At 46.4% G+C, this 72,089-nt stretch overlaps 1 protein-coding gene, 1 long non-coding RNA gene and 2 pseudogenes across 6 annotated transcripts; 2 read left to right on the top strand and 2 right to left on the bottom strand.

The window, feature by feature from the left end:
* Nucleotides 1–24,245: 24,245 nt before the first annotated feature.
* Nucleotides 24,246–37,039, bottom strand: LOC147057643 (uncharacterized). 5 transcript variants are annotated; one of them, XR_015065961.1, is made up of 6 exons: nucleotides 35,242–35,817; nucleotides 31,297–31,338; nucleotides 31,149–31,213; nucleotides 30,778–31,076; nucleotides 30,542–30,654; nucleotides 24,246–24,648 (listed from the first exon to the last, which is right to left on the bottom strand). It is a non-coding gene; the product is annotated as an uncharacterized LOC147057643 (long non-coding RNA). The 5 variants fall into 5 exon arrangements; XR_015065960.1 differs by lacking the exon at nucleotides 35,242–35,817 and adding an exon at nucleotides 35,892–37,039 and having other exon boundaries at nucleotides 30,778–31,213; XR_015065959.1 differs by having other exon boundaries at nucleotides 30,778–31,213.
* LOC147057644 (protein CFDP2-like) lies at nucleotides 32,251–32,882 on the top strand (annotated as a pseudogene).
* An 8,631-nt stretch (nucleotides 37,040–45,670) lies between the features above and the next one.
* LOC147057642 (uncharacterized) lies at nucleotides 45,671–51,478 on the top strand (annotated as a pseudogene).
* An 8,373-nt stretch (nucleotides 51,479–59,851) lies between these two features.
* LOC147057641 (uncharacterized) lies at nucleotides 59,852–65,440 on the bottom strand. The gene has a single exon (XM_085910202.1). It carries the CDS (start codon nucleotides 62,991–62,993, stop codon nucleotides 60,822–60,824), a length of 2,172 nt encoding a protein of 723 aa, XP_085766328.1. The 5' UTR covers nucleotides 62,994–65,440; the 3' UTR covers nucleotides 59,852–60,821.
* Nucleotides 65,441–72,089: the final 6,649 nt, after the last annotated feature.

The raw sequence follows: 72,089 nt of genomic DNA, 5'->3' as shown, positions 1-72,089 counted from the left end.
GTCTTTGAAGTGGGGGGCAATCTTGCAAGTGAATGCCTTTTTTGCTTCCTTGATGCTCCGGGACAGTTCGGCCCTCGCTGTCCTCATGCCAGCTTCATCCCCAGCCCTGTAGGCTTTGTCTCTGGCCCTCAGCAGCCTGAGGACAGCCCCTGTCAGCCATGGCTTCCAGTTAGCCCGAGTGATGATGTATTGGGGAACCACCAACTTAGTCTGCCAATCCAGAGGCACCGTCCCCGATATTCACACAATGCTGTAGAGGCGTGTCAGCCATGACAGCCCCACAACATCCAGAACCTTTAAAAACTCTGGGCGGATCTCATCCACCCCCGGGTCCTTGCCCCCTGAGGAGTTTTTTAACTACCTCAGTGACTTTGACCCCAGAGATTGGAGAGTCCACCTCAGAGTCTCCAGGCCCTGCTTCCACAATGGAAGGTGTGTCGGCACCTGTCAGCTGCCTTCGGAGTCCCGCAGGCCAAAATGGCCCGATAGGACTCCTTCTTCAGCTTGACGGCATCCCTTAGCGCCGGTGTCCACCAGCGGGTTCGGGTATGGCCGCCACGACAGGCACCTTACGGCCACAGCTCCGGTCGGCTGCCTCAACAATGGAGGCACGGAACATGGTCCACTCGGACTCAATGTCCCCCGCCTCCTCCGGAAAGTCTGAAAAGCTCTGCCGGAGATGGGAGTTGAAGCTCTTCCTGACAGGGGATTCTGCCAGATGTTCCCAGCAGACCCTCGCAAAACGTTTGGGCCTGCCAGGTCGGATCGGCATATTCCCCCACCATCGGAGCCAACCCACCACCAGGTGGTGATCAGTTGACAGTTCTGCCCCTCTCTTCACCCAAGTGTCCAAAAATTGTGGCACCAAATCCGATGACATGACTACAAAGTCGATCATCGAACTGCGGCCTAGGGTGGCCTGATGCCAAGTGCACACATGGACACCCTTATGTTTGAACATGGTGTTCATTATTGACAATCCGTGTCAAGCACAGAAGTCCAATAATAGAACACCGCTCGGTTTCAGATCAGGAGGGGGGTGCTGTTCCTCCCAATCACGTCCTTCCAGGTATCACTGTCATTGCCCACGTGAGCATTGAAGTCACCCAGTGGAAGCCTCATGTGCCGGCCACTATTGAAATGTGTTGGTTTTATTTGCAACAAGTGGGAGTGGTGGGGGGGCGGCTCGGTGGGGCACTGGGTAGCACGTCCGCCTCACAGTTAGGTTATTCTTCGTGACCGGGGTTCGCTTTGGCCTGGGGAGTTAAGTTCAGCATTCACTTTAAAGATATCTGGCGCCATCTAGCGTTGTGAATGAATGTCTAGACCCCAAATGTAAGATGATCCCCACTTTTTCAGTCTTATTTCAATGCAAAAAACACTGTCTTATATTCGGGCCAATACGGTATGTCCCATGCTGTCTGCATATAGGTTGATATTGCAAAGGAGAATCTGTTGTCAATTGCACTGCCAGAAAAGTTTAAGATTAAAATAATAATACACTAGAGTGTGTCTTAGTGGCGCACTGGGTAGCACGTCCACCTCACAGTTACGAGGATGCGGGTTCGATTCCACCTCCGGCCCTTTCTGTGTGGAGTTTGCATGTTCTCCCTGAGCCCGCGTGGGATTTCTCCTTGCACTCCGGTTTCCTTCCACATCTCAAAAACGTGCTTGGTAGGCCAATTGAGCACTCCAAATTGCCCCTAGGTGTGAGTGCGAGTGCGGATGGTTGTTCGTCTCTGTGTGCCCTGCGATTGGCTGGCAACCAGCTCAGGGTGTGCCCCACCTGCTGCCCGATGACGGCTGGGATTGGCTCCAGCACGCCCGCGACCTCCGTGGGGACAAAGCGCTTCAGAAAATGGATGGATGGATGGATGGATGGATGGATGGATGGTGAATGAATGCAACTGTCCACTTACATCAAGGGTCTCAAACTCTATTCCTCAAGGGCTGCATTTCTGCATGTTTTACAAGTTTCCCTCTTGCAAAAAGCATAGTCTTCATCATAAAAATGAAGGGGGCGGGGGGGGGGGGGGGGGTTCACTCCTGCCATCTGCACTCATGTTGTCGACCATTTGAGTCCTGACTTTTACTTTTATAAAGAAAAATAAATTAGCATTCTCGCAATTCCCAGATGAGACAGTTAGCATTAGTGTTTGCATCAACATGTTTTTAATGGGACAAAATTTAGAAACTGCTGATAATAACCTGTTCAGGCAATCACAAATGCTTTTATGTAAATGCATTTCTGAAAACAAAGGCAACTTTGTGATGGGAGCTCAATTAAATGCATTAGTGGATCAATTAAACACTAGTCTGCCTTAATCTACAGCTTCATCTTGAGTTGCTATAGTAACTGGCTTGCAAATGCATTGAAAAATTATGGAAAAAGGAATTCAAATTACATCCCTTACAGGACACTGAAAAAATGTTCACTATGATGGTGCAAATCATAAAAACAAGAATCAAATCACAATAATTTTGATTATAAAAACAATTAATCCAATTAATATCACACAATGACCTACCACTGACACAGAAAAAATCTTCACTATGATCTTACAAATCATGAAAACAAGAATTAAATCACAATAATTTTGATGATAAAAACAATTAATAAAATCAATAGCAAACAATGATCTAACATTTATTTTCACATCCTAAATTGGCTAATATGCATCACAGTGTGATGATACTCAATTTCAACGTAATTTTATGTAACATTAGGAAATCATATAGGCAGGACCATGTCTTCGTGGCTTGCAAGTGACTATGAGTTCTGAAGTTTGGCCCTCAAATCTCAGCTCCAGTTTCCCTGTGTAGAGTTTGTTTCTCCATGCTTGCTGAGACCCGCTTTAAATTTGGTCACATTGTAAAACCATTCACGCAAGACTCAAATGTGTCCATAGGTGTTAAGATGAATATTAATGGTTGTTGTGTATATGTGTCCTGTGACTGGCTGGCCACCAACCACTCTGGGATTTATTTCACTTGTCCAAAATTCAAAGAATAATTGCACCCACAACCGTAAAGAGTATAAGCCCAATGAAAAATGGATGGATGGACAAAACAACACTAAATGTAAACTTTTGGTCATGGTATATTGTATTGGCTGAAATATAAGGTATTTTTTGCATCGAAATAAGACTGAAATAGTGGGGGTCGTCTTACATTCGGTTTCTAGACATTATACCCATTCACAACGCTAGATGGCGCGGGTATCTTTAAAGCAAATGCTGAACTTAACTCCCCAGGCCAAAGCAAAACCCCTGTCACGAAGAAGAAAAATAAAAATAGCGGTAGCATGAAGAAGAAAAATAAAAAATTGCAGTGAGAAAGAAAAGAGAAGAAAATAAGAAAAGAGATAACAGAAAATGGAAAAACCAGAAGCCATTCATTTACAAATGTGATTGCACTTTAGTTTACAAATTTTAAATGTTTAGATAATAAGATGTCCCCTCCGTGAGTCGTCACCTTATCGTGGTGGAGGGGTTTGCGTGCCCCTATGATCCTTGGAGCCATGTTGTCTGGGGCTTTATGCCCCTGGTAGGGTCACCCATGGCAAAAGGGTCCTAGGTGAGGGGCCAGACAAAGCATGGCCCATCAAAGCCCCCTTTATGCCTTATGTTGACAAAAATGGACTTAGTTTTCCCTCGGCCGGACGCGGGTTACCGGGGCCCCCCTCTGGAGCCAGGCCTGGAAGTGGGTCTCAAAGGCGAGCGAGGTGGCCGGGCCTTTGCCCATGGGGCTCGGCCGGGCATAGCCCGAAAAGGAAACGTGGGTCCCCCTTCCCATGGGCTCACCACCTGTAGGAGGGGCCAAAGGGGTCGGGTGCAAAGTGAGCTGGGCGGCGGCCAAAGGCGGGGACCTTAGCGGTCCGATCCCCGGCTGCAGAGGCCGGCTCTAGGGACATGGAATGTCACCTCTCTGGCTGGAAAGGAGCCCGAGCTGGTGTGTGAGGCAGAAAAGTTCCGACTAGACATAGTCGGACTTGCCTCCACACATAGTTTGGGCTGTGGTACAAGCCCTCTCGAGAGGGGCTGGACTTTCTTCCACTCTGGAGTTGCCCACGGTGAGACGCGTCGAGCAGGTGCGGGCATACTTATTGTGCCCCGGCTGGTCACCTGCACATTGGGGTTCACCCCGGTGAGTGAGAGGGTAGCCTCCCTCCGCTTTCGGGTGGGGGGACGGGTCCTGACTGTCGTTTGTGTCTATGCACCGAACGGCAGCTCAGAGTACCCACCCTTCTTGGAGTCCCTGGAGGAAGTGCTGGAGAGCGCTCCTTCTGGGGACTCCATCATTCTACTGGGTGACTTCAATGCTCACGTGGGCAATGACAGTGAGACCTGGAAGGGCATGATTGGGAGGAATGCCCCCCCCGATCTGAACCCGAGCGGTGTTCTATTGTTGGACGTCTGTGCTTGACACGGATTTTCTATAATGAACACCACGTTCAAACATAAAACTGTCCATGTGTGCACTTGGCACCAGGACACCCTAGGCCACAGTTCGATGATCGACTTAATAGTCGTGTCATCGGATTTGCGGCCGCATGTTTTGGACATGGGCGGAGCTGTCAACTGATCACCACCTGTTGGTGGGTTGGCTCCGATGATGGGAGAAGATGCCGGTCCGACCTGGCAGACCCAAATGCTCTGTGAGGGTCTGCTGGTAACGTCTGGCAGAATACCCTGTCAGGAAGAGCTTCAACTCCCACCTCCGGCAGGGGGAGGCGGGGGACATTCAGTCCGAGTGGCCCATGTTCCGCGCCTCCATTGTTGAGGCAGCTGACCGGAGCTGTGGCCGTAAGGTCGTTGGTGCCTGTCGTGGCGGCAATTCCCGGACCCGCTGGTGGACACCGGTGGTAAGGGATATCGTCAAGCTGAAGAAGGAGTCCTATCGGGCCGTTTTGGCCTGCGGGACTCCGGAGGCAGCTGACAGGTACCGGATGGCCAACGGCAGTTGCTGAGGCAAGAACCCGGGCGTGGGAGGAGTTTGGCGAGGCCATGGAGAATGACTTCCGGACGGCTTTGAGGAAATTGTGGTCCACCATCCGGCGTCTCAGGAGGAGGAAGCAGTGCACAGTCAACAATGTTTACAGTGGAGATGGCGTGCTGCTGACCTCGACTCGGGACGTCGTGAGTCGGTGGGGAGAATACTTCGAAGACCTCCTCAATTCCACCGACACGCCTTCCATTGTGGAAGCAGAACCTGGAGACTCTGAGGCAGACTCTCCAATCTCTGGGGTTGAAGTCACTGAGGTAGTTAAAAAACTCCTCGGTGGTAAAGGAACATAAGAGTTTGATCTTAAAGTAATTCATTAGACATCCTGTGTATGAGAGTGTGAAACTGTAAAGTGCTGAGCGTGTGACGGGGGGGAACAAAACAAGATATGTGGTGCAAGGTTGTGCAAGAATGGAATGTTCCAGAACAAACGAGATAACCCAGGAGCAGCAAGGAGGACAAGATGACCCAGGGGCAGCTGGTGGATAACAACTGGTGACCCTGTAAGGAAAACTACAACCAGAAGGAGCCAGCAAGTGATTCTGCAGGAGAAGAAAGACCAATGAGAGCAAGCTAAAGTTAACTGCAGTATACACATAGCCAATAGAATAATGCCAGAATGCCTTTGTTGCTGTGCCATTTGCATATTGTGTAGTATAACTCATGGCTGGGCAACTCGGATAGAGAGTACGTCTGCTGGTGGCAACAGAGGCGTACAGAGCTGTATTGAGAGGGACCCGAGACCCAGGTGCTTGTATTAGATCTGTGTGTTAGGAATAAATCCACTCGTGTGTGAAAATGCCGGCTTCCTGATACCTTTCTATTGCAGAACGAGCGCGCATATTGTTGGATGAGTGGCAGTTGGGTAAAGTCACAAATTGGAGTCAGATTACTAACTTGAGTTTATGTTAAATTAGAAATAAATTCCAACAATTTATGGTGACCCCGACGTGATGCAAGAGAGGTAAAAGAAGTCCGGGACTTCGATGAAAACCACAAGAGTCTGGGACTTGGGTCTGGGACCCACGTCCACACCAGGTGACGACCTGATAAAGGAGCCACACGTCCGACCGTCTTTCCTCTTGGGCCCACAGTGAAACAAGGAAAGCAGATTCCTTTTCAAATTCTGCACATTGGCAACGCTAAATTACAAGAGGAAGGAGGAGCGGAACGGCGTAAAAGTGTAATAGTGTGGACGTTAGTAGGGTATAAAATCTGGGATTTACCTACTAGAATAGTTTGGAACTATTCGTGGTTACGATACGGTTTAAAATCTGGGATTTACGTATTAGTGTGGAAGCGGTGTGAGTGTGAAAACTAAAATTGTTCTGCGTAAAAAGTGGTTGGGACACGCACTGGTGGATTTAAAGATGGCGAATAAGAGGAAGTGTGATAGTGGTCTCGGGTCCCTTCAAATTAAGGGTCCCTCTGTGGCACTTCAGACGAACGGACTGAAGTTTGGTCGGAGATTAAGGGTCATTACACTAAGCTGGAATCACAGTTAATTAGTGGAATAGAAAGTAAGAAAATTAAGAAGGAAAAAGAACGGTGTCAGAAGTTGTTTCTGAAATTAAAGAAGGATGAATTGTTTCGCGGAGAACCTGGAACATGGGACATGTCGAAGTTAGCGCGGCAGTTACAGAAAAAGGAAAGCAGAATGTTGGCAAATATTCGAGATATGGAGGAACAGAGCCAAGTCAGATGGCGAGAGCGTAATAAACTTAAGAAGGAAGTGAAGGAAGTGGAGAAAGATAGACGAGGCATTCACCAATTGGCAACTATTGCTACTGCGCTGGCAGCGATAAAAGAGGAAAAGAGTGAGGATGAAGTGAAGAAAGAGGATGAAGTGATTGAAAAGGTGGAAGAAAAGACTGAATGTTTTAGAGGCATTTATCCACAGTTGCCGAGCTCGGGACAGTATGTGTTTGAGACGCCACCGTATCCGACGGCGCCAGTGATGGCCCCCGTAGTCACTTTGGGGGGCAGAATGGTTTTAGATGTGGAAGATGACGGTTCACGGATGACGCCAGCGACCATACAGTTGATTGAACAGGCTGTGAATAATGAGAGGTGTGTGTGCGCTGAGAGGAATGAATGGAGTGAGATTGAAAGAATGTATGCAATGTGGTAGCGCAAATTGTGAGTGGCATTGACAGAAAGAAAGTGGCAAAGGGGCGTGTGAGACACCGAAAAGTCTTCGCGAAATTGGAAGCTGACAAATTGTTTCAGGGTTTTTCAACAACTTGGGACATGGAACGTCTCTCACGGCAATTGCAGCAAAAAGAGGGTCAGGTGCTGAAAAGAAAGCTCTCCTTAGAAGACGAGCAGAAAGGGGCCGGCTGGCGTGAGCGCAAGGTGCTCGAGAAGCACATTAGGGAGAGAGAGGAAGAGCGACGCTCTTTGCACAATATGGCAACAGCTGCAACAGCTTTGTTTGCCACTCAGAAGAAACTGCCCATAGAAAGTGTTGTTAATGTGAGAAAAGCAGAGGAGGCAAGGTGTGGCTGAACAAATTTTGGGCTCTGATGAGTGGGCAGACCTGCACACTTGGTGACATTCGCCAGATGTTGGCAGGAGCATGCTCCCTAGTGCAATTACAGGCGATTGAGGAAGCAGCAGGCACAGCAAGACTGGGGAGGGAGGTGCCCTTGCCACAAGTAGCAGCGCCCCTGTTTGAAAACATTAAAATGACTTTCCCACAACCCACCGATCTGGCCCCCACTATGTTTCCTTATGATGTGAAAATGTCACCTGCCCAACATTATGTAACATGTATGGAGAGTTGGATTGAAACCACAGGTCGCCATCCGACTCTCACGCACGAGGCAGAGGTGCTCTTCCGGACGGCGCTGGTGGATGGACTTCCGCCAGATGTGAAGAAGCAGCTAATGTCAGACCCTGACATTCTGGTTTGTGCCGAGGAACGATTTAAACGTCATCTTTTGCATCACTGCAGAATGTTTACTGAGTCACAAGCTAAAGTTGATAACGAGACAGACGCATTATCCAAACAGTTGTTTAAATTACAGTTGGCAAAAATGCATGGTGAAGCTAAACAGTCTAAATCACAGAAAAAGGAAATGCAAATGTCACAGGCTCCTCAGGTGGTGGGACGCGGAAGGGCCCAGTTCCGGGGCGGATACAGAGGCCGGGGAGGGAATGCACCTGCTTACCCGGGGAGGGCAACATACAAACCCCATTCGCCCAACGCATGCTTCATCTGCGGCGAAACCGATCACTGGGCAAGAGAATGCCCGCAGTATCGACCGCACGGAGCCGCCCGCCCAGCCGGAGGACCGCCACATCAACCCGAGGCGCCGATGCAACAAGCAGGAACAGCTCCGTCTGGTGGACGGCCCTGGCAACAGCCACAAGCACACGGAGGTCAGTACTATCAACATGATGATCTCTGGTGTGGACAATTTGAATAGGGATGCCCGGGGAGCCAGAGAAGCAGTGGCCCGGCGGAGCCAATGCTTCATGTGACAGTGGAGGGAAAACCTGTGCAGATGCTGGTGGACACAGGAGCAACGTATTCATCAATAAACACTGCCCTTCCTGTATCCTCACTGTCAAAGAAAACAACAACTTTAGTCGGCTTCTCGGGAAAACCACGAACTCTGCCTTTTACCAAACCACTTGAAACTGTGATCACCTGGACAGGGTGTAGACTGTGGCACAAATACATCCATTCCACAGAAACTCCGATCAATTTGATGGGGAGGACTTGTTGTCAGCCGTTGAAGCCAGAATTCTGTGTGGGCCAGAGGGAGTGATTTATTTTCCATTCATTCATTTAGTTATTCATTTAATTTTAAGTTAAAAACATAATTTTACCGTTTTAACGGCATTTACCATTTTTATTTCTTGTTTAATATCATCATTCCACCGCAGCAACACTAAGCCGCTGTTTAGCTCAGTAAGAAGACAATGGTGCTTTGAACACGAGCCACGTCCGCGAGCGAGTCCAAATTCCGCTTGGCCATAATTTTTTTATTCATAAATTTTTCATTCATTCAATTTTAACACATTTTAATAATTATTTTCATCATCATCATTAATTTACCATTTTTATTTTATTTAATCATCATTAATTTACCATTTTTATTTCATTTAATCATTATTTCGAGTCCCACAATAGTGTGAAGTGCCTTCGCCTTCACACGCAATTTCTCCAGAAATTGCCAATTCTAGTTCTCAAAGCATCCGCTAATATTGAGCTCCCAAAAGGGCAAGGAAAAACTTAAAAAAACCTTACCTGGGGAAAAATGAGAAACCTTGAGAAGGGACCACAGATGGAAGGATCTCCCTTTCAGGATTACCAGGCTGCAATGGATGCAAAGAGGGCACATAAAATACATAATATGGAAATCAAAACATGGATGTCCAGGCCAAAGCGAAGAGCTAAGTATCCATCCATCCATTTTCTGAACCGCTTAGTCCCCACGGGGGTCGCGGGCGTGCTGGAGCCTATCCCAGCCGTCATCGGGCAGTAGGCGGGGGACACCCTGAACCGGTTGCCAGCCAATCGCAGGGCATACAGAGACAAACAAGCATTTTCACTCGCACTCACACCTAGGGACAATTTGGAATGCTCAATAGGCCTACCAAGCATGTTTTTGGAATGTGGGAGGAAACCGGAGTGCCCAGAGAAAACCCACGCGGGCCCGGGGAGAACATGCAAACTCCACACAGGGAGGGCCAGAGATGGAATCGAACCTGCACCCTCCTAACTGTGAGGCGGACGTGCTACCCAGTGCTCCACCGAGCAGCCCCTTCTCACCAAGTAATAAAAATAAATTTAGCAGATTCTTAACACAAGCAAAGAAAAAAGGTGGAGAAAATAATACAGTGGAGCCTCGGTTTTCGAACACAATCCGTTCCAGAAGGCTGTTCGAGAAGTGAATCATTCGAATTCCGAAGCATGTTTTCCCAATACAAATAATGAAAAAAATAATAATCCGTTCCAAGCAAAAAAAACGTCATTTTTTTCATTTGCGCAATTTTGTCCGATCGCGCAACTGCATCGCACCGCTGAACGCATGTCGACGACCACGCAACTGCACCGCGCTGGTCGCATTATTGTGACAGAGCGGTCGCTAAAATTTCGAAAATATTTTTAAAGTCCTGATGTAATTTCCAAAATTTAAGTGAACCTCAGTGCGCAGGGAGCTAAATTATGTCCGATCGCTCAACTGCAGCGCACCACCGAACGCGCAACCGTAGCGCGCCGCCGACCGCGCTGGTCACATTATTGTGACAGAGCGGTCGCTAAAATTTAGAAAATATTTTTAAAGTCCGAATGGGCTTTCCAAAATTTAAGTGGACCTCAGTGCGCAACCGCCCGCAGCGCGCCGGTGCTCGCTGTCGCATTGCTTTAGGAGCGTCTTTGTGTTTTAGGATGGCTTTACTGCTCCCACTTGCTTCATTTGGAGGCATGATTAGAGTTGATGCAATCCTCAGAGTAGCGAGAATGTAATAACGAACGGAGTCAGCTGGTATGCGGGTCCTCTCGGCTCATCTCGCGAGGTTCAACAACCAAATTTCCTCCGACCACCGAAGCAAAAAATTCTCGAATTTTTTGGTCGAATACCGAATTGTTCGATAACCGGGACGCTCGAAAACCAAGGCTCCACTGTAAATCCAAACAGTACATTATACTGCTGATTAAGCTGCTAGATATACAGATGTTTTGCCGGTTTTATCCATGACTTCAGATTAACTATAACTGCTAAATATTGATAGTAAAAAATAAAAGGGACAGCCAAACTGCCGTGTAAAGCAGTGGTCCCCAACCACCGGTACGAATCCGTGGGTCACTTGGTACCGCGCCACCAATCCGCACAGAAAAAAAACGTGACATGTTTCCCCTGTCGAGCCCGCAAAGCTAGCAAAAATGAGTAAAAATTTATTTGGAAAAATATTTTTTAAAATGGCGATTCTCTCCCAATTACATCCGTCGGTTCAGGTCAAGACGCTCGTCTCGTGACATGTCACCTCAGTCGAGCCCACGAAGCAAGCAAAAATGAGCAAGAAACAGATGTTTGGAAAGCTTCTTCGGAAAGGGAAAAAAGCCCAATGAGGAGACGGAAGAAAAAGAGGCTACAACTCCAAAGAAAAGGAAAGATGCATTTAAAATAACATTTCTGGAGTCCTACTTAAAATATGGATTTATCGCCACAGGTGACTCTGACGCGCCAAGCCCACTCTGCATAATATGTGGCGACAGGCTAGCTAACGAGGGAATGAAGCCTTTAAAACTGCTACGGCACATGGAGATCTAGCATCCTGCATTAAAAGACAAAGCTTAACACTTCAGGTGTCATTGTTTCCAATTACGCCTAGATGGGGCTGGCTTTCTGAGAAACGAGCTCAGTGCTCCCACTAATTCAACGTAATGATGAGTTTTATTTTTATGTCGTTTGTTCTTGTTTTTATGCCAGTCGTATCATTTTAGGCCGGTCCGCAAAAATATTTCTGACACGTAATGGGTTTGGACACCACTGGATTGTAAAGCACCCATACTCTACCTTGTGCATGCTTTATGTGAGAAAACAATAGTAGGTTATAATACTGTAGATCCAAGAAAGCTTCCAGGTTACTGATGAAACTTCAAAAATATGAGCATGTAACCTCCATCTTTTATTCACTGCAATGGCTCCCTTTCCTATTGTTAGGATACGGATTTTTAGCTATTGATCTGACTCCAAAATGCGATTAACACTTAACACAAGTTTCTATGTCCCAATCCACACACTGGCGCACCTAACAATTTTGCGAGTTCGTTCTGTCAAAGAGAAGACCGGTAGATCAATCAGACCAAATTTACCAATTGTTTATTCCTAACAAAGCGCACTAATACAGGCCTGGGTCCCGGGTCCCTCACACTAAAACTCGTGCGTTTTTGTGACCACCAAAAGATGACACATTCTTCCGGGTTGCCCAGTTTTAAAGAAACACAATATGAATATTAAAGCATGCAAAATTTTGTGTGATGATTGGTCGATGGTCATCTCCTCCCCGTTGAGGTGTCATCACTGTGGTCAGGAGTTGGGGTTTTTCCTCTCGAAGCCCGACCACCTGGACGTGGTGTTGTTCTTTGTTCTCGTTCCTCACCGACCTTGAGGTGTTATCGTCCGGTACTCCCCGTCTGGGCCTGTTTTGCTACACTTCGCAGAAAACAAGTTCATGCAGTGTGCCTGCACATTCCTCACCCCCCACCAATCCACACAAGCACTCCAATACTAGATATATTGATATGATAATATGTTTCACACAACCTCAAAAAATATGTTTGCAAACCGCTGAAAGCACATTTCCCTTTACTATTCTGGATCAATTACATAATTAAATGCTACTCACCTACAAATTGACATGCACCTCCCTACAAACTCCCATTTGCGGCCTCGGTGCATCGCAGGTTTTTATTCAAACAAATATTGCGGGTACCGTAATTTTTGGACTACAAGTCGCGTTTTTTGTCATAGTTTGGGTGGGGGGCGACTTATACTCAGGAGCGACTTATATGTGATTTTTTTTCCCACAAATTTTCAAGATTCAAAAATCCGCGATGTAGTGAAACCGCGATAAATGAACCGCGATGTAGCAAGGGATCACTGTCATTTGAACTGCAAGTGACGTCACCCGTGCCGCGCGGCGGTTGTTTACATAAAGGGCAAAGGATTCGATCACGGGATGACGAAGATGACGAAGGGGCCCACGTACTACCGGCATCATTAGCGGCTTTGTTTGTGACACGGAGGACGAAGAGTTTGAAGGATTTAATGAATTGGAGTGACACAGAGGGTTTGAAAAACTATTAAAGCTTTTACGCACGCCCGGTCCTTCTCGACGGGAGCTCTCTTTCACCTCCGTGGATGGAAGTTGGGGGCCGGCGCTCGGCCGGGTGGCTGTCCGGGGACGGTGGATGGGGCTCAGACATGGCTTTTACGCACGCCCGGTCATACTCTACGGAGCATTCTTTCACCTCCGTGGATAGAAGTCAGGGGCCGGCGCTCGGCCGGGTGGCTGTCCGGGGACGGTGGATGGGGCTCGGACATGGCTTTTACGCATGCCCTGTCCTATTTTATGGAGCTCTCTTCCACCTCCGTGGCTGGAAGTTCATTAGTTGTTGGCTCGTTGAACTCTTGTTTTGTTAAATAAAGAGCCGTTTACCAAACCCACGTCTTTCCTGGTACTTTGTTAACGCTACAATATAGTTATATACTAGATCCATGCAGCGCTCGCGCGGCGTTGTCGACATAAAGGACAGGAATTTGATCGATGGATTTAATGATTTGGAATGACACAGATGGTTTGATAATATTATTGTTATATAAACCCACGTCTTTCCTGGTACTCCTGGTACTTTGTTAACACTACAATATAGTTATATACTAGATCTCTGCAGCGCACACGCGGCGTTGTTGACATAAAGAACAAGGAATTTGATCAATGGATTTAATGATTTGGAGTGACATAGATGGTTTGATAATATTGTTGTAATATGATAGTTATTTGAATTATACTTTATATATCTTTATATGGGTCTGTGGAATAATTAGAAATGTAACTTACAACGGGTCCGACGTCAGCATATGCGGCGCATACGTGGCATTGTTTACATAAAGCACGATCGATGGATTTAATGAATTGGAGTGACACAGATGGTTTGATAAATGTGTTATTTATGTAATACTTACTTAAATAACTGAATGTTACATCAGGCCCGTTCTCAGCTCCTCGCTTGTGTATATGTCACGTTAGCATACCGTATCGTTTAGCCTGTTGTTGCTGGTTCATGTCTGTTTTTGGTGTTGGATTATGACAAATAAATTTGCCCCAAAAGTGCGACTTGTACTCCAGTGCGACTTATATATGTTTTTTTTTCACTTTATTGTGCATTTTATGGCTTGTGCGACTTATACACCGGAGCAACTTATAGTCCGAAAATTGTGGTATATTTGGTGCATCGCTGCTCTTTGCAGCATCACTTAAAGCGCGGGGCTTTGTCTGCCCATATGACTTTACAGCACACTATTGGTCGGTAGAGGAGATGAGACCAATGGGAACATGGTGATCTGGATCCTTTGCGCTGATTGGCTTAGAACTTAAATAGCAGTTCTAACTAGCTTTATCTCCCGCAGTCGTTCTACGTATCCACTCTTCCACTTTGTTTGCCGGAGTAGAATCGGCAGCATCTCTGATTTGCACTTCCTTTTGTCACGAACGAGGCAGGACAACCAAATGCAACACGGTCTCACACAAAGTTTTAAAGGAGACAAGGAGGGCTGGAATAAATGACAGCAGAGCAAGACGGCGATGCAAGATGACGAGCCGGTCAGTGAGGTCGCGTCGTGCGTCATCGAAGCAGATGGGCATAGCAAGCTTTTGAAAGCTGTTCAAAAAGTGTTTAAAGATACACTTAAGTGGCAAAGCTCTCGATTTACCAGTCGATCTACGCTTCTACCCTCACCTGTGGTCACGAGCTATGGGTCGTGATCGAAAGAATAAAATCCAGGATGCAAGCGGCCGAAATGAGTTTCCTCCGCAGGGTGTCCGGGCTCTCCCTTAGTGATAGGGTGAGAAGCTCGGTCATCCAGGAGAGACTCTGAGTAGAGCCGCTGCTCCTCCACGTTGAGAGGAGCCAGATGAGGTGGCTCGGGCATCTCATCAGGATGCCTCCTGGACGCTTCCCTGAGGAGGTGTTCTGGGCATGTCCCACCAGTAGGAGACCCCGAGGACGACCCAGGACGCGCTGGAGAGACTATGTCTCTCGGCTGGCCTGGGAACGCCTTGGGATCCCCCGGGATGAGCAGGATGAAGTGGCTGGGGAGAGGGAAGTCTGGGAGTCCCTCCTAAAGCTGCTGGCCCCGCGACCCGACCCCGGATAAACAGAGGAAGATGGATGGATGGATGGATGGATGGATAAAGTGTTTAAAAGTACAATAAAGTGTTTAACAAAAAAATTCTAAAAGTCTTGGGCGGATGCCCTCGCACTGGGCAGTGGGGGCGCATCAGCCAGCCAGCACGGCAACAAAAGAGCGGAGCCGCGACACGTTTACATTTTGAAACGTTTAAAAAGGGTTTAAAAATACAATAAAGTGTTGTTTAATAAAATTATAATAGTCTTGTTCTGATGCCCTCGCGCTGGTCCGTGGTGACGCGTCAACCTATCAGCACAGCAAGAGCAGAGCTGAGCTATGACATGTTTACACTCTAAAATGTTTAAAAAGTGTTCAACAATACAATAAAGTGTTTAAAAATAAAATTCTAGCAGTCTTGTGCTGTTGCCCTCGCGCTGGGCCTTGGGGGCACATCAGCCGGCCAGCACGGCAAGAACAGAGCGGAGCCGTGACACGTTACTCTTTAAAATGTTTAAATGTTTAAAAATACAAGAAAGTGTTTAAAAGTTAAATTATAATAGTCTTGTTCGCCCCTTGCGTTGGGCTACGGGGGGCGCGTCAGGTTGTCGGCACGTTTACACTTTAAATTGTTTAAAAAAGTGTTTAAGATACAATAAAGTATTTAAAAGTACAATAAAGTTTTTAAAAATAAAATCATAAATTTATGGGTTGGGGTGCCCAAATTTATGCACCTGCCTATTTTTGTTTAGGTAATGATTGCACACTTTCTGTAAATCAAATAAACTTCATTTATCTTCTCAAATATCACTTTTTCTGTCTGCTATATGATATATTTAACTGAAATTGTTGATCCGAACAACCAATGATTTATAAAGGAAAATCTTGAAAAAAATCAGGGGTACCCAATTTTTTGCATACGACTGTGATATATAATGATTAATATGATTAATAGTGGTTAGAATTCCTTACCTTTATTCCTGTGGTTGATGATAACACATGTGAGAGGGAGAGATGAGGCAAAAGTCCAAAATGGCGTATACCATGCTCGTGGGTAACGCGTCTTCCTTAGTCCGTAGCCTCTCTCGCAGTGAATTCCACCGCCACATACACCAACTAGTTCCCGCGAGCGTTACAAATCTTACGACACCTTTAAGACGATTACGTAACAACGTAAGTCGAGGCTGTCCTAAACCGTTTATCAAGTTTCCCTGTACATGCACGTCATGGCGCGTGGTCAGTTTGCCACACTTTGAGCACGGAAAAACTCTGGAAAATATGGTTAAAGAGCAATTGTTAAATGTGTTTTGTAGCAGCCAGTTTATGTGTCATAATAATACAATTCCAATGTGCCAGAATTCCAACCACTCCCCTGGTGGCCCGTGTTGCGAGAGCCCCTCAAAGCACTAGTGATAATTAATTTTATTAAGTTTTGCAAACGTAAAATGTGATTTCAGTTTTCAAGTTTAATTATCAGAATCATCTTAATCGGTCAAATCTGTAAAACACACAAGGAAGGTTGTCTCCTGTCGTTTGTTACACTAGTATCAGCGTAACAAGCAATTGCGACAAACATGATAAATACCTATAGACAGTCTTTACATAATGTGATGTACTATTTGAGCCCCAGTACTACCAATAACAGCTGTGGAAACAATCAATGCAGAGTCATCAAGCACAGATAAAGATAAAGACTACTAGTGCGTTAATTACAATATGAAGATAGCTGTGCAGATGATGCAGATAATTGTTAGACCATTTCAGTGGTCTAACAATTATCTGCACTTTAAATTTTAAAGTGTCCACCACAGTAACACAGTAATTGTGATTTGGTTATTTATGTTAACAAAATGTTTATGATTCCAATGACATTAACAAACAAGAGATACTTTTGTTTATTATCTTCTCTTTCCTCAACATTTCTTGACAGATTCAAAGCATTCCAACGAAATATTTCACATTTTACAGTCCAACAATCCAGAGCATTTAGATTCAGCATTAGTACGTTTCAACAGAAATTGCATTTAACATTTCTTTAAAATAAAAAAAGGTAGATGTCTCTTGTCGATTTAGTAAAATAGAAGATTTAAAATACCGGTTCAGGGTGTCCCGCGTCTACTGCCCGATGACGGCTAGGATAGGCTTCAGCACGCCCGCGACCCCTGTGGGGACAAAGCGGTTCAGAAAATGGATGGATGATGATTTAAAATAATAAAATTGTCTTGATTCAAAAAATTTTAGCAGGACTTGAGCAATGAAATACATTGTTTGATATTATTCAGAACTCCACATTTTGTATGGTGACAGGCTGGAACAGAGCATTGCCAGGGACTCTGTAGTTGTGTGCAGACACTGCTCGCCACTGGCGGAGTTTGTGATCATTAAGTGCCGTCCTTTCTACCTGCCAAGGGAATTTACCGCGATTTTGCTTGTCGCAGTCTATATCCCGCCTTCCAACGTTGGGAGTGACAGGTTCACGGCCCTTAGTGAACTGTACCAGGCTGTCAGTGATCAGCACCACCAGACTCACCAACAGCTTCATACTCCAAGCTGTCAGGATCCTGAATTCCCTCCCCCCTCCACCCTCGGCTGCATAACATCCTGTTCTTTTGCGCTATAGTCTGGCTGTCTGCTGTATGCACGCTTGCCCCATTTTGCTGCTCTTAGTTGTCTATTTATTTATTTATTGTTTATTTATTTGGGTTATTTGCTTATCACTTATTCATTGCTCTTGTCTATTCGTTTTTACTCTTTGTGCTGTTTGCTTGTATGTGTTGTGTACTGTGTCTAGTCACCGTGGGACGGTGGGAAACGTAGTTTCGATCTCTTTGTGTGTCTTAACGTGAAGAAATTGTCAATAAAGCAGACTTTGACTTTTTATTTGGTTTGCTTATCCAAAATGTGCCAAAGGGCACAAGTATTGCTCATTGTTGTGATAGGTTTACAGTAATTTTGTCACTGAGGATGAGATGATTTTCTCAAACACCACACCCTCCAGATAATTCTATGACGAGAGTGTTTCACCTCAGCTGAAGGATAAGAGGTCTTGCTGCAATGATCCACCTTTGGAGATCCAGGCCCTCCAAATTCATCCTCCCCTTTAGCCACTCCCCACTATTACTATAACAAATAATTTTCCACTGCAAAGAGTGCTGTGTGTGCTAAGTTTTTTTTTTTGTTTGCTATTCATCAACAAGAGTCATAAACAGTCCCTATCGATGTGACAACAACTTTTCCACCAACTTGGCGAAATACTGTTCCACTAAAAGGCCCTTACAACAAAGAAATAACAGCAAATACAGTTGGGTGCCATGAGAGCGATCAATTTATAAAGAGAATCTTTTTTTTCATAAGGTGGGGACTATTTAATGCTTGCCTCAAGCCTGAGGAGTGGATTTCTGAGCACAATATTAGAGGCCCAAATGGATTTTCAACTACAACCCTAAAACCTTTTAAACCTCTGTTCTGCTGAATAGCAGTTAGAGGTTGCCATGCCAACTCCATCTATAGGGACATTTCAGCTACATCAGAGAAAAAGCTTGTACAGATGTCTTCAATGATTTGTCTAAAAAGATTCTCCAACAGCCTAGCTTGTTAGATAGCTGTAATCAGAGTAGGGAGATATCCTCCCAGAGTCTTTATGGTACATCTCTTTCCTGTTCCTCTCAATCTTCAGAAAAAAGAAAGAAAGCTGTAATCAGAGTATGGAGATATACTCCCATAGTCTTTGTGGTACATCTCTTTCCTGTTCCTCTCACGCTTCAGAAAAAAAAGAGACATTTGTTCTTCTGCCATCTCAAGAGAAACATAAAGACCACAAATGTCTCCATTAGCATCTTTGCTAACAACAGAAGCAAACAATATGCTAGAAAAAACATGATTAAAAAGAATTTATTCAATCTCTCCCCCTCCCTTCTCTCAGTAATCCCTAGTTTCTCACGGATGATGGAGTCAGAGACCAACCGCAATATGTGAAAATCCGTGAAGTAGTGTCACCCTCTCATTTTTAACATACCGTAATTTTCAGACTATAAGTCGCGTTTTTTGTCATAGTTTGGGTGGGGGGCGACTTATACTCAGGAGCGACTTATATGTGTTTTTTTTTCACAAATTTTCAAAATTTAAAAATCCGCGATGTAGTGAAACCGCGATAAACGAACCGCGATGTAGCAAGGGATGACTGTAATTTGAACTGCAAGTGACGTCACCCGTGCCGCGCGGCGGTTGTTTACATAAAGGGCAAAGGATTCGATCACGGGATGACGAAGATGACGAAGGGCCCCACGTACTACCGGCATCATTAGCGGCTTTGTTTGTGACACGGAGGACGAAGAGTTTGAAGGATTTAATGATTTGGAGTGACACAGAAGGTTTGAAAAACTATTATGGCTTTTACGCACGCCCGGTCCTTCTCGACGGGAGCTCTCTTTCACCTCCGTGGATTGAAGTCGGGGGCCGGCGCTCGGCCGGGTGGCTGTCCGGGGACGGTGGATGGGGCTCGGACATGGCTTTTACGCACGCCCGGTCCTATTTATGGAGCTCTCTTCCACCTCCGTGGCTGGAAGTTCAGTAGTTGTTGACTCGTTGAACTCTTGTTTTGTTAAATAAAGAGCCGTTTACCAAACCCACGTCTTTCCTGGTACTTTGTTAACGCTACAATATAGTTATATACTAGATCTGTGCGGCGCGTGTGCGTGGCATTGTTGACATGAAGGAGGAGGAATTTGATCGATGGATTTAATGATTTGGAGTGACACAGATGGTTTGATAATATTGTTGTTATATAAACCCATGTCTTTCCTGGTACTTTGTTAACGCTACAATATAGTTATATACTAGATCTCTGCAGCGCACGCGCGGCGTTGTTGACATAAAGAACGAGGAATTTGATCGATGGATTTAATGATTTGGAGTGACACAGATGGTTTGATAATATTGTTGTTATATGATAGTTATTTGAAATATACTTGTGGTCTGTGGAATAATTCGAAATGCAACTTACAACGGGTCCGACGTCAGCATATGCGGCGCATACGCGGCATTGTTTACATAAAGTAAGATCGATGGATTTAATGAATTGGAGTGACACAGATGGTTTTATAAACGTGTTATTTATGTAATACTTACTTGAATAACTCTGAATGTTACGTCAGGCCCGTTCTTAGCTCCTCGTTTGTGTATATGTCACGTTAGCATACCGCATCGTTTAGCCTGTTGTTGCTGGTTCATGTCTGTTTTTGGTGTTGGATTTTGACAAATAAATTTGCCCGCAAAGTGCGATTTATACTCCGGTGCAACTTATATATGCTTTTTTTCACTTTATTGTGCATTTTATGGCTGGTGCGACTTATACTCCGGAGCGACTTTTAGTCAGAAAATTACGGTACATTTTTTTTGTGTATTATTAAGTGTATATTAAACCATACAAGAGCATTATATTTTTATTAGAACATTAGATAATCGTTCTAACGTAAATACTATATTAATACGTAGTATATATGACAAAAAATAATGTATAAATAATGGACAGTAATCCCTCGTGTATCGCGGATAGTTGGTTCCAGGACCACCCGCGATAGTTGAAAATTTATGATGTAGAGAAAATATATTGTTACAATATCCTTAATAGACTTTTATGAACCTTTATTGTGTTTTATTGTATTTCTAAACATTGTATATTTTAAATTGTTTGTTGTTTTCTTAAACACTTTAGTAAAAATTTTAAAATCAAAACGATTTTCATAACCATTTTTTTTTATAAATAAATAGGGAAATAAAGAAAATAATTAAGAGTAAATATATACAACATCCACACAAGACCTTTATGAACCTTTATTGTAGTTTTATACACTTTGTTGCTTTTTTTAAATAACTCTTTTATTTTTAAACACTTGTAGAAAATTTATAGTCAGTCCCGGGCCGTCCCTTCCCTCCGATCGTCTCGGGCGCCCCGGCGAGGACCGGGCTGGCGGTATGCGTCATCGTACCCCCCCCCCCCCGAATGTCCACCCTCCAGGTGGGCCACCAGAAGCGCTGGGCGACCACGTACCTTGTGCAGGCAGCCCCGGGATGACAAGTAAGGCGGGAGTCGTGCGCCCACTGCAAGACTGATGACTGCAGGTCCTCCGGACAGTTGCTGGGACCAGGTTGGTCACGTGAGGCCGCCTTCACCTGGCGCTCAATCCCCCATGAGAGAGCCGCGACACGAACAGAGCTCGGGAGGATAGAGGGAGCCGGGCCATGCTCCTCCTCTACTCCAGGAAACACACTAGAGTCTAGTGACTAGACAGAGCGTCTGCCTTCGCGTTGCGGGACGCCGGTCTGTAAGAGAGCGAGAACTTGAAACGGCCAAAGAATAGGGACCACCGAGCCTGTCTGGGTTTTAGTCTCTTAACTGATCTGAAATACTCCAGGATATGGTGATCCGTCCAAACATCTAGCCAATGTTTCCACTCCTCCAAGGCCAGTTTGACGGCGAGGAGTTCCCGATTGCCAATGTCGTAGTTGCGTTTTGTGGATGACAAGCAGCAAGAGAAGAAGGCGCACGGATGGAGGCGATTGTCCTGGCTGCTGCGCTGGGACAGCACCACCCCGACGCCCACATTGGAGGCGTCCGCCTCGAACACAAATTGTCTCTCAGGTTCGGGCAGACGAAGGATTGGGCGGACGTAAACCGCTTCTTTAACTCGTTGAATGCTTCTTCCTCCTGTTCCATTTATTTGTATGGAGAGGCGAGGCTGATGACGGCTGTGAGAGGAGCAGCCTCTATACTCTAGTCGCGAATGAAGCGGCGATAAAAGTTCGCGAAGCCCAAAAATTGTTGCAACTTTCTGCGGGACTCAGGGACGGGCCAAGACACGACTGCCCTCACTTTCTCGGGGTCCATCTCGATGGCCCCCGCTTGTATCACGTAGCTGAGGAACTTGACCAAGGGAACGTGAAACTCGCATTTCTCTGCTTTCACGAACAGGGAGTTCTCAAGGAGATGGCGCATCACCGCCCTCACGTGGCTGATGTGTTCGGTGCGGGAGCGGGAGAAAATTAGGATGTCGTCTAGGTACACAAAGACGAACTGATTTAGCATGTCTCTCAGCACGTCATTGATGAGGGCCTGGAAGACAGCCGGGGCATTGGTGAGTCCGAAAGGGACCACCAAGTACTCGTAATGGCCGCTCAGGCTGTTGAATGCTGTCTTCCACTCGTCACTCGGATGCACACCAGGTGGTATGCATTACGGAGATCTTATTTGGTGAAGACGGTGGCTCCCTGTAGGCTCTCAAAGGCTGAAGAAAGGAGGGGCAGTGGATAGCGGTTCTTAATAGTGACGTCATTGAGTCCCCGGTAGTCTATGCACGGGCGGAGCGTGCCGTCTTTCTTTCCCACAAAGAAAAATCCCGCTCCTGCAGGCGAGGAGGAGGGCCAAATGATCCCCCCCACCAGGGAGTCCCGGATGTACTCGTCCATGGCCTTGCGCTCCGGAGCGGGCAGTGAGTATACACAGCCCTTAGGGGGAGAGGTGCCGGGTAACAAGTCAATTGCACAATCATAAGAGCGGTGAGGAGGGAGTGCAGATGCCTTGGTCTTGCAGAAGACATCTCCAAGTTCATGGTAGTGGGCCGGAACCTTGGAAAGGTCTGGCCTGGGACTGGGTGAGGGCTCTCTAGTCGCGCTGATGGCCACCTTCAGGCACTGATGGTGGCAGCGATCGCTCCACTGCCACACAATTCCCACCTCCCAGTCCAGCACAAGGTTGTGCTGGCGCAGCCAGAGGTGGCCGTGAACGAGTCGCTGCCCTGGGAGTGACAGAAGAAAAAACTGAATAGTTTCGTGATGGTAACTCGACTGGCACCGTGATGGACGTTATCTCGCTGATCAGCCGACCATCAATGGCAGTGGCAGGAATGGGGGGGCTCAGGGGCAGGAGTTTAATTCCCCATTGACGGGCCAGCCCTAGGTCCATCATATTGCCCTCCACTCCGGAATCCACCAAGGCCGTCACGTCATGGTCACTCGCAGCAACCCGAATGCGAGCCCGCAGCGTGAACTAGGGATGGGAATCTTCACCATCAAAGCGATATGATCTCGATACACTACCAACAATTCGATGCATTCACGATTCATGGAATTGCCATGAATCATATAAGATGCGATACGATTCTCCCATCTCCTGTGATACGGTGCGATACAGTACGATTTAATTTAAAAACAATGCGATCCAGTACGGTACAATACGATGCAACTGGATCTTACAGGTCGCATGAATTTTCCGATGCATATCGGTGAATCTTCCCAACCCTAGCGTGAACGTGTTGGTGTTGGAAGAATGGGTGCCGGTCGAGCTCACGCGGATCCCCCGACGCTGCATGAGCCCTGGCCTTTTAACGGACATCTGGCAGCCCGATGGCCCTCCCTCCCACAGAACAGGCGTAAGCACTGCGTGAAGCGTCTACGGCGTTCCTCTGCGGGGAGACGAGTCCCTCCCAGCTCCATCGGCTCGGTCGGTGGTGCGGTCGGTGGCTCCTGGCCTGAGGAGGGGAAGTGGCGGCGTGGTGCGAACGTGAGCGAAGATCGCTGCGCGCACCACCGTGTTCAGATCCGGCGATTGACTCTGGCTGCGAGGTCCATCACCTCCTGGGGTCCTGGGGCGATCGTACGCCACCATCCCGTCTTTCATGTACTCGACGAGGCCGTAGAGGAAGGTGCTTACTAGGGCCAGGGTGTTCCAACAGCTACAACCGGCCAACGTCTGGAATTTGAGGGCGTATTCGGCTACCAAGCAGCTCCCCTGGCGCAACGTCGTGAACTCCTCGTTTGCATCCTCGGCGGCAGAGCCCAGATCAAACAAGGCAAAGTAATTCCTCCGCGAAGTCGTCGAAACTGTCACATGTTGGCCCCCCTCTCGTACTCGGCCAATCCCCACAATCGCGCCTCGGTAACGGGCTGGAGGCCAAACATCATGCGGCAGTTGGTGACAAAAGCCCGGATGTACTTGGGATCGCCGCTGAACTTCTCAATGTTGCCAAGTCGGGGCTCCGCACGTCCACGAGTCACCTGACCTCTGTGGCCGGTCGGGTTGTGTAAATGGAACCGGGCGTGGGTGGGCCGGGGACAGGTGACAGGTTGCCAGCTCTTGGAGTCTGCCAAGTTCCTGGGTCATCTCCTGCTGTTGCAGCTCGATCTGCCGCTGCTGTTGCTGCAGTTGTTGCTGCTGTTGTTCAATGAGGGTCCGTAGATCGGCCGACAGGCTGCTAACAGCGCTCTCAGCCCATTCCAGTCGGGGCAATGCATCTGGGTCGCTCGCTGGCTGCATGGTGCTGGTCAGCTTGTACTGTAACGGACGACAGTACAGTCGAGTGCGGTGAAGACACAGAGTTTATTGTCAAGGGGAAGGGGATCAGTGGAGGGCTGGATGGCGGACCAGGAACCGGAGTGATTGGCGGGGCTTCTCACTGGCGAGAGCGGATCGCAGACAGGAGTGCTCTGGGGAGGATAGCGGCTGACTACGGAGCAGGCTAGACAAGACAAACAGGTCAATAATTGAATTGGAGTCAAGCTTACTTGGACCAGTGCGCACAAGAGACAAGCTGACAGAGTGATTGCGCTAGCTGCGCTGGCTGCGCAGATATAGCGCTCTCAATGAGCCCGTGCCAGGTGACGGTGATTTTGGCGACAAGGGGGACGTGGTCGGGTGGCCGGTGGCGCCTGCGCGTGACCATCTGGCTCCTCTCTGCTCTTGCGTGCTGTCCGACTGATACGCCCCCGCGGCCCAGCGCGAGCACATCTGCGCAAGAATTTCATAAGTTTATTTTTATACACTCTATTGTAGTTTTAAGTACCTTAATGTATTTTAACACTTTTTAAAACATTTTAAAGTGTCATGGCCATCTCTCTGCTCTTGCGTGCTCGCCGACTGACGCGCCGCCACGGCCAAGCGTGAGCGCATCCGCAGATAACATTTGTAATTTTATTTCTGTACACTCTATTGTACTTTTAAATACGTTATTGTATTTTAAACACTTTAAAAAAAATTTAAGTATCACGACTCTTGCGTGCTGGCTGACTGACGCGCTCCCGCGGCCCAGCGTTAGCCCATCTGCATAACATTTTTATAATTTTAATTATCCAGTGTAAATGTGTCACGGTTCCACTTTGCTCTCGCGGTGCTGACCGGCTGACGCACCCTGGCAGCCCAGTGCTAGGGCATCCACACATTGCTCAGAGGCACGCTCTGTGCTTTCTGCTCATGGCTGGCCGCTGTCCCAAATCCTGGATGACAGTGTTTTTTTTCTACGTGCACGGTTACGCTCACTGCCGTTGTCCCGACTGTTTTTGCACGGTGGTGCATTTTTCATTTTTCCGCGGCTATTTCACGACTCCGCGCTTGCCCTGCTGGCCTATGGCATCACACGCCCTCCGTGCTAGACCTCTGAGGCGCGTGTCGTCAATACAGAACTGCTAATTGTCAGTGTTCACAGTTTTGTCTGTTTTGACACGCCCGCCTGGCACCTGATTCTCGTTTCCCTGACCCTCTGTGTTAAGAGATGCCTGCACAACGCGAGCTCACTGACCGGCTCATCATTAACGTCAAAGTCTGCTTTATTGTCAATTTCTTCACGTCGAAATTTCGTTTCCTACTATCCCATGGTGACAAGACATATTACACACACACATATATATATATATATTATATTATATTATATTATATTGGTCCACAGACAAACAAAACATTCAAGTAAACAACACAAAAAGTAAAAACAAAAAGGCACATACAATGAATAAATAAGAGCAATGAAAAGATGAAAAAAATCCATCCATCCATCCATCTTCTTCCGCTTATCCGGGGTCGGGTCGCGGGGGCAGCAGCTTTAGGAGGGACTCCCAGAATTCCCTCTCCCGAGCCACGTCATCCAGTTCATCCCAGGGGATCCCAAGGCGTTCCCAAGCCAGCTGAGAGGCAAAGTCTTTCCAGCGCATCCTGGGTCGTCCCCGGGGTCTCCTACCGGTGGGACAAGCCCGGAACACCTCCCCTGGGAGGCGTCCAGGAGTAATCCTGATGAGATGCCCGAGCCACCTCATCTGGCTCCTCTCAACGTGGAGGATCAGCAGCTCTACTCCGAGTCACTCCCGGATGACCGAGCTTCTCACCTTATCTCTAAGGGAGAGCCCGGAAACCCTGCGGAGAAAACTCATTTCGGCCGCTTGCATCCTGGATCTCGTTCTTTCACTCACGACCCATAGCTTGTGACCATAGGTGAGGGTAGGAACATAGATTGACCGATAAATTGAGAGCTTTGCCTTTTGGGTCAGCTCTCTCTTCACCACGACGGACCAGTACAGAGTCCGCATTACTGCCGACGCTGCACAATCCGCCTGTCAATCTCGCACTACATCCTGCCCTCACTCGTGAACAAGACCCCAAGATACTGTAACTACTCCACTTGGGGCAGGATCTCATCCCCGATCCGGAGAGGGCATTCGACCCTTTTCCCACCGAGGACCATGGACTCGAATTTGGTGGTGCTGACCCTCATCCCGACCGCTTCACACTCTGCTGCGAACCACTCCAGTGAGAGCTGGAGATCATGGCCTGAAGAAGCCTACAGCACCACGTCATCTGCAAAAAGCAGAGACGTGATGCTGAGGTCCCCAAACCGGACCCCCTCAACGCCTTGGCTGCACCTAGAAATTCTGTCCATAAAAATTATGAAAAGATTCTATATGATTATAAGAATCGGTGACAAAGGGCAGCCTTGGCGGAGTCCAACCCTCACTGGGAAGGAATGAGACTTGCTGCCGGAAATGTGGACCAAACTCTGGCATCGGTGAGACAGGGACCGAACCGCCTTTATCAGTTGGCTCGGCACCCCGTACTCTGGAAGCACCCTCCACAGAACCTCCGGCGGGACACGGTCAAACGCCATCTCCAAGTCCACAAAACACTGGTTGGGCGAACTCCCATGTACCCTCAAGGATCCTGCCGAGGGTGTAGCGCTGGTCCACTGTTCCACGGCCAGGACGAAAGCCACACTGCTCGTCCTGAATCCGAGGTTCGACCTCCCGATGGATTCTCCTCTCCAGCACCCCTTACCAGGGAGGCTGAGGAGTGTGATTCCCCTGTAATTGGAACACACCCTCCAGTCTCCCTTCTTAAAGAGGGGAACCACAACCCCAGTCTGCCAATCCAGAGGCACCGTCCCCGATGTCCACGCAATGTTGTAGAGATGTGTCAGCCATGACAGCCCCACAACATCCAGAGCCTTTAAGAACTCCGGGCGGATCTCATCCACCACCGGGGCCTTGACACAGAGGAGTTTTTTCACTACCTCAGTGATTTCGACCCCAAAGATGAGAGAGTCCACCAGTCTCCAGGCCTTGCTTCCACAATGGAAGGCGTGTTGGTGCAATTGAAGAGGTCTTCAAAGTATTCTCCCCACCGACTCATGACGTCCCAAGTCGAGGTCAGCAGCACGCCATCTCCACTGTAAACAGTGTTGACTGTGCAATGCTTCCCCCTCATGAGACGTCGGATGGTGGACCAGAATTTCCTCGAAGCCGTCCGGAAGTCATTCTCCATGGCTTCACCTGTCAGCGGCCTCCGGAGTCCCGCAGGCCAAAACGGCCCGATTGGACTCCTTCTTCAGCTTGACGGCATCCCTTAGCGTCTGTGTCCACCAGCGGGTTCGGGGATTGCCGCCACGACAGGCACCAATGACCTTACGGCCACAGCTCCGGTCGGCTGCTTCAACAATGGAGGTGCGGAACATTGTCCACTCGAACTCAATGTCCCCCACCTTCCCGGGACGCGGGAAAAGCTCTGCCGGAGGTGGTAGTTGAAGCTCCGCCCCTCTCTTCACCCGAGTGTCCAAAACTGTAGTCGTGTCATCCGATTTGTGGCCGCATGTTCATCAAACTGTGGCCTAGGGTGTCCTGGTGCCAAGTGCACACATGGACACCCTTATGTTTGAACATGGTGTTCATCATAGAAAAGCTGATGGATGGAAAGGCTCCGGGAATCTGCGGTGTCTGTGCAGAGATGCTCAAAGCTGGAGGGGATGCCGCCCTCCAGTGGTTGCACATGCTGTTTTGCTCCGTATGGAGCTCGGGGCTTATCCCAACTGACTGGAAAAGGGGCGTTGTCGTCCCTATCTGGAAGGGGAAGGGTGATATCCGGGAGTGTAACAACCACCGAGGAGTTACCCTTCTCTCGGTGCCAGGCAAAGTCTTCGCCCGGTTACTTCTAAACAGGATACGTCAGCAGCTCATAGACCACCAGCACCCTGAGCAGTCTGGTTTCACACCAAAATGTTCAACCATAGACCGTATCCTCGCGCTATGTGTCCTCACCGAGCGCTTTTCGAGAGTTCGATAGAAGGCTGCTTGCAGCCTATATTGATTTCAAGAAGGCGTTCGACTCGGTCAGTAGAGATGCTCTGTGGAGACGTCTGGGGCTACGCAGGATCCCCCGCAGCTTATCCATCTCATCTCGGCTCTATATTCCGACACTGAAAGTGCTGTTAAGTACGGAGGCACTATCTCTGCTTTCTTTCCAGTCAATACTGGGGTGAGGCAGGGGTGCATACTAGCCCCATCGTTTTTCAGCACTTGTTGGGACGATTGTGGGCCGTGTTGTAGACAGGATGGGCTGCGGGGTGTTGTTCGGCAATGTTCGGATCACTTATCCGGACTTTGCTGAAGGCACTGTGATCTTTGCGGAGACCCTAGACCATAGGTGTCAAACTCTGGCCCGCGGGCCAAATTTGGCCCGCAGTGTAATTATATTTAGCCCGCGAGGCAATTTCAAATTAACATTAGAGCTGGCCCGCCGGTATTATACGGCGGCAGCGCTGTAACACCGCATTCATCGCTTGTACTACAAATCCCATAATGGTCTGCTGTTGCTTTGGCGCCCATACGTCCGTTCATGACTCCGCCTCATGCCCATATAAGTAGAATCCGTGTTCATTTTTTCCCAGAATGCACCTGAATTTTTCAAGATGGCGCTGCCTGGATTCGATACTATTGGCTTCCGAGCAGCTGTCCACAAACTAATGGGTGACGTCACGGATGTTACATTCATTTCTTATATACAGTCTATGAGCACACCCTGCATCTCCGTGCCTCTCCCCCACACTGCGACCTCAAACGACAGCTGTCACTGTAATACCCTACCAACAAATGTCGAAAAGAAAGGCAGAAAATAGAACTTTTCTGGACAGGTGGGAGACAGAATATCTGTTTATATGTATACAAGACCTGTTTGTCTTGTTTGTGGAGCCAACATGTCAGTAACTAAGGAGCACAATATTAGACGACACTATGAAACCAAACACCAGGACAAATATAAGGACCTGGACACGGCTCAAAGGAAAATGTTCACAAAAGCCACAACACAAAGTGAAGGCTGCTGTAAAGGCAAGTTATATCGTGGCACAAGAAATCGCCAAATCAGCCCGACCCTTTAATGAAGGAGAGTTTGTAAAAAAGTGCATGATGAAGGTTTGTGAACAAGTGTGCCCCGAGAAAAACTAAGCCTTTGCAAACGTAAGCCTGAGCAGAAACACAATAGCTGACCGCACATGCGAGCTTGCCACCAATCTGCATGTCCAGTTGATGGAGAAGGGAAAAGATTGTGTTTCTTTTTCCCTTGTTGTGGATGACAGCACTGACGCGTCTGATACTGCGCAGCTGACTGTCTTCGTCCGCGGCGTGGACACAAATCTGTGTGTTATGGAGGAGCTTTTGGGATTTAAACCAATGGATGGCACAACCACAGGGAAATAAATCTTTGAGGAGGTTTGAAAATGTGTAATTGAAATAAACCTTCCGTGAAATAAACTTGTGGGATTAACCACTGATGGTGCGGCAACCATGAGTGGTAAAAGGAATGGACTGGTGGGCAGGATCTGTGAAAAGATGCGCGAAGAGAACTGTGCAGGTGAATTATCTGTTTATCACTGCATCTTACATCAAGAATCCCTGTGTGGTAAAGGGCTGAAGATGGAGGATGTTATGTCCACAGTAACACAAAGATCTCAATCACCGCCAGTTTAAGTCTTTTCTGGAATTTTCTATGCACTTTTTCTTGCTACTCCAAGGCCTGAATGGTTGATTTATTCATAGTTGTTATGTTATTTTATTTTCAAATTTATTAGCCTCTGTAAGAAGCTAATTTTGACATTTACCTCAGAAGGCTGCAAACAAAAGGGAGGCATTCAATTTTTATTTAAATTGTATTTATTATGCCATTGATATGTTTTATTATTATCATTATTATTATTACTATTATTACTATTATTGTTAGTATTAGTATTATTAGTGTTATTATCAACTTGATTTTGCACGCCTGCACTTTTAAGTTATATAAGCCTTGGTTGTTCAATATTCATTGTAAAATCAAAACTTGTTTGATTCCATATTAAAAGGTTCATTTGTTCAACCTTGGCCCGCGGCTTTGTTCAATTTAAAATTTTGGCCCACTGTCAATTTGAGTTTGACACCCCTGCCCTAGACGTCTTGACTGAAGCACTTGAAGCGCTGCGCAAGGAGGTGGAGCCGCTGGGACTGCGCATCTCCTGGATCAAGACAAAGATTCAGGTCTTTGGTGACTTTTTGGACGCTGCTATCAGGTCAGCCGATGTGGCGGGGCGAGAACATGGAGATCGTAGACAGTTCACCTATCTCGGCAGTGCGGTGCTCCGCTTCATGTGAGGCTGAGGTCGCTTGTTGGCTTCGTCTTGCGCATGGAGCGATGGGCTCGCTGAATGGGACTGTTTGGCGTTCCCGATATCTGAGCACGTTGACAAAGATTTGAGTCTTTCGCTTGCTGGTCATGCCCGTCCTGCTTTAGTCTTGTGAAGCATGGGCACTGACTGGCAGGCTAAGGTGAAGACTGAACATCTTGCGCACTTACCTCTGTCGCATCCTCGGGATCTACTGGCAAGACCGTGTGTCAAACCAGACGGTTCTCGAGCGAGCGAGGATGAAGTGCGTCAACTGCCAGGTATGGGAGCGACAGCTGCACTTCTACGGCCATGTGGTACGCTACCCGCCCTCAGATCCAGCAAACAGGATTCTGCCTGCTCCGGACCGAGGAGGTGGAAGCGCCCAGTAGGGCGACCGCGTGCGTGGTGGTTGAAGCAGCTCATGAAGCATCTTGAGATTGTGGGGGGGTCGGTCCCGGCGGGCTCCCGGTCCTACGCCGTAAGGTCACTGATGGAGTGGAGGAAGAAGGTGAGGGCAGCGAAGTGTCGCCGCGACATGTGCCCCCATACCTGACCTGACATTTATTGTAGCTTGGCGGGCTTGACTGAGGAAACATGTCATGTGCCCGGGACAAGTGTCTTGATCTGAATTAATTGATCGTTGATAAAAAAAATGTTTTTTTTTCTTCTGTGCTGCTTGACGGCCCGGTACCAAGTGACCTACGCACCGTTCCACGACCCGCTGGTTGGGGACCACTGATGTAGCAGACCTGAAATAACACATCACACAATTATTATCGGAATTCCATCCATCCATTTTCTAAATCGCTTTGTCCCCACGGGGGTCGCGGGCGTGCTGGAGCTTATCCCAGCCGTCATCGGGCAGCAGGCGGGGGACACCCTGAAACCGGTTGCCAGCCAATCGCAGGGCACACAGAGACGAACAACCATCTGCACTCGCACTCATACCTAGGGACAATTTAGGTCCCAAGCCTACCAAGCATGTTTTGGGGATGTGGGAGGAAACCAGAGTGCCCGGAGAAAACCCACGCAGACACGGGGAGAACATGCAAACTCCACACAGGGAGAGCCGGAGGTGGAATTGAACCTGCACCATCCTAACTGTGAGGCGGACGTGCTATCCAGTGCTCCACCGAACCGCCTTTTATCGGAATTATTAGGCAAATTGTAGTTTTGAGGATTCATTTTGTTTTTGGACAACTACAGTGGTCTTGGTCAACCAAGATGTTAATAAACCTTAAACTTAAATATGTAACAGAGCAAAAGTGAAATTCTGGCTTTCTTGAATAAATTTCTGTGTGTACAATTATCAGGCAAGTATTAGAGTTCTTCTTCTGCTGGTACCTTAGCATTGGGGGAGAGGGTTACGTGTCTCAGTGACCCCTGAAAGCTATACCAGCAGGGAGATGACACCCCTGGCAGGTTTAACCATGCAGGTTTAACCGGGCTGGTTTCGGGATAGAGGCCAGACAAATGTCAGCACCCGGTCCTCCAGGTTGGGGATTGGGCGTGAAGTTAACAACCCCACCCTGTAAAAAAACAGCATATTACAGAAACGACGAGAAGGAGCCATTCCGATATACTGAGGTGGAGAAGAGAGGGCATCCTTGGACGTCTCAATGGCGGGGCCGGATGAAATCCGGCAGGAAGCTTGACCCTTGATGACCCCGATCTTAATCACCAAGACCAACACCAGAGTAGACACCTGGAACGTACGCACACTGCTCCCATATGGTCGCATGGACCAGGTGCTGAAGACTATGAAGGACTATCCCCTGGACATATTAGGCATTAGTGAAATGAGGTGGACTGGACAGGGCGTCTCGTGATTGATGGAGCAACCGGGACAAATGACCACCATACCCATGGAGTCAGGATCATCCTTTTCAGCTGTGCAGCACAAGCATTAGTTGGATGGAAACTGGGAACAACCGCATCATCACAGCGAGGTTCTATACTAGACGTGACAAAGTCACCTTCATGTAAGTCTATGCCACAACTGAAGGAGGAGGAGGACAAGGACGCCTTCTATGGCCAGCTCCAAGCTGTGCTTGATGAGATCCCCAGCTACGACATCAAGATGCTGATTGGAGACTTAAATGCAAAAGTGGATGGCGACAAAAGGGTCCTCAATGCCACAGTGGGACCAAATGGGTCTGCAAGTTCTACCAGTGTCAACAGAGAGAGGGTGTGGAAGCTAGCCAGCACCAACGGCCTCAGCATTGGCAACACCTTTTCCAAACACAAGCAGATCCATAAGATGACATGGGTTTCACCTGGGGACGGAACCTGAAACGAGCTGGACTACATCTGCATAATCACCAGGTGGCATTCGTCATTGCTAGACGTTCGCTCACACAGGGGTGGAGATGTAGGCTCAGATCACTTTCTTGTGGTGGATAAAATCAGGCTCAAGCTGAAAAAGGTGCAAAAGGTTCAGCCTAAGAGACTTTATGCAGACAATAATCTGAAGAAAATCAATCTGTATGGATAACAGATAAGACCAGGAAACTGATCAATGAAAGAGCAATGCCAGCGATAAAAAGAGAACAGAAAAGGAGGCTTCGATGCTGAAGGATGGAAAACAGGCTTATGGACAGGGAGGTAAAGAAGAGCAGCAGGAATGACAAACGGAGGTGGCTGGAGGAGAAAGCAAGGGAGACACAAGAGGCAGCAGAGAGAGAACAACACTAATACAATCTACAGGATTGTGCGGGAGATAACCAGCTCCAAAGCAACACCTGTGTGCCAATCAAGAGCAGGGACGGCAGGACACTCCTAAGCGATGAGGAACAGGAAGCAAGGTGAGGAGAACACTTCAAGGAGGTTCTTAACCAGCCTACGCCTCCCAGTCACTGTAATTTTGACCAGAAAACACGAGCCCCAACTCTGACAGTTACCTCAAAAGAGATAACCAGGACCAAGGTTTCCAAAGTAATCAAGAGCCTCAAGAACAACAAGGCACCCTGACTCGATGAAATAGCTGCTCAATCATTGAAGCACAGCTAGGAGCTTGTTGTGGAGAGCCTCACATACCCGTTCAACATGATTTGACATGCTGAAGGGGTTCCCCCTAAAAGGAGACGTGGGGTTATAGTAACGCTGACAAAGAAAGGAAACCTCGCAGACTGTAACAACTGACGGGGCATCACACTGCTGTCGATCCCTGGCAAGGTATTCTGCAGTGTGCTGCTCCAACGCCTAAAAGACGAAGTAGACACCATCCTAAGGGAAGAGCAAGCCAGCTTCCGAAAGGGTGGGTTATACTAAGAACAGATCTTCACTTTCAACAGCATCCACCGGGAATCACTGGGCCACATTCTCCAGCCATATGGTATACCAGTGGTCGGCAAATAGAGGCCTGCGGGCCAATCTATTCTGTGAGAGCGGCATTTGTTTCACAGAGGCAATGACTTCACCCACGGACTTATCAGTAACCAGCTCCTCCAAAATAGCCACCATCACTTCCTTAAAAACCTCTCGTAACTCTGGTTTCCTCCCACATCCCCAAAACATGCTTGGTAGGCCGATTGAAGACTCTAAATTGTCCCTAGGTATGAGTGCGAGTGCAGATGGTTGTTCGTCTCTGTGTGCCCTGCGATTGGCTGGCAACCGGTTTCAGGGTGTCCCCCGCCTGCTGCCCGATGACGGCTGGGATAAGCTCCAGCACGCCCGCGACCCCCGTGGGGACAAAGCGGTTCAGAAAATGGATGGATGGATGGATGTTTTGGGATCTGATACAGGCTTGTCATTTACTATGAACTCAGGGGGAAATGAATTGGATGATTTCTTTTTATTCAGGATTTCCTTTATTGTAGACCACAAAGCTTTCATCTTCTCGCTGTTTTTGACCATTTCTTGGCATGTTTCTTTTTTGCAGCTCTGATCACATGGTTAAGTTTGTTTCCATAATGTTTGTACTTATCATTCTTCATAGATGAAGGATGAGTGATGAATTTTTTTACATTTTATTTTTGTGCCTAAGGGATTTATTTACTAGCCCAAGGCTTTAAATGAGATTCACGTTTGAGGCTTCTGTTCTTTATGGGAAAATAATGATTATAGTGCTTGGTCAGTTTCTCCAAGAATATGGTGTATGCCAGCTGGGGATCAGGGTTCCTTAATACAGCATCCCAACTACTGCTCTGAACTTGCATTTTAAACTTGGAGATTGTTTGTTGATAAATAAGTCTATACGTGTCCATCGGCTTCCCAGTAGGAAGAAGAGTGTTTGCTCATGAGGAGGTAATAGAGAATATCGGAAAGTGATCAGAGATGTCTGAGCATAGAATTCCAGACAAGTGATCTCTGTCAAGTAAATATGTTGTCTATTAAGGTTGCTGAATTTTCAGTTATTCTTGTAGGTTTAGAAATCATAGGCTTAAAACAGAAAGAAGACAGACTATCCAGGAAAGACTGAGTTTGTGCCTCAGAGTCCATAATGTTGATATCCCCCATGAGAAAACATTTCTTATTTTCATGAGATACTATAGATAGCGCATTGGTGAAATGGTTAACAAAATCAGGTATCTTAGATTTTGGAGGTGTATAAATGCACCCTACAACTGTACGATTAGACTCAATAAATACTGCTTCTCCACTCAGCTCAAAACATTGTTCAATATCAGATCTTTCTTTATATTCCAACTTACTACTAACATACAGTGAAGCACCTCCTCCAATCTTGTCTTCTCTGCATCTGTGGACATTACTGTAATTCTCCAAGGCATACTAATCAAAATTGTCTTTGTGTAGCCATGTTTCAGAGATGCCAATAACAGAAAAGAGAAAGTTGAGGTTGGAGATAGTTAGAGCAAGATGATCAGAGTTTTTAGGAAGACTTCACCTACATTTATGTGTAGAAGAGATACACTGGGATTATGGAATTGATCACTGGCTGTTCTAAATTCATCATCAAGTAAATATTTGCAGCTGTCAGTTACACTTGGATTCTGCCAGCGTCCGAATAACACCCGCAGGAAGGTGGATCACCGCGCGTTAGCCAGCATAGCCAGGTCGGCTAACGTTAGCTTCTCCAACCAGCACTCCAACGTCAATTTTGGATTACTTAACATCCGCTCCCTCTCTGGCAAGGGACAACTGTTGCAAGACCTCCTCCTTGACCGCAAGTACGATTGTCTTTGTCTCACTGAGACATGGCAAATTTTTGACGACTACTCTCAGTTGAATAAAACTGCACCACCTGGGTTTGTTTACACCAGCAAATGTCGTTTTTCCGGGAGAGGAGGAGGTGTCGCGATAATCCACCGCGAGACTTGGAAAGTCTCAAATGTTGCGTTACCATTGTCTCAGACGCTCGAGGCTGTGGCTCTCCAACTCCATGTCTTCTTCTTCTTCTTCTTCGTTGGGGTTTAACGGCAGCTTGCATCCTATTAGTTGCATTGCCGCCCCTACTTTTTTTTTTCTTTTTTTCTTTCTTTTCTCACTAAATTCTCCTCACCAGACCAGTGCTTTTTAAAAACTCAAAAAAACAGCGCTTTCCCCTCCCACTTGACCCTACTTCCAGAATGGTTTTCACCGATATTCCCTCAAGCCCTTCTGTCCGCAGCTTCTCCACCAACTCAACCCTTTGCCCATAATATTTCCTACAGGAAAGCAGCGCATGTTGCACCGTCTCCTCCTCCTGACACTCAGAGCACAGCCCATCCCGGTGTTTCCCCAGAAGGTGGAGAGTGCTGTTAAGAAAAGTATGTCCTATCCTCAGTCTGGCAATAATGACTTCATCCTTCCTTTTCCACCCTCCTCTCCCACACTCATGAACTGACTTAGCCACTCTACTACACACTGAGAACAGGTGCCTCCCTTTGCTCTCCTGCTCCCACCGCTGTTGCCACTGCAGCATCACTTCCCTCCACACAATACTTTTACCCTCAGACTTAGACAGCGCTATGTTGGTCTCCACACGCTCTTTTTTCACTGCCTCTTTTGCCAGTTTGTCAGCCCTCTCATTCGCCAGGATACCCACATGTGCTGGAACCCACATCAGTGCTACCTTAACCCCCCTCGCTGCGACATCCCTAACAGCCAAAAGAATTTCCTGAATAAGGTCCTGTCGGCTCAGAGAACTGCCCCTCCCAATACTTTTAACTGCAGACACAGAGTCACTACACACCAAGAAATTACAATTTACAAGTTGCTCCGCCCATTGCACTGCCATCAGGATAGCAGCCAATTCCACAGTGAACACACTTAGTTTGTCCGATGTTCTCTTACATGACTGTACATTTAATTTATTTATGTAAAATGCTGCCCCTGTAGCCCCAGTTTCCTGGTCCTTTGAACCATCCGTAAAGGCTAGTATATGGTCAGTGTAGTTCTCCAACACCCGGCATTGAAACTCACGCACCAGATTTGCCTCTTTGTCCCTTAACTTGACTTCAAGCAGCTTTAGATCAACCTCTGGGGCCCTCAGCTGCCACAGAGGAGTCACTGGCCACAATACCACTGGGCAGAAATTCATGCTGTAAACAGCCACCTCTCGCGCCACTGTCTCCCCAGTCCACCCAAAGCTTTCCCCTCTCCCTGCCCCTCTCTCCCAGCTCGCCTGAAATGCCGACTTAACTGGATGGTCATCCCCTTGGCACCTCAGGCTAACCCAGTAATTAGCCTGGAGCTGCTTCCTTCTAAAACTGAGTGGCATTTCTCCTACCTCCACTTGCAATGAGCACACTGGAGAAGACCTCACAGCCCCTGTGCACACCCTCAATGCTGCCGCTTGAACTACATCCAGCCTAGCTAACTGGGACTTTGACGCAGACCCATAAACCACGCTCCCATACTCTATTCTGGATCTTATCAAGGATACATATATCTGCCTCAAAGATGACTTACTTGCTCCCCACTCTGTTCCAGCCAGACATCTCATTACATTTAAAACTTTCTTAGATTTATCAATCACGTATGTAATGTGGTCCCTCCACGTGATCCTTACATCAAAAAATACTCCCAGAAACTTAAAACACTTTACCTTCTCCAGGCTCTTTCCATACAGCTGCACCTGCATACTCTCCTCAACCTTCCGTCTAGTAAAAAACATACATTTAGTCTTATCTACAGAGAATCTAAAACCCCATTTCCTTCCCCAATTCTCTACCTGCGTTACAGCTTCCTGCACTTTCTTCACAATATGTTTCATATATTTTCCCCTCTTCCACAAACCCACATCGTCTGCAAACAATGACTTGCCTTCTCCTGGGTGCAGGTCTGTAAAAACATCATTAATCATTACATTGAACAATAATGGGCTTATCACACTTCTCTGCGGGATCCCATTTTTAACAAAGCACCTCCTGGAGATTTCTAGGCCTATCTTAACCTGAATACTTCTGTTACTTAAAAACTCTATTACCCAATTAAACATACTTCCACCCACCCCCAGTAAGTGCAACTTTATCAAAAGACCGTCCACCCACAGCATATACGCTTTCTCTACATCTAAAAACACTGCCTCAACCGTCTCTTTTCTTACCTGAGCTGTCCTGATTTCATGCTCCAAGCATACCAGTGAATCAGTAGTATTTCTCCCTTTTCTAAATCCACTCTGACAGCTGGCCATCAGTCCTCTTTCCTCCATAAAATGCATCAGTCTCTCATTCACCAGTCTCTCCATTAATTTACCCATATGCGATGTTAAGGCTATAGGCCTATAATTTGCCGGATTGCTTGCATCTTTCCCTGGCTTTCTAATGGGTATAATAACCGCTTCTTTCCACCCTGATGTGATCTTCCCCTCCTCCCAGACTTTATTATACAAGTTCAACAACTTCCGCAATCCCACATCCCTTAAATGCCTTAACATGATATAACAAACACCATCTTTACCCGGAGCCGAGTTCTTACATTTAGCCAGTGCCCTCCTCAATTCCCCTACTGTGAATGGGACATTATACTTATCTTCCAATAAACCTTTCTTGTGAAAAGCCCCTGCATACACACCTTTAGTTTCCTCTCTGCCCCTACTCTCTTCCTCTGCCAGGTTATTGGGACTATGTACTTTGCTCAGAGTGTTCACCATAATTTCTGCCTTTTCCACATTTGTTATAGCTATCTGGCCCCCATCCAAGAGGATTGGGTAACCCCACTCCCTCCTATTACCTCCCATTTTTCTAATCATCCCCCACACTTCACCTATTGTGGTTGTGCTCCCAATAGAACTACAGTACCCCCTCCAATATGCCCTTTTTGTTTCTCTGATAGTCCTCCTGACCACTGCCTGCATCCTCTTATACTCAATCAGATGTTGGCAATTATGAGTCCTCTTCAGTACTCTTAAAGATCTATTTCTGTTCTTAACTACCTCTCCACACTTATCATTCCACCATGGAACTGCTTTCCTCTTATTCCTGCCTGTACTTTTGGGTATTGTAGTCTCTGCCGCCAGAAGAATAAACTGCCGCACCTCTAATTCATATTCCTCCACATCACTAGTTTCTCGCCCTGCACTGAGAAATGCATCACTCACTACCCCAAAAGTTTCCCAGTCGGCCTTACTGAACACCCACCTTCCACTCCTATCCTCTACATTCAACGCCACACTAACGCCCATTTTACACAGAATTGGATAGTGATCACTCCCTATGGTCCCTCTTTCATATACCTCCCATTCACACCTCGGCTCCAGTCTACCAGACACTAAAGTAAGATCTAATACGGATTCCTTTCCAGTTCTTACATCTATCCTAGTCTTTCTACCATCGTTAACACACACTAAGTTTCTACCATTCAACATATCTTCGATTACCTGCCCATTATTATCTGTTTTTTCCCCTCCCCATAATGTATTATGAGCGTTAAAATCCCCGCACCATATAACACTATCACCATCCTGTCCCTCTACCTTCTCCAACTCATCCAACTTCAGCTGCTTACTTGGATTATAATAGTTTATTATCCCTACCTTCCTCCTGCCCGCCCAAACTTCCACCACCACATACTCCTGCTCTGCCCCTCGACCCACTACCCTATATGGCACTCCCTTCCTTACAAATGTTGCACACACCCCTCCATTACCGTGGTCTCTATCCCTCCTGAAGACAACATAGTCACTCAATACGAAATCCAGGTTAGGTCTTAACCATGTCTCCTGTACACATATAATATCAGGCTTCACACTCCTGTTGTCAATAAATTTCTTAAAATCTTGGCCATTCGCTACCAAACTCCTAGCATTCCATTGCAAGAGTAACATAATCAGTAGATTATCCTACACTACCTGCTTCCTGGTTTGGCTGTCCATTCAGCCCCTCCCTTATCTCCTCCCACTTTAGTCCTACCAAGCCTAGATGTTGAATAGCAGCCTTTGTGATGATTTGAATCCTCTCAGTCTTGGACTTAACCTCAGCCGTAGCATTAATTACCCCTGCAATGAATATAACCAGCTCCTTCTTCTCTCCCTGTGCCCTGGACTCCTTTTCCCTGCTTGTTTCCTGCCTCTGGCTCCCAGCATTCCCTGAGCCGACCTCCACTCCGACCTTCCCTCCACCATTCCTCTCCGTTCCCCCCACCCGTCTGGCTGCCTCAGCATAGGATACTTTGTCCTTCACCTTTACATTCTGAATCTCCGCCTCCCTTCTCATCACTTCACATCCCCAGTACGCTGCGCTGTGCTTCCCACCACAATTGCAGCATTTTGGTCTCACTCCCTCACCACACTCCCCATACTCATGGTTTCCCCCACACTTAGCACATCTATTGACCCCTCTACAGAACTTTGCCACATGTCCAAACTTCTGACACTTAAAACACCTCATTGGCTTCTGCACATACTCTCTCACTCTGTACCTCATGAATCCGAGATACACCTCCTCAGGTATCTCCTTCGAACTGAATAGCACTAGGACAGACTCAGTGACACTCTTCTCAACCCCCCTAGTCAACCGCTGCGCACCCTGCACCACATCACACTTCATCTTGAGGCTCCTCACAAGCTCCTTCACATCACATTGTTGGAATTTGTTTCTAATTTAACTTGAACGCGAGTTACTAATCTGACTCCAATTTGTGACCTTACCCAACTGCCACTCATCCAACAATATGCGCGCTCGTTCTGCAATAGAAAGGTATCAGGAAGCTGGTATTTTCACACACGAGTGGATTTATTCCTAACAACCAAATCTAATACATCCTCTGGGTCTCGGGTCCCTCTCAATACACCTCTGTACGCCTCTGTTGCCACCAGCAGACGTCCTCTACTTCCGAGTTGCCCAGCCATTAATTATACTACACAATATGCAAATGGCACATAAACAAAGGCATTCTGTCATTATTCTATTGGCTATGTGTACACTGCATTTAACTTTAGCTTGCTCTTATTGGTCTTTCTTCTTCTGCAGAATCATTTGCTCGCTCCTCCTGGTTGTAGTTTTCCATACAGGGTCCCCTAGTTGTTATCTACCCGCTGCCCCTGGGTCATCTTGTACTCTTTGCTGCTCCTGCGTCATTGTTTAATCTGGAACATTTCATTCGTGCACATCCTTGCCCACATATCTTGTTTTGTCTCCACCGTCACACACTCAGCACTTTACAGTTTCATACTCTCATACACAAGATGTCTAATGAACTACTTTAAGATCAAACTCTTATATTCCTTTAATAGACACTGGAATCCCATATATCACACCTTTACTTCCTTCTCCTCCCACCCTCGCCACCTTTTCCAACACACTCTTCCCAACTACTTGCAGCCTTTGAGCTTTTGCAACCTGCTCCTCAGAGGTACACACAAGCAACAGATTGCCGTCATTCAACACTTTCGCAAACTCCACCTCTCCAACCTGTTTTCCAATTACTTTGGTCAATTTAACTGGATCCATACCCTTCACTCCACCCTCTCCTTCAAACCTCACTACAACCCTCCATTTCTCCTCTTTCCTCTGCCTTTCTGCAACTTACCTGAGACGCTTCACTCCCCTACTCCCCACCATTTCCCAACTCCCACTCCCCTCCTCTTCCTTATCCCCCTCATCCATACCCCAAATACTATCTTCCTGTGACCCAGCCATGGCCAGAGAAGAGAATAATAGCAAGCGTAATGTGTTATGGCGCAATTTTTTTTTTTTTTTTTACCCCCTCAGCCCAGCGCCGCCATAACTGGCTCGCTACCTTCGAAATATTTAAAGCCTAGGTTCTTTTTGAAGAATTTCCATACAAGTTTTGTGCAGTTCCAAGCAAACGCTCCTCGAATACGTGTCAGTCTCCAACTCCATGGTCCTACACTTACTGTTTTAGTTAACATTTACCACCCTCCTAAACCAAACAAGGATTTTATTGATGAATTCACTACACTTCTCACTCACATCTGCTCACTGTCATCTAATATAATCCTGCTTGGTGACATTAATATTCACATGGACAACAACAACCATGCTCTCACTAAGGACTTCACTACTTGCCTGGACAGCTTTGGTCTTAAACAATACATTAATTTCGCTCCTCCCACCTCCGAAACATCAACCGCCTCCGCCCCCCACTCACTCCCAACAGCGCCGCGATCCTGGTTCATTCACTTGTCACTTTCCGTTTGGACGATTGCAACTCCCTTCTGTTTGGTCTCCCCCACAAACTCCTCCATAAACTCCAACTGGTTCAGAACGCTGTTGCTCGTATTATCACGAAACCCCTTCCATCTGTCACATCACCCCCGTTCTTCACCAACTACACTGGCTTCCCATCAAATACCGTATAGTCTACAAAATCCTTCTCAACACATTCAAAGCAGTCCATAACCTGCCCCCCCCCCCATATCTGTCTGACCTCATCCATACCAATATCCCCACCCGGTCCCTCAGATCTGCCTCCTCCATCAATCTCACCGTCCCCCCAGCTTGCCTATCCACCATGGGGGCTAGGGCCTTCAGCTGCTCCCCCCCACGTCTCTGGAACTCCCCCCCCCGACATCAGAAAAATTGACTTAATCACCTCATTTCAATCCCACCTCAAAACCCATTTATATAGACAGGCATACCCAAGTTGACCACCTACTGCACTTGATGCTCTGCTGCAAGCGCTCTTGGCTTTTTTAAACTGTGTCCTTTTTTGAATTGTTTTTATGCCTATGTGCGGTGTCCTGAAAGGCACTTTATAAATAATAATTATTATTTACTTTTAAAATTTGTAGTTATTTTATTGTACTATTTGCCTATATAAATCACAAATACATGACATTAATTAATCAGTTGCATCCATTGCCAACAAAAATTGTGTAAAAAATGTAGTTTGTTTTCACGCTGTTGTCGACAACATTATTGGATGAATAAATTTCATAACCTGTATTTACATTTTTAAACAAAAACCCAGGCATCATGTTGAATAATATAGGACTTGTTATAATCTTCTAATATGTCACATGCGATAGAATAAAAGGACACAAGGAATGCAATGCGATCCTGGTTCATTCACTTGTCACTTTCCGTTTGGACGATTGCAACTCCCTTCTGTTTGGTCTCCCCCACAAACTCCTCCATAAACTCCAACTGGTTCAGAACGCTGTTGCTCGTATTATCACGAAACCCCTTCCATCTGTCACATCACCCCCGTTCTTCACCAACTACACTGGCTTCCCATCAAATACCGTATAGTCTACAAAATCCTTCTCAACACATTCAAAGCAGTCCATAACCTGCCCCCCCCCCCATATCTGTCTGACCTCATCCATACCAATATCCCCACCCGGTCCCTCAGATCTGCCTCCTCCATCAATCTCACCGTCCCCCCAGCTTGCCTATCCACCATGGGGGCTAGGGCCTTCAGCTGCTCCCCCCCACGTCTCTGGAACTCCCCCCCCCGACATCAGAAAAATTGACTTAATCACCTCATTTCAATCCCACCTCAAAACCCATTTATATAGACAGGCATACCCAAGTTGACCACCTACTGCACTTGATGCTCTGCTGCAAGCGCTCTTGGCTTTTTTAAACTGTGTCCTTTTTTGAATTGTTTTTATGCCTATGTGCGGTGTCCTGAAAGGCACTTTATAAATAATAATTATTATTTACTTTTAAAATTTGTAGTTATTTTATTGTACTATTTGCCTATATAAATCACAAATACATGACATTAATTAATCAGTTGCATCCATTGCCAACAAAAATTGTGTAAAAAATGTAGTTTGTTTTCACGCTGTTGTCGACAACATTATTGGATGAATAAATTTCATAACCTGTATTTACATTTTTAAACAAAAACCCAGGCATCATGTTGAATAATATAGGACTTGTTATAATCTTCTAATATGTCACATGCGATAGAATAAAAGGACACAAGGAATGCAATGAGACTTGATTTAATCAATTTCAGATAACAATAGGCTAACAATGACAGAGCTGGAGAAATTGTGCCTCTCAGGCCACTTTGGCTGTGCAGACAAAGAAATAAAAAATCTGTGAAGGCAACAAAAGCAGTCCCTCTTAAATGAGACAGTTTGAACCCTCTCTCCCCTCCGCTTGCAACCACCACACTTTTGGATAGCTGGTGTTAATTATACCTGAAATGTGAGGCATGTCGATTCTGTGATTAGTAGCTAGCCTATGGCATTATAACCAACTCATCACTTCATTCATGGGATGAGTAAAATCTACTGAACAGCATCTTTACCTCTACTACGTTTGCATTATAATGCTCAAATATATCTGAATAATTTACAACCAGAATACTAATCTGTTTATCAATAGCAAGAAACATGGTAAATAAAGGCACTAGTAGTTAAGTAATACATAATATCGATTCTGCTAGCACCTATCGATGTTCTCTAGTTCATATTCCAAGATTGGGTAAATATGTATGTAAATAGATGTGTTTTGGTAGAGGGGCAGAGGAAGAAAAGAAAAAAAAAAAAAACTTACTGTACCCACTCCGGAAGGACAAGAATGACAAACAGAACAATTTTGAAAAATGGGGAAAATAACATCGTTTATATTTAATCACGTGAAGAAATGCATTAAAAAAAATGTAATCCTTTCTGATGCACATAATATAGAGATAATATTATTATGATTGCTTTTTGAACACTGCACCGATGGTGAAAAAAAATACAATACCCAGCTACTGCTGTATTGAGAATTGTCAGCCACTCTCCTGATTGAGGTTGAGCTTTGTTTAATTAATTTCAGGCTTGACGGAATGACTAGGGTTTATGCCTCTGGCACCAGGCTGTCACATCAGCCCTTTAAGCCTCAAACTCATCGCCATAATGTGCTTGCAGGAAAACCTGCAAAAAGTGTTTCAACAAGTTGGCCTTCAATCTTATCATGGCCTCCACACTCAGATTTAGAACAATGTAACAAGACACCACTGTTGTGGAGATAAAACACGAGTGGGTCTGTATTGTTCATTTTCAAAGTGTTGATTGAGTGCAGAAACACACGCAAACAATTTAACTTTAAAATAATGTATCAAGAAGAATTTCGTTTCTACTAATGAATGATTCACAAAATCCAAAACGAAAATAAAGCACTAACAAAAAGTAATTATGACTGCTCCACCTGCAGTCATGAATACTCCAAAATGGTTGTAAGGTTTGTTCTTTTCTATCTGAATAAACATTTCAAAGTCCACTGGCTATATTTATGTGGAATACGCTATGGATTTAGGATTACAGGGTCCTGTCAGGGTCCGGGGTGACTTCTTTTGTCCATTGGGAGCACCGTGAGTAGAGTGGCAGAGGTCCCAGGTGTGACTCAGGCTCGTTGGAGGAGGGTTCTTAAGGAGCACGCTGTCAACCGTTTGTCGCCTGTGTCCTACCTGTTGCGATCGTCTCCACAGTAGTGCCTCTAGCTCCTCAATACCCTCTTGCTTATCGATGCCACGTTCTCCTGATCCTCCGGTCTGCAGTGAGATCCCCGCCACAGCCACGTCGAATCCTCTGACCAAGACTTCTGTATTTTGCTCGCAGATTCCCTCCACGGATGACCGCTAAGATCCATCCCGACTGGCTGTACTCCACACGCTCCGCCGCTCCTGGCTCGGATCCTCCCGCTCAGCCGCCACCGCATCTCCTCTAATAAACACTCATTCTGAACCTCTGAGTTGGTTTCCTGCATGTGGGCCAAATCAAACACTAAAACGATGACAGAACACTCAGGCCAATCAGACCCAGCAGAGCCACTCAGACAAGCCCTTGCCGAACAGCAACAGCAACTCCAGTCCCATGAGTCCACTCTCCAAGCCCTCCTGGAGAAGCAGCAGCGAACCAACCTCCACCAAGAACAAGTGACCAAACTACTTCAAGACACCCAGGTCAGAGAAACCCCCTCGCCGCCAGCTGGCGCCACGAGCACCTCAGTCCTGCCGCAGAGTCTGCACTTCGGCGAGGTTCCTTCCCCTCATCTGGAGAAGTTATCCAGAGAGGGTGGTAGCTGCAGAGGTTTCCTCCTGCAATGTGTATTAGTTTTTAATCGGTCTCCCCAGTCTTTTTCTCACGACGTAGCTAAGATCTCGTTTATTCTGGGACTCATGACGGGCAAGGCGCTACGGTGGGCAAAAGCCCGATTTTCTTACAGCAGACATTTTGGATTTTCTTACAAAATGTTTTTAAAGGAATTTAAGCAGACCTTTTTGACCGAGACCGATCAGACCGGTGTGTCTCGCCGGTTGTGGGGGCTTAGACAAGGGAACCACTCTGTGTCAGATTTCTCTATAGAGTTCCGTACGTTGGCAGCTGTGTCCAGGTGGGGCCCTGTAGCCTTGAAGACGGCTTTTTTTCAAGCTTTGGATGAGTCCTTAAAGGACAAATTGGCAGTCCTGGAAAAACCAGACACTTTGGACGACCTAATTTCCCTGGCCATTCGTTTGGACAATTGGATTAGGGCAGGGGTGTCAAACCCAAATTGACAGTGGGCCAAAATTTTAAATTGAACAAAGCCGCGGGCCAAGGTTGAACAAATGAACCTTTTAATATGGAATCAAACAAGTTTTGATTTTACAATGAATATTGAACAACCAAGGCTTATATAATTTAAAAGTGCAGGCGTGCAAAATCAAGTTGATAATAACACTAATAATACTAATACTAACAATAATAGTAATAATAGTAATAATGATAATAATAAAACATATCAATGGCATAATAAATACAATTTAAATAAAAATTGAATGCCTCCCTTTTGTTTGCAGCCTTCTGAGGTAAATGTCAAAATTAGCTTCTTACAGAGGCTAATAAATTTGAAAATAAAATAACATAACAACTATGAATAAATCAACCATTCAGGCCTTGGAGTAGCAAGAAAAAGTGCATAGAAAATTCCAGAAAAGACTTAAACTGGCGGTGATTGAGATCTTTGTGTTACTGTGGACATAACATCCTCCATCTTCAGCCCTTTACCACACAGGGATTCTTGATGTAAGATGCAGTGATAAACAGATAATTCACCTGCACAGTTCTCTTCGCGCATCTTTTCACAGATCCTGCCCACCAGTCCATTCCTTTTACCACTCATGGTTGCCGCACCATCAGTGGTTAATCCCACAAGTTTATTTCACGGAAGGTTTATTTCAGTTACACATTTTCAAACCTCCTCAAAGATTTATTTCCCTGTGGTTGTGCCATCCATTGGTTTAAATCCCAAAAGCTCCTCCATAACACACAGATTTGTGTCCACGCCGCGGACGAAGACAGTCCGCTGCGCAGTATCAGACGCGTCAGTGCTGTCATCCACAACAAGGGAAAAAGAAACACAATCTTTTCCCTTCTCCATCAACTGGACATGCAGATTGGTGGCAAGCTCGCATGTGCGGTCAGCTATTGTGTTTCTGCTCAGGCTTACGTTTGCAAAGGCTTAGTTTTTCTCGGGGCACACTTGTTCACAAACCTTCATCATGCACTTTTTTACAAACTCTCCTTCATTAAAGGGTCGGGCTGATTTGGCGATTTCTTGTGCCACGATATAACTTGCCTTTACAGCAGCCTTCACTTTGTGTTGTGGCTTTTGTGAACATTTTCCTTTGAGCCGTGTCCAGGTCCTTATATTTGTCCTGGTGTTTGGTTTCATAGTGTCGTCTAATATTGTGCTCCTTAGTTACTGACATGTTGGCTCCACAAACAAGACAAACAGGTCTTGTATACATATAAACAGATATTCTGTCTCCCACCTGTCCAGAAAAGTTCTATTTTCTGCCTTTCTTTTCGACATTTGTTGGTAGGGTATTACAGTGACAGCTGTCGTTGGAGGTCGCAGTGTGGGGGAGAGGCACGGAGATGCAGGGTGTGCTCATAGACTGTATATAAGAAATGAACGTAACATCCGTGACGTCACCCATTAGTTTGTGGACAGCTGCTCGGAAGCCAATAGTATCGAATCCAGGCAGCGCCATCTTAAAAATTTCAGGTGCATTCTGGGAAAAAATGAACACGGATTCTACTTATATAGGCATGAGGCGGAGTCATGAACGGACGTATGGGCGCCAAAGCAACAGCAGACCATTATGGGATTTGTAGTACAAGCGATGAATGCGGTGTTACAGCGCTGCCGCCGTATAATACCGGCGGGCCAGCTCTAATGTTAGTTTGAAATTGCCTCGCGGGCCAAATATAATTACACTGCGGGCCAAATTTGGCCCGCGGGCCAGAGTTTGAGACCTATGGATTAGGGAGAGGCGGAGAAGCTCCCGACGGGAGCGAACTGAAGGTGGATCACAGGCCTTTTTAGCCAGAGCCAGTCCGCCTGGGCAGTCACGTTACCCGTCCATGCAGGTTGGCCGGGCTTGACTATCTCCGGAGGAACTGCAGCACCCCCGAGAGTCCCGACAGTGTCTGTACTGCGGCTCCCCGGATCATTTTGTCGCCAGCTGTCCAATTCGGCCAAAAGAGAGGGTCCGACGGCCAATAAGGGGAGGACCGCCGGACCATCCTCCAAGTATTAAGTCTCCTCACTTCTCCCTACCCGCCATGATTTCTGTCCACAACCATAGCTACAAACTAACCGCGCTGGTCAACTCTGGGTGTGAGAGAAACCTGATCGACCAGGAATTCGTCTCCCGAGCCCGGATCGAGACGGAACCTCTCTCAGGTCCTCTCTCTGTCTCAGTCCTGGATGGGAGGGGACTCTCCAGCATAACCCAATGCACCAAACTGGTGGAGCTGCTCATTTCTGGCAATCATCGAGAACTGATTTCATTTCATGTCTTTCCAACCACAGTCGAACCTTGTCCTTGGGTTCCCCTGGCTCCGGAGACACAACCCCCAGATCAACTGGTCAGAATGCCGTATCGAGTCCTGGTCCACAATGTGCTTGTCCTCTTGTCTTCAGTCTGCAGTGCCATCTCGCCCACCCCTAAGAGAACCCGAGGAGTCAGGTCCAATTGATCTTTCACAGGTGTCCAGAGAATACCACGACCTAAGACAGGTTATCAACAAGAGCAAGGCATCATCCTTACCACCACATTGCCCCTATGACTGCGCCATAGAACCTTTTCCCGGAGCCCCACTCCTGTCCAGTAGACTCTACAACATCTCACGCACCGAGAGACAAGCTATGGAGACGTACATCAATGAGTCACTGGCCGCTGGCATCATCCACCCTTCCTCCTCACCCCTGGGGGCAGGTTTCTTCTTTGTGGGCAAGAAAGATAAGACTCTCCGCCCTTGCAGCGACTATCGTGGCCTCAACCTCATCACCGTCAAGAACAGGTATCCTCTTCCCCTCATTTCATCAGCATTCGAACGCGTCCAGGAGTCCACCGTCTTCACCAAGCTAGATCTCAGAAATGCATATCATCTGGTCAGGATACGCCAGAGTGATAAGTGGAAGACCGCTTTAAGACCCCGCTGGGCCACTTCGAGTACCTCGTCATGCCCTATGGACTTTGCAACACCCCCGCAGTGTTTCAAGCCCTCGTCAACGAAGTACTCCGGGACTTTCTCAACATATTCGTCTTTGTTTACCTCAATGACATCCTCATCTATTCACGGTTCTCCTGGAGAACAGCCTGTTTGTCAAAGCTGAGAAGTGCGAGTTTCACAAACAGTCCGTCACGTTCTTAGGATTCATTCTTGGGAGAGGCCAAGTTCGGCCTGACCCCGATAAGATCAAGGCCGTCCTGGACTGGCCTGTTCTGGAGAACCGCAAACAGGTCCAATGCTTCCTCGGGTTTGCCAACTTCTACCGCCAATTCATCCGCAGTTATAGTTAGACAGCCGCTCCCCTAGCAGCCTTGACCTCAACCAAGATAACATTCAGCTGGACTCAAGAAGCCAACGCTCTAAAGGAGTTCTCACAGGCACCAATCCTCATCCATCCGGATCCCTGCAAGCAGTTTACCCTGGAGGTCGACGCCTCCGACACAGGAGTGGGGGCTATCTTGTCCTAATGCTCGGACACTGACGGAAAGCTTCACCCCTGTGCATTCTTCTCCCGACGTTTAACTCCAGCAGAGAGAAACTACGACATAGGGGACCGAGAGCTTCTGGCCATCAAGCGTGCGCCGGAGGAGTGGCGCCATTGGTTAGAGGGCACCGAACAACCCATGTTAGTTTGGACAGATCATAAGAATCTGTCGTATCTGCAGTCCCCCAAACGCCTGAATTCTCGACAGTCCCGTCGGTCCTTGTTTTTCTCTCGTTTTAATTAGTCAATTTCTAGGCTCCCAGAACACCAAACCAGACGCCTTGTCCCGACAGTTCGCTCCCGGCGTGTCAGTGGAGGAACCAGCTCCCATCCTTCCCCCCAGTTGCACCATAGGCTCCCTCTCCTGGGATGTCGAAGGACTCGTGGCTCAGGCTAAGCTTCAGGAACCCGATCCAGGCACAGGCCCGCACGAGAAGACCTATGTTCCTTCCACAGTCTGCTCCCGCCTCATTCATTGGTTTCACTCTGCTAGATTCACAGCCCATCTCGGTACCAGTCGCACCATTGAGTTGATCACCAGACGTTTCTGGTGGCCATCCATCCATAAGGAATTTAGGGAATACGTTCTTGCCTGTATCATCTGCGCTCGCAATAAGCCCTCCCTGGACTTCTACAGCCTCTCGCCATACCCAAGCGTCCCTGGTCACATTGCGCTGGATTTTGGGATGGGCCTGCCCGTATCACAGGGAATGACCACCATCCTCACCATCGTTGACCGCTTCTCCAAGTCTTGTCATCTGACAGCTCAAGAAGCTCCCCTCTGCGTTCCAGACAGCTGAACTTCTCGTCAAGCACGTATTCCGTCTCCATGGCATTCCACGGTAAATCCTGTCCGATTGAGGTCCACAGTTCATTTCCCAGGTGTGGAAGCAATTCTGCTCGACCCTGGATGCGAAGGTCTCTCTGACGTCGGGCTACCATCCCCAGACCAACGGGCAAATCGAGCGCATGAACCAGGAGCTCGAGGCCACGCTCCGATGCCTAACCTCCGATAACCCGGCGGAGTGGAACAAATATCTTCCATGGGTGGAGTATGCACACAATTCCCTGGTCTCCGCTGCCACAGGTCTCTCTCCATTTGGAGTCTCGTTGGGTTATCAACCTCCGCTGTTCCCAGCCGATGAGAAGGAGATTGCGGTCACGTCGGTTTGTAATCACACGCGGTGCTGCAAGACCGTTTGGTCCAATGCCGTCAAGGCCCTTCGCCACTCCATTGAGCAGAACCGCAAGTATGCTGACCGGCGACGCACGCCTGCCCCACTTTATTCCCCAGGTCAAAAGGTCTGGCTTTCGTCTCGGGATGTCAAGTCCGTGTCACGGAAACTGGCCCCCCGTTTCATCGGGCCGTATGAGATCCTGACGGTGATTAGTCCCTCAGCGGTCTGTCTCCGTCTTCCTCCGAGCCTCCGGGTCCATCCCACCTTTCCACATCTCACAGATCAAGCCAGTCGGGTCCAGCGCGCTCCTCTCTCCAGCCGAGCCCCCGCCTCCTGCCTGGGACCTTGGTGGAGACCTGGTCTACCCGGTCTGACGGATCGTGGACGCCCGTGGCAGTGGGTGGCAGTACCTCATAGACTGGGAGGGCTACGGACCTGAGGACCGGTCGTGGGTACCCCGTTCCTACACCTGCAATTCAGCCCTCATCTTGGACTACTGGTCATCGCTCCCGTCTTCCTCTTCTGGGCCGCCGGGGGGCGCCCGTTGGGGGGGGGGGGCAGGGTGGCTTTCTTCTTTTGTCCGTAGGGAGCACCGTGAGCAGAGCGGCAGAGGTCCCAGGTGAGACTCATCAGGCTCGTTAGAGGAGGGCTCTTAAGGAACATGCTGTCAACCGCTCGTCGCTTGAGTGTCCTACCAGTTGCGATCATCTCCACAGTAGTGCCTCTAGCTCCGCGATACCCTCTTGCTCATCGACGCCACATTCTCCTGATCCTCCGGTCTGCAGTAAGATCCCCGCCACAGCCACGTCGAATCCTCTGACCAAGACTTGTGTATTGTGCTCACCGCCAAGATCCACCCCATCTGGCTGAACTCCACACGCTCCGCCGCTACTGCTCTTTGCTCCTGGCTCGGATCCTCCCGCTCAGCCTCCACCGCATCTCCTCTAATAAACACTCATCACTCATTCTGAACTTCTGAGTTGGTTTCCTGCATGTGGGCCAAATCAATCGCCAAAATTATGACACCCCTGCTATTTGCAGGGGATATGCATTGGGCCAGCCCTCAAACAGCAAAATCTACGTAGAATTGACGGGGCTTAATTAACTCCCTCAAAAAACATGGGGACAGACCTTCAGTAAGTGTTTTCCAGGTAAAAGGTTGCTCTCTAATTGGTTTTGTTGCTGTAGTTCTGAACCAGTGGTCGGGAGCCTATGGTTGATCTGGCTCACAAGCAGGTCTTTAACAAGGTGCACCTTCTGTGTGGACCAAATTTCAAAATGCTGTGTGGCTGCTACCACAGGAACGTAATATGTTGATTTAATATGTAGACCCTATGAACCAATCAGAGGACATTACGTTTTACGGGCAGTAGGCGGGGGACACCCTGAACCGGGTGCCAGCCAATCGCAGGGCACACAGAGACAAACAACCATTTGCACTCGCACTCACACCTAGAGGCAATTTGGAGTGCTCAATTGGCCTACCAAGCATGTTTTTGGGATGTGGGAGGAAACCGGAGTGCTCGGAGAAAACCCACGCAGGCCCGGGGAGAACATGCAAACTCCACACAGTGGAATCGAACCCACACCCTCCTAACTGTGAGGTGGACGTGCTACTCAGTGCGTCACAGAGCTGTACTTTTATTATTATTATTATTGTTATTATTTTAATAAACATTTATGTTATAACTTGTCTGGTGTTTTATTCCTTGTTTTTATATTCGCCATACAAAATATAAAAAACAGACATTTGCTTAAGATTCAAGAATTTTTTTTTTTATTCGCCATGTTTGAGCGTGCCAAACAAGGAATTTGACTTCGGTACATCACTGCCTCTGTTCAACATTTAGGTGACTGACAACACTCAGGATGTGTGAAAAATGAAAAACATTCTCAAACATCCCCTGATCTTAAACTCCCAGCATGGCAAAGAAAAAATCCTCAAAACTCCAACTAGGGGAAATGAGAAACCTTGAGAAGAGACGACAGATTTGAGGATCCCTCTTCCAGGATGACCAGGCTGCAATGGATGCAGAGAGGACACATAGTACAAATAATGTAGACAATTCAAAAAAGGTGTGGAGAGCAGGATAGTATTGCACAGCAATGACTCTGAGACTCTAAGGGTGGCGTGAGTTCATCAGAGCGACAGCCTGGGGGAAGAAGCTGTCTCTGTGTCTGCTGGTTTTGGTGTACAGAGCTCTATGACGCCGTCCGGAGGGGAGTAGTTTGAACAGACTGCAACCTGGGTGAGAAGGGTCTGTTGAGATGTTGCTTGCAGGCTTCCTGATCCGGGACAGATACAGGTCCTGGAGAGATGAGAGGTTGATTCCAATGATCTTTTCTGCAGTCCTGATTGTCCGTTGCAGTCTGTGCTAGTCTTGTTTGGAGGCCGATCCAAACCAGAGAGTGATGGAGGTGCAGAGGACAGACTGGATGATGGCAGTATAGAAGGTCTTCAGTAGCTCCCGTGGCAGGTTGAACTTCTTGAGCTGTCTCAGAAAGTACAGCCTCTGTTGTGCCTTCTTCCGGACAGAGTCTATGTGCCTGGTCCATTTCAGGTCCAGAGAGATTGTGTTTCCCAGGAACTTGAAGGTGTCTGTGGAGAGAATAGTATTACTGCGGATAGTGAGGGGTGAAAGTGGTGAAGGGTCTCACCTGAAATCCACTGTCATCTGCACGGTCTTGAGTGGGTTCAGCTCCAGGTGTTTTTGGCTGCACCAGTGGACAAGCCCTGTCTGTACGCAGTCTCATCACCATCCCGGATCAGTCCGATGAGAGTGGTGCTGTCTGCATACTTCAGGAGCTTCACGGGAGAGTCACCTGAGGAGCAGTCGTTGGTGTAGAGAGCAGTGGGGAGAGGACGCACCCTTGAGGGGCGCCAGTGTCGGATGTGATGGTCCCTAGCCTCACACTCTGTGTCCTGTTGGTCAGGAAAATGGTGGTCAACTGACAGGTGGAAGCAGGCACCCCGAGTTGGGTGAGCTTTTGTTGACGGATGTCAGGAGCGATGGTGTTGAATGCCAAGCTGAAGTTCACAAACAGGATCCTGGCGTTTGTTCCTGGGGTGTCCAGGTGGTGCAGGATGTAGTACAGTCAATACATCCATGCCATGTTGACTGCATCGTCCGCCGACCTGTTTGCCCGGTAGGCAAACTGGAGGGGGTCAAGCATGGGGCCCATGACGTCCGTCAGGTGGTTCAACACTAACCTCTCGAAAGATTTTATGACCACAGATGTCAGAGCGACAGGTCTATAGTCATTCATACCTGTGATGGCAGGCTTCCTGGCCACCGGTACGATGATGGAGCTCTTGAAGCACGAGGGCACCTCACACAGCTCCAGGGGGAACGGTTGAAAATCCGTGCAAAGGTGGGTGCCAGCTGTTAGGGATGTTCTAACTCTAACTTATTTTGCAAGAAACACACGAGAGACAATATGCCCTTTGAACACTTGCAAGTGGAGAATTTGTTCGTTACTGTAGATACAGCAATGTCCGAACAAAGTCTGCCGTTGAAGTCATGCAAGAGAGTCTTTATTGAGAGAAGAAGGGTGGGGGTGAGAGTCAGCCAAGGTGGGGGTGACATTTGACATGTGTGGTGGGCACCTCAGCAAATGATTAACCACTTGGGAGGGTCCCAGTTTATCGCTCCACGAGGCCGTGGACATAAATTCTAGTGGAGCAAAACAAGGACGCCTCCACACCACCTGGAGAGCTTCAACAACTGAATGGTTCAACTGTTCAGAATCACGGGAAGGTAAAAGGTTCAAACAAAGTTCATCATTCTAGTCTACATCCCAACATAATCATACGATCAAGATAGTTTATAAACCCTAACACCAGCTGTTCAGCACATACTTTCAAGCAGGAAGGTGACACGCCATCTGGGCCCGGTGCCTTCCTGATCTTTTGTCGCACTTCCTCCTCGCGGACCTGGAGTGCGGGTGTGGCCTCTGCAAGAGAGAGTGTAGGTGACAACGGTGTTGGAGGTGTGGACAGAACGATATTGGGGGAAGGTGCTTTATATGACAATACAGTAATCCCTCCTACTTCGCGGCTTCAACTATCGCGGCTTCGCTATATCGCGGGTTTTCAAAAATGCGGAAATGAATTATTTTATCGCAGAAATTTCATCATTTCACGAGGTTTCGCGGCCACTTGAGTTTCTTCATTTTCCTTTAATAATGATAGCTTACGTTTAAAAGTGAAATGAATAAATTAAAGAGTCAGTACAGTATACTTTATCGTCACATGTGACTTCAGGGCGTTCTCGCTGTTGTATATTTTGGACTAACTCATGTTCCGTAGTGGGAAAACCCCGGATGTGGGAGGGGGAGCTTCGGGGACGTTCAGTGTCGCGATGTACGGCCAGTGAACTGACTGTGATGAAAGGAATAAAGCAGTACCCATCACGTCGTTGTCCGAACCATGCTTGCTACATCAGAACCTGGAAAATAGTAAAGATATAACACTCTCCACCGGCGGTGGCCTTCATCTGGACATAGCAATACACTGTTAGTCTCGTCGCTAAGGCATGAATGCGGAGCGCACAGTCCATTGATATGAAAGTCCCCTAGCAGCGAGCTGGTTGATGTCAGCGATAAAAATAGAATATCTTCCAAGAATAGCTCAAAAAAATCTAGTTTCTATTTCGCGGAAATTCCCATTTCGCGGTTGGGTCTGGAACGTAACCCCCGCGAAGTAGGAGGGATCACTGTATGTATGTTTTACGTTGTTATATGATTTGGTGTCCCCAAAATTTACAAATGTCGGCATAACGGTTTTTTTTTTAACTTTTTATTCAAACACAAACACATTCGATATAATAACACCATCAACTACAAGCCAACAAATACAAAATTAAAACATCAATGTCAGCATAACGTGTGTCGGCTGGCAATGGCAATGACAATGCTGTCTGTCACTCATTTGTGAATCTTCGCAAACGATCAATCAGCAGCGAGTGATAGATGGAAGAGGACTTGGAGTCAGTGACGCAAGTTCCCGTTCACGACCGGGTGAGAGACTGTTGTATTGTTTCATGTGTATGGGTTGTTTCCACGGGAAGTTGTAAAACAAAAATACATTTAAAAAAAAAACGGATCAGTGTTTGTGTGTGTGTGGAGGGGGGTCGATTCGTCGAACGATTCGTTTGAACGAATCTTTTGAGTGAACTGATTCTAAAGATTCAGTTCCCCTAAAAAAACATTTTTGCGGTCTCGAGGCAATTCGAGGTTTACGCCTTGTGGAACGGTGTTTGGGTTGAGCTTTTAGAATAAGGGATTCCTTGTTTGTGTGATCGTGTGGCGGCAGCATTTTCTCCCGCCAATTTTTTGAATGTATTTGTGTGATCGTGTGGCTGCAGCATATTTTTCCCGCCATTTTTTGAATGTGTACGTGTGGTCAGTTGGCCGTTGCGTTCCCCCCCGCGATCTTTTAATGTGAGACGTGACTGTTGTAATTTACTTGTGAAAAGACTACTGGGGCGTGTGCCCCAGGTGTCTCACCTGTGCCTCTCCATCTTTCTTTGTCTCCACGGGCGTTGGAGTGTGAAAGGTACGTGATTGTTGAAATTTCCTTATGATAGGACTGCTGGAGCTTGCTCCCCGCGTGTGTCACCTGTGCCTTTCTGTTCCATTATCTACACAGATGTTGGAATGTGGGTGGGGTGATTGATATTGTAATTTGATTGTGGGGAAGACTGATGAAGGTGCGGGGGTCTGGGCTCTGCAGGTAGCCATTTGCTGGGTTGGCGCGTGTGGGGGACAACGGCATTGATCGTCCCAGTACTGGCCAGGCTGGAATGAATCAGTATAAAATGCCGGGCCCCCCTCTTGCGTCCCTTGTTGTGGCTGCGCACGGAGTGGAGTCGTACCCGCTCCAAGTGTGTGCTGAGGGCATGGTAGCAAGTGAGGTTAAGACAGGATGATGGGAGGATGAATGAGGACAAGCAGGGAATGCATGTACAACATTGGGATGTGCACGACTGTAACTGAGGCCCGGTGGACTTCAATGTCTACCTGCTCACGGCCAGCATGAAGTTACATGTTGTGGGGCAGGGGCCGAGCTGTGATGGTGAAAGAATGGGCGCCTTTGTGTCTGTTAGTTTGTACGTGTGTATGGATGGCCTAGGATTTGATGATTACTCAGGGGCACCATTGGCGACAAATGGTTCGATGGAGAAGGCCGGTTTCCTGTGGTTGGACAAGACAGGACCATCTGGTCCAGCCGGGATGGGTATGATAATGTGTCCGGGACACCTTGCTGGTCCCGTTTGCTCCCCAACAACTCTATTGACATTACGTGAATGTGTCAAAAGGGGGGGAGCAGAATAATTTAGCCTAATGGAAGATTCAATGTTTTGTCAAATGTAATTGTTTTTGGAGTCTTAACAGGACATGTAAGAATTCAACACACAGTGATGAGAGGAGCAGAAGAAACATCTCAAAAGACTGCAAAGGTTGCAGAAAAGATTTGCTCAGCAAACTACTGCGGATACGAAAGCAAAGACCGAGGTCCAGATCACTCCAACGTTCTGGGTCATAGCTGTCAAACTCTGGCCCGCGGGCCAAATTTGGCCCGCAGTGTAATTATATTTGGCCCGCGAGGCAATTTCAAATTAACATTAGAGCTGGCCCGCCGGTATTATACGGCGGCAGCGCTGTAACACCACATTCATCGCTTGTACTACAAATCCCATAATGGTCTGCTGTTGCTTTGGCGCCCATACGTCCATTCATGACTCCGCCTCATGCCTATATAAGTAGAATCCGTGTTCATTTTTTCCCAGAATGCACCTGAAATTTTCAAGATGGCGCTGCCTGGATTCGATACTATTGGCTTCCGAGCAGCTGTCCACAAACTAATGGGTGACGTCACGGATGTTACGTTCATTTCTTATATACAGTCTATGAGCACACCCTGCATCTCCGTGCCTCTCCCCCACACTGCGACCTCAAACGACAGCTGTCACTGTAATACCCTACCAACAAATGTCGAAAAGAAAGGCAGAAAATAGAACTTTTCTGGAGAGGTGGGAGACAGAATATCTGTTTATATGTATACAAGACCTGTTTGTCTTGTTTGTGGAGCCAACATGTCAGTAACTAAGGAGCACAATATTAGATGACACTATGAAACCAAACACCAGGACAAATATAAGGACCTGGACACGGCTCAAAGGAAAATGTTCACAAAAGCCACAACACAAAGTGAGGCTGCTGTAAAGGCAAGTTATATCGTGGCACAAGAAATCGCCAAATCAGCCCGACCCTTTAATGAAGGAGAGTTTGTAAAAAAGTGCATGATGAAGGTTTGTGAACAAGTGTGCCCCGAGAAAAACTAAGCCTTTGCAAACGTAAGCCTGAGCAGAAACACAATAGCTGACCGCACATGCGAGCTTGCCACCAATCTGCATGTCCAGTTGATGGAGAAGGGAAAAGATTGTGTTTCTTTTTCCCTTGTTGTGGATGACAGCACTGACGCGTCTGATACTGCGCAGCTGACTGTCTTCGTCCGCGGCGTGGACACAAATCTGTGTGTTATGGAGGAGCTTTTGGGATTTAAACCAATGGATGGCACAACCACAGGGAAATAAATCTTTGAGGAGGTTTGAAAATGTGTAGCTGAAATAAACCTTCCGTGAAATAAACTTGTGGGATTAACCACTGATGGTGCGGCAACCATGAGTGGTAAAAGGAATGGACTGGTGGGCAGGATCTGTGAAAAGATGCGCGAAGAGAACTGTGCAGGTGAATTATCTGTTTATCACTGCATCTTACATCAAGAATCCCTGTGTGCTAAAGGGCTGAAGATGGAGGATGTTATGTCCACAGTAACACAAAGATCTCAATCACCGCCAGTTTAAGTCTTTTCTGGAATTTTCTATGCACTTTTTCTTGCTACTCCAAGGCCTGAATGGTTGATTTATTCATAGTTCTGTTATTTTACTTTCAAATTTATTAGCCTCTGTAAGAAGCTAATTTTGACATTTACCTCAGAAGGCTGCAAACAAAAGGGAGGCATTCAATTTTTATTTAAATTGTATTTATTATGCCATTGATATGTTTTATTATTATCATTATTATTATTACTATTATTGTTAGTATTAGTATTATTAGTGTTATTATCAACTTGATTTTGCACGCCTGCACTTTTAAGTTATATAAGCCTTGGTTGTTCAATATTCATTGTAAAATCAAACCTTGTTTGATTCCATATTAAAAGGTTCATTCGTTCAACCTTGGCCCGCGGCTTTGTTCAATTTAAAAATTTGGCCCACTGTCAATTTGAGTTTGACACCCCTGTTCTGGCTGAAGGTCCCAAGAAGGAGGGGGACGGAGCCTGCTTGGACTAGACCCTATAAGAACGGACGCTGTTTTCCGGGACCTGCGTCTACCCTTCCGATTGCAGATTTGGAGGGCGGTAAGCGCTCTCGCACACATCTCCAACCTATTGTCCAGCTCTTTGGTTCCAGGTTTGCAGAACAGACGACAGCGGACCCAGAAGGGACGACCGAGATCTAAATAACTCCATCGATCTGGCTGAAGGTCCTGAGACGGAGGTGGACGGAGCCGAGGTGGACAGGTCCTTATAAAGTGGTGGAACGCACGTCACATGCTGGCCGGCTGGCCGGCAAAGGAGACACGTGGTGTCGTCTGTCCCAGTGCGCCCCAGTGAGGGTGTTAGGTTTAAATACCATCAGACAACATTACATGCTAAAACAAGAAGGAGAAGACAACCAGGATGAGTTTACTCGCGAGGAGAACGATAGAGAAAGGAAGCTCAGTTACAATCTCCACCAGTTCTGAGTTCCTCCCCCACGTGCTCCTCCTTTTAATGTCTTGGGTGCCCTGGTTACAGAGGCGTTGCTACACTAAAGGGAGGGGAGATAGTGGCTGTAGCAACGCTGATTAGCTAAGGAATGTAGTGTAGTGTGAATTGATATTCTCGACCCCCACATTGGGAGTGCAGAATCTGCTTTCTTCCCCCAACCAGTTGTCCTCTCCACAGGTGGCCGACTCCTCCTCGACTGTGATCAGATAACTTGAAGCACTTTGAATCTCGCTTACCTGTGAAACAATGCAACTAAACCCTTGCTAAGTTTAACTTCTTAGTAAACTAACACAACACATAATAATAATAATAATAATAATATCTAACCTTACTTAAACCTTTCAACACATATTAAGTAAATGTAAGGTAACTGATATACAGTTCCTTAAACGAACATTGAGTAAATATGGGATAACTTTAATGTGACTACTTCAAACTATATATATCTAGTTTCTATCATCTACAATCTATGAATCAAAGCTACAGTTAACTGAAAAGGAATAAAGTCCCGAACCAAAGAACATTTCGCAAGCAAAGAAGACCTGCTCATTGTCATTGAAGACTTCTTTCAAAACAAACACAAAAGGACAGGAAGGAACCATAAGGCTGATGGGGATCAATAGACCTTCTTTGAACTAAATACAGAGCATTTAGTTCAAAGGAGAGTCGTAAACTCGTAAAACATAAGCCCCCCTGGTCTGGCAGGCCAAGGCTTTCTCGAGGTTACTCCAACATTTCCCTCCTGTTTATCACATATTTGCTCAATCAATACATCACCAAACACAACCACTTCTCTCGATTTTCAGTTGTCGGATCACAAGTATGAGCACAAATATGTTTACAACAAAAGGATAATCGTTGCGACACAGTCATTCAGGAACTCACAGATCTGGGAAAAAGTCTGCGAACTCAAATGAAAGCATTCCGTCATCATCATCGTTATCATCATCATGCTGGCGTTCAGACATGAGGCATACCCGGGCCATCTTGTCTTCCATAGGCGATATTGCTGTAGTGATGAGACGATTAAACAGAGCACGCAGACATGGAATACAACAACATCCACACAAGGTGAGTATAGCAGCAAATACTGCAATTGATACTATAATTGAGGACACAAGGGCTTTATACTTCCCAAAGGCATTCATCCAGTTGTCCCACACCGATGTGTCCACACCAGAGTGCTCTTTCATCCTCATGTTGAGGGACCGCAGGCCTGCAATGGCCTTCGTCAGGCTCCCATCAGGGGCAGTGTTGTTGGGGATGAAGGTGCAGCATTGTTCTCCGAACATGGCGCAGACCCCCCCTTTCTCAGACAACAACATATCAAGAGCAATGCGATTCTGGAAAGCCATTAGGGAAGTTGTGGCTAGCTGTTCGTGCACGGCCTCAAGCCCAGCTTGTGTCCAATTGCCCAATTTCTGCACATTGTAATGGATGTAATTTATCCTGTCTACGTTTTTGTTTATCGTACACCACCAACAAAGGGAAGACTCCCATCCAGCTGCAATTTGGTCAACTAATTTGTATTCACTAGGAACCCCTCGGGGTACTCCAATTGCATCTATATAAGTTGGATCATGGTCACCTTTCCAATTTAAAGATCTTTTGCTTCTACCGACTTTAGCCCATTCCACCGGCATCACCCTTTGCTCCTCTACCACAAGATTCATGGCAGTCACTGGATATATGGAGGTGGGCAAAATTAACGTGACTAAAGCACAAATACCCGTATGGTTTTTTGGCAGACGATCAAAAATTCTATCATCACCGCACCACCACCATATATCACTTCGTGACACAGGAACAAAGGATACATCGGCTTCAATTTTTTCACTGCACCAGTCATCTGACAGATTTCCCAGCTTTTTCCCAGATCCTGTTATGTAAATACACGTAAAATTACCTTTGGCTACATTTCTTGAAAACAATGGTTTTTTTTCTTGAACAGATGTCATAGGGAACACTTTGTCCCACGCTTTACACTCTAGGCTAGGATTTGCAGTAGTCATAACAGATTTCACACAATCTTTGGATAATGGCGACGGGACAACATACAACAATGGTCGGGGACCCATGCATACGACACATTCAGTCTTTGCTGCCTGTGCAGCTTGTTCTGCCAATAACAACCAATTATTACTCTTGCCAGTTACACCTGTAGTCACTTGAAACCAATCATCCACATCCATTCTCGATAGATTTACTGCCATTACAGAAGGTACCTGTGGCAAAGAAATTCGAGTGGTATCTTTTTGATCAGGCAGGCTTTGATGGATTAATTTTTGTGATTGTTTCTCATCAATTAATTTGATCTTTATCAGAGCCAAAGGGTCTTCACCCGGCATATCTACGCCCATTACTAGATAAAAATCATTAACTGAAGACACCCCCCCACAACCTGGTAATGGTAAAAAAGACGATCCATAACCCCCCACTGTTCGAAATGAGTATGGGTTACTTTTAAGATTTGATATAGTCAATAAAAGTGGGTTGTGCTGGCCATCTTTCAATGGTTGCATTTGCCCTCTAGCCAAAGTAATCCCCTTCACTAACATCCATTCCCATGGCCTAGTGTAAAAGGCAACATACCCCTTAGGCCCAGTATTCCACAGCACATTTCCCCATTGACACCATGGTACTGCTTCCACAGCATTTGCTTTCAAAGTACACATGTAAACATCATACTTTTTCCATGGCGTTCTGGATCCACCACAATGAATTACACTGCAGAGGTCAAATTGATAAGTTACCGTTGTCCCTTTCTGGTGCAATAATTCTACACTACTGCCAGACATTCTCACACACCTGTCTGTAGTTCGTCCCGCAGACTCAATAACAGGTCCAATTTGTCGTTTAGCCCGATATGATGGAATGATATTTTTGAAGGCGGTGTGGTTAAATTGCCCGTCCATCTCTGCTTCACTCATCATGGCTGGGCGTGCCCCCACTGGTTCCCACAAATACCCTATTGCTAAAAACAACATAAGGTCAACAAATGCGGCTGCCAGGCATGCAACAGCCCCATTTGTCCACCTCCTTGGCATTGTCATTTCACTGAGAGGTAAGGTCACCTTAATCAGACTTTTGTTCACTTTTTTTGTCGGACGTTACCTCAAAGGAAATGACTTTCTTGCAATGTGTCAGGTGTATCCAGGTTGACCTCTCAGCTATTTTGATCGCTGTTGGAGTGGTCAACAACACTTGGTATGGCCCTTCCCACTTGGGAGAATGCCAGTGCTTCTTTTTGATGCTCTTAATGAGAACCCAATCACCTGGTTCCACTAATTCCAGTTCCTGTTGAGGGACAGACACATCTTCATTAGTGGTTTGTTTTTTTTGCTTCTCAAATATTTTTCTCATGTAATCTGCCAGATTGGAATCATCATCAGTTTCCCATTCGTTTTTAAAATATGGTAATCTATATCGTCGCCCAAACAGTTTTTCATATGGGGTTAAACCCTCAGTGCTTGTAATGTTTATGTATAGTTTAACCAAATCTAGACATTTTGTCCATGGTCTTCCGGTTTCCTCCATGCACTTTTTCAATCTGTTTTTTATTGTCCCGTTAACTCTTTCCACCATTCCGGCACTTTGCGGGTGGTAAGAGCAATGATTTTTTAATTCTATATGGAACATTGTGCCTATTTTGTTTATCACTTGATTCACAAAGTGTGTCCCATTATCACTATAGATTCTTTCCGGGATCCCGTATCTCGGTATTATGTCCCTACATAACGTTTTTGCCACTGTTAGAGAATCAGGTTTTCTGGTTGGAGCCAATTCAATCCATTTTGTGAATGCATCTATTATGACCAGGCAGTATTTTTTCCCATTATCACGATTTAGTTCAATATAATCCATATGTATTACTTGAAATGGATATTTTGGTTGGGGAAATTTCCCTCGCCTCGGTCTAAGATTACCCTGTGGATTGTGTTTAGCACACGTTAAACAGGCTCTGCAAAAAGTTTTTGAATAAGAATTAAATCCGTATGTTGTATAAATGTGGCTGACCTGCCCTACCATCCCCCCTGTTGACACATGCGTCGCGCCATGTGTCAATATTGCTGCCCATTTGAACAGGTTCTTTGGCAAGATAGGTCTGCCTTCTGGTCACTCATAGATGTCATTCACCATTTTTGCCCCTTTTTTAATCCAAGATTGAATTTCATTCTGTGGACTTTGTTGTTGCATATCTTTTAGAATTGTGTCGGTGATTTGATCTGCATCCTGTGTATATAGAAGTGTTGGTGCCTTTTCTGCAGCAGCCTTTGCGGCCTTGTCTGCAAACTCGTTTCCTCTTGACACCTCATCAGTCTTGTGTGTGTGTGATGTGCATTTGCATATAGCTACTTCTTGTGGCATTTGAACTGCCTCCAAGAGTTCTTCTAGTAACTTGCCATGGGTCACATTTTTCCCAGTTGAGGTCACCATTCCTCTATTTTTCCAATATTGCGCAAACACATGGACAGTAGAAAATGCGTATTGGCTGTCTGTGTAAATTGTCGCCACTTTATCTTTCATCAGCCTACATGCTTCAGTTAATGCGACCAATTCGGCAGCTTGCGCAGAGTAATTAGACGGTAAGGCTTCTGCTTTCAACACTTTATCTTTTGTTACAACAGCATACCCAGTTAACGTTTTTCCCAGTTCATTTTTCCTTGATGACCCATCTACATACAGGATTTCCCCCTTTTTCAAAGGTGTGTCCTGTAAATCTGTTCTACATTTGACTGTTTTCTCGGCCAATTCTTGACAATCATGTTTTTCACCCTCCTCCTCACTTGGAATCAATGTGGCTGGATTTAATATTGTGCATCTCTCCAAAGTCAAATGGGGTTGCGACAGCAAAGTTGCCATACATGACAAATGCCTTGCTGGTGATAAGAAAGTCATGTTGGTCTGTAAAAGCAGGGCTGACACCGCGTGAGGTACTTTAAGAGTTAATGGGTGAAACAGCACAATTCCCGCACTTGCTTCCACTGCCATAGATGCTGCAATTACTGCCCTTACGCAGTGTGGCAGCGCACATGCTACATTGTCCAATTTAGTTGAGAAAAACGCTATTGGCTGACATTTATCTCCCGATTTCTGCATCAACAATGACGTCATGAAATGTCCTTTACAGTCCACAGTTTGGATGAAAGGTTTAGCATAATTTGGTAATGCTAAGGTTGTGCTCGACACCAACGCTTGTTTTATCACACAAAATGCCTCTTCTGCCTCTTCTGACCATTCAATTGGTGATGACATTTTCACATTTTTTTCATACATTAATCTCTGTAGTGGTGCTGTAATTTCTGCATAATTTGGTACCCAACATCTACAGTAGTTTGTTAACCCCAAGAATGACATCATTTGCCTCTTTGTTATTGGTTTTGGCGCTTGCAGTATGGCAATTTTTCTATCTGAAACAATTGTTCTTCCACCTGCACTTAAATTATGTCCTAAATACTTTACTTCTGACCTACACACCTGCAACTTGCTTTTGTTCACCTTGTGCCCCTGTTTTCCCAAATGACAGAGCAATTCTATGGTATCTCGTTTACAACTTTCCTCATCGGGTGAGGCCAACAACACATCATCTACATACACCAAAATTTGGCTTCCTCCTGTAGGTTGAAAAGTGGACATGCTTGCATTCATGGCTTGCGAATAAATAGTAGGACTTTCACAATACCCTTGAGGTAACCTGGTGTACGTATACCTCTGTCCCTCATATGTGAATGCAAACCAAAATTGACTTCCTTTATCAATTTGTATGGAAAAGAATGCATTGCTGATGTCTACTACAGTAAAATACTTAACATCAGGTCTTAATGAATTTAACAGCGTATGTGGGTCTGGTACACATGGAGCTCTTTGAATGACGGCGTTGTTTACTGCCTGCAAATCTTGCACCATTCTCCATCCTGTGGAGGGTGGTGCCTTTTTCACAGGGAAAATTGGAGTGTTGCAGGGCGAATCATCACATTTTACTATCACCCCTGCTTGGATTAAATCACTTATTACTGGTTTTATGCCTTCCATTGCATCTTTTTTCAATGGGTATTGTCTAATGCATGGCCTATATTCTGTTCTTGATCTAACTGTTACTGGCAAGATTCCTTTTATTAATCCAACATCAGTTGGTCCTTGGGACCACAACTGTAGAGGTACTTCTGCCAACAATTCCTCTTCTTCTTGTGTTAAAAGTACGGATCACATTCCTTCATCAGATTTCATGTGGACTTCCCCTTTAACGTGGGTTGTCCAATTCAATGCTTTTCGTGTCATTCCTGTGCTTTCACTTCTCCATGTGTTTACTGACGTTGCGACCCAATCAGTGGCATTTTCTCCCTCTTCTACGAATTCCCCTAAATCTTTCCATTCCATATGTTTGCCCCGGAACAATGATACATGCAGTGGATAAATCATCTTATTTATTTTTCGATCTATCTCTTTTGGTAGTTTTATTGTTGCTGCTGCCACACTCTCAGTATCTGAGTACAGATATGTGATTGTGGCACCAACTGGTGACAACTTCATAAGAGTGTCATAGTACAATTTGTCAGGTCCTGGAAAAGTTTTGTACCAGGTGGTGACATGCAAATCATCAGATTGCATTTTTTCTTCCGGTTTTGTCAGAGACTTTTCTCCTTCATTGAGTAACGCTTCTGCAACCTTCATTGGGTGTATGTTTGGTACGCCCAAAGCATAGTAATAAAATGGTCGTCCTGTACCCTGGAGAACCATCACATCACCGCCCAGCAATTCATCCCTTCTCTTTACCACCAGCTTCCCATTTGCATCAGTTACCAATGCCAATTTCAATTGTGTCAAGCCATCTCTTCCCAATAAGTTCACTGGACAGTCGGGATACAGCAGAACCGGTATGTTACATGCCTCACCCTCAGGATCTCTTATCCAAACTGGCTCAGACATTGTGACAAGGGTCATTAGCCCATTTGCAGCTTTGACCCCCACCTTTTTCCCTGACACGCGCGCGCCTGGTACTGGCTCCTTACAGACTGTTTTACATGCTCCTGAGTCACATAAGAAAGTGATTGCCTCCCCGTTTACCAGTAATCTAATCTGCGGCCCCTTTGTGTCTAAAGAAAATATCTCCTGTATATTTAGGCTAATCTCTATTTCATTTTGGCAGTTAGATTCCCACTCTGTTACATGGGGATCTGATTTATTTCGATCCTGATCTAGTCATAATTGTTTTTGTCCATTTGTGCAGTCACGTGCCATATGACCTATTTCTCCACAACTCCAGCATTTTATTTCACCAAATTGTCCAAATCCTTTTCCTCTGCCTCTGCCTCTGCCTCTAAAGCCTCCTCTGTTAGATGCTCCTCGCCCCCTCTGACCTTTCCACCCTCGGTCTGCATCTTGGTAAAAAGTGTCACTGTCCTCTTCTACCAAAAAAGTGTCTTTTATTGCTTTCACTTCTTTCTGTTTTTCTTTCACCACCTTTTCTGCATGGAGGGCGTGAGTTATGTAGTCCTCCAAAGTTCCAGTGTTAAAGCCTATATAATGTTTGGTTACCCAGCTATGTATTGCTGGCCTGGACCCTGCGTGGATGGCATTTTTTAGTTGCTGTTGATAAGCACCTTGAGGTGCATTATCTTCCACCAGTCCACTGTGTGCTTTAAACACTTTTGTCATGCGCACTCGATACGCATCAAAGACCTCATTATCAATTTGCTTTGTCCTCCCTATTTCTGTATAATTTGCTCTCATCCTATATCTGTTGCGTGCCCGATTAATCAGCCCTTCCATTTGATGAAATAATTCTGGGCTGTTATAGGGTAAGGGTTGACCCTGAGCATTTATGGGTGCCCACTCCCCTCTGACTAAATGCCAATCTGGGCCCAAAGCTGTCATCCAAACTTGTTGGATTTCAGCCCCGTTCAAACTGTAAGATCTCCTCAAGTCTTCCATACCTGTACAAAACTGTTCCACATCTTCCTTATAAGAAACTACACCTTCTAATGCTTTCCTTATATCATCCATTGTCCATGTTCTGTAAACCATTACCACCCTGGGGTGAACTTCCTCATTTCTTGGGTCATAATTTGGGTTAGCCACTTGTATCAATGGAAACAGCGGCATACTTGGAGTTACTTCAGAATTTTCAACACTAGTTCCTTCAGCTGATGGGGCTGAAGGCCTAGGTTCGGCTTTAGGAGTCAATGGATAGTTTGCTCCCATCGTCTTTGACCACTCCATTTCTATTGGGTTTTTTTTTCTGGTGGCTCTGTCTGTCAGCCCATAAGGGGGGGGTGACCCCTCATCAGTGTCAGGCAATTGTGGATACAACTTCTCTATGGCCTTATGTTTTGAAGTTGTACCATGTGTTTTCACCACACTCTTCTCTACTTCCTCTAGACCTCCCTCTTCTTCTCTTGCTCTCTGTAACCTCTGGTTCTCTCTTGCTTGCCGACTATTAGGCCCAGTCTCATCATCTTCCTTCCTGCAATACAGCGCTTTTTCCACTTTCTCTTTTTCTCCTTTCTCTCTCACTCCTGCTACTTTAAGCCAAAACGTCACATCCTCATCTCCTTCCGCTTTCATTTTTTTAGGGTTTCTCTTTGTTTTCTCCTTTATGGCGCCTCTGAGTTCTATCAATTTGCTTGTTTTTAGTTGTCCCTCAAATTTTTAACCCATTTATCGAGATTTTTAAGTCGATCGGGATCCTGTCTTTCAATTATTTTCCAATCTTTACATTTTAGATTATCTCGAATATTAATTTTGCTCTTCCCGTTCCCCATTTTAATCAATTTGGTCCCAACTGTAAAACCATAGGGGTTTCTAAAGTCGGGTGTTTCCAGCGGGATAACGAAAAGATCCTGTGGTGATTCTCACTTCTACCAGCGAACTGGTGGAGAATCCTTGCCTATTGCGTCCACAGAACCACGTTATGTGTTCCCCACTGTTTTAATATGGAATACTATATCTAGTGATACGTATTCCCATTCACACTCTCAATCATTCAGTATTACGGTTTCCCGGGCACTCCGCCAACCCTTTTTGACGGACTTCTCCGTCGGACACTTCTGTCCTATTTATACGGACTTCTCCGTTTTGTTACTTTTCTACGGACTTCTCCGTTTTGTAACTTTTGTACGGACTTCTCCGTTTTGTTACTTTTCTACGGACTTCTCCGTTTTGTAACTTTTATACGGACTTCTCCGTGTGTAACTTTTACTGGTACCTTTAGACGGACCTCTCCGTTCTAACCTAGGATTTTTATAGGGCACGACAAGCCCTCGGCCGCACCATTCTTTTTTTAAAAAAAAAAACAACTCACCCCCTGGTTCTCTTCACCTCTGCGCCTCGGACTGCCTTCAACCTTCAGATCCCGGCTGACGAGCAGACAGCCAGCCTTTGAAAAGGATTTTAGGAGTCCACCTAGGGAATTCCTGCCGCGCGCGGTCCTTCTGGATCTCTGCTGTCGCCCGCCGGAATCCACAGGTATATCGGCATCCGGCTCGAAGGACCAATTAAATGTTAGGTTTAAATACCATCAGACAACATTACATGCTAAAACAAGAAGGAGAAGACAACCAGGATGAGTTTACTCGCGAGGAGAACGATAGAGAAAGGAAGCTCAGTTACAATCTCCACCAGTTCTGAGTTCCTCCCCCACGTGCTCCTCCTTTTAATGTCTTGGGTGCCCTGGTTACAGAGGCGTTGCTACACTAAAGGGAGGGGAGATAGTGGCTGTAGCAACGCTGATTAGCTAAGGAATGTAGTGTAGTGTGAATTGATATTCTCGACCCCCACATTGGGAGTGCAGAATCTGCTTTCTTCCCCCAACCAGTTGTCCTCTCCACAGGTGGCCGACTCCTCCTCGACTGTGATCAGATAACTTGAAGCACTTTGAATCTCGCTTACCTGTGAAACAATGCAACTAAACCCTTGCTAAGTTTAACTTCTTAGTAAACTAACACAACACATAATAATAATAATAATAATAATATCTAACCTTACTTAAACCTTTCAACACATATTAAGTAAATGTAAGGTAACTGATATACAGTTCCTTAAACGAACATTGAGTAAATATGGGATAACTTTAATGTGACTACTTCAAACTATATATATCTAGTTTCTATCATCTACAATCTATGAATCAAAGCTACAGTTAACTGAAAAGGAATAAAGTCCCGAACCAAAGAACATTTCGCAAGCAAAGAAGACCTGCTCATTGTCATTGAAGACTTCTTTCAAAACAAACACAAAAGGACAGGAAGGAACCATAAGGCTGATGGGGATCAATAGACCTTCTTTGAACTAAATACAGAGCATTTAGTTCAAAGGAGAGTCGTAAACTCGTAAAACATAAGCCCCCCTGGTCTGGCAGGCCAAGGCTTTCTCGAGGTTACTCCAACAGAGGGGTTCCTGCCAGTTCAAATAAGAGGCAGAATAATCCTCTTTCCCCTTGGTGGCCAGGTAGTCTACCCTGACCCACCAAAGACAACGACCGCGCGGCAGACATTTCCAGGTTCTCCCCGGACGGAGATGAGCTGCAAAGGGGGTGAGAATTGTGCTCACCCTCCACCAGTGGGCGTGCCAAGCCCCCAACGGCTGAACAATCACGAGCAATTTTTTGTCTTAAACTGATGGTATTGATAACGTTCTGGTCGCCTAAGGCAGAGGGACCGTGTGAGACTTTTTCTGCATTATAACATCTTGCCGCAGGTTTTTCACTCACACACTAAAATTGAACAGGAATATTGAGGCAAAACCTCCTCTTCACTGAGAATTATTGCTGTCATTGTTTGCTGTTTTTTTATCATGTATCACCTTTCACATGTCCCCGATCATTTACTTGTAGTGTTGATTTTTTGTGCTCTGTTTTTGGTGACCTCTTTCGAGGTCAAAAGGGGGATTGAAGAGGGAGCAACAGCAATGTGTACATGTTCTATTAGGGTGGACAATCTCCGTACAATATGATGTATATATGTATATGATGTATATGCATATATGTACAATTCTTTTATTATTTTATGAAACCATAACTGCTCAATCAGAACACGAATACAACACAACTGTATGAACACACACACATTGGCAAACACACACGCGCACACACAGGGGGGTGCCGCCCCCCCACACTCAGGTACAAAATGGTCATGTGACAAGTTCCCGCCTCAGGTACGAAATGGTCATGTGACAAGTTCTCGCCTTTCTGGACAGTATAAAACAAGCTGACCTGGAGACAGAAGTTGTTGTTTCATCTGCTGCCGTGCCGTGTGTATTGGCCGCCATTAAACAACCCAAGATCTTGCTAAAGGAACATAAGAGTTTGATCTTAAAGTAGTTCATTAGACATCCTGTGTATGAGAGTATGAAATTGTAAAGTGCTGAGTGTGTGACGGTGGGAACAAAACAAGATATGTGGTGCAAGGACGTCTGAGTTCCAGAACAAAAGATAACCCAGGAGCAGCAAGGAGGACAAGATAACCACAGGGCCAGCTGGTAGATAACAACTGGTGACCCTGGAAGGAAAACTACAACCAGGAGGAGCGAGCAAGTGATTCTGCAGGAGAAGAAAGACCAATGAGAGCAAGCTAAAGTTAACTGCAGTTTACACATAGCCAATAGAATAATGAGAGAATGCCTTTGTTGATGTGCCATTTGCTTATTGTGTAGTATAACTCATGGCTGGGCAACTCGGATGTAGAGTACGTCTGCTGGTGGCAACAGAGGCGTACAGAGGTGTATTGAGAGGGACCCGAGACCCAGGTGATGTATTAGATTTGTGTGTTAGGAATAAATCCACTCGTGTGTGAAAATGCCGGCTTCCTGATACCTTTCTATTGCAGAACGAGCGCGCATATTGTTGGATGAGTGGCAGTTGGGTAAGGTCACAAATTGGAGTCAGATTAGTAACTTGAGTTTATGTTAAATTAGAAATAAATTCCAACATTGCCAATAAAGAACCAACTCTAAACTCCACACCTTTGCTTTCCTGGCTCAACAACGGACATCCCGCACAACACGCAACAATATATTGTTGCAATCCAATGAATGAAATGCAATCCACAACTCGGTGAACGGGAAGTTACGTCGTTTTCTTCTTCGTTTTGTTTTACGGCGACGTGGCACCAGCTTCAATGCGCATTACTGACTCCTACTGGTTGAAGTCATAT

This window comes from Syngnathus leptorhynchus, chromosome 4, assembly GCF_054491065.1.
Source record: "Syngnathus leptorhynchus isolate UIUO chromosome 4, UIUO_Slep, whole genome shotgun sequence".
Lineage (NCBI taxonomy): Eukaryota > Metazoa > Chordata > Actinopteri > Syngnathiformes > Syngnathidae > Syngnathus > Syngnathus leptorhynchus.
The sequence above is the reverse complement of the archived record's forward strand: the minus strand, read 5'-3'. Positions and strand labels throughout refer to the sequence as shown.

Bases quoted from the DNA above. Each gene is read 5' to 3' on its own strand.
- LOC147057641 (XM_085910202.1), bottom strand. From the start codon at position 62,993: ATGACAATGCCAAGGAGGTGGACAAATGGGGCTGTTGCATGCCTGGCA.